This window comes from Stenella coeruleoalba, assembly GCF_951394435.1.
Source record: "Stenella coeruleoalba genome assembly, chromosome: 6".
Classification (NCBI taxonomy): domain Eukaryota; kingdom Metazoa; phylum Chordata; class Mammalia; order Artiodactyla; family Delphinidae; genus Stenella; species Stenella coeruleoalba.
Genome location: NC_137151.1, coordinates 2561471 through 2622418, shown reverse-complemented (window position 1 = coordinate 2622418; position 60948 = coordinate 2561471). Strand labels below are relative to the sequence as shown.

At 46.1% G+C, this 60948-nt stretch overlaps 3 protein-coding genes across 5 annotated transcripts; 2 read left to right on the top strand and 1 right to left on the bottom strand.

Annotated features, from left to right (window-relative positions):
* Nucleotides 1-7457: 7457 nt before the first annotated feature.
* On the bottom strand, nucleotides 7458-11770 carry VMA22 (vacuolar ATPase assembly factor VMA22). Of its 2 annotated transcripts, none has more exons than XM_079925092.1 (5): nucleotides 11532-11770; nucleotides 11357-11460; nucleotides 11187-11269; nucleotides 10403-10549; nucleotides 7458-8861 (listed from the first exon to the last, which is right to left on the bottom strand). In XM_079925092.1, the coding sequence occupies exons 1-5, from the start codon at nucleotides 11640-11642 to the stop codon at nucleotides 8749-8751; spliced, it is 558 nt and encodes a 185-aa protein (XP_079781218.1). In that variant the 5' UTR covers nucleotides 11643-11770; the 3' UTR covers nucleotides 7458-8748. The 2 variants fall into 2 exon arrangements, with proteins under 2 accessions (XP_079781218.1, XP_079781219.1); XM_079925093.1 differs by having other exon boundaries at nucleotides 10403-10534; nucleotides 11532-11690.
* Nucleotides 11771-11807: 37 nt separating this feature from the next.
* On the top strand, nucleotides 11808-18303 carry IMP4 (IMP U3 small nucleolar ribonucleoprotein 4). Its single transcript, XM_079925091.1, has 11 exons — nucleotides 11808-11947; nucleotides 12326-12442; nucleotides 12588-12696; nucleotides 14319-14402; nucleotides 15117-15226; nucleotides 15305-15437; nucleotides 15523-15677; nucleotides 15760-15854; nucleotides 15974-16047; nucleotides 16128-16289; nucleotides 18084-18303. Exons 2-10 carry the CDS (start codon nucleotides 12440-12442, stop codon nucleotides 16238-16240), a joined length of 876 nt encoding a protein of 291 aa, XP_079781217.1. The 5' UTR covers nucleotides 11808-11947; nucleotides 12326-12439; the 3' UTR covers nucleotides 16241-16289; nucleotides 18084-18303.
* A 3516-nt stretch (nucleotides 18304-21819) lies between these two features.
* Nucleotides 21820-39032, top strand: PTPN18 (protein tyrosine phosphatase non-receptor type 18). 2 transcript variants are annotated; one of them, XM_079925327.1, is made up of 15 exons: nucleotides 21820-22086; nucleotides 24212-24320; nucleotides 24608-24684; nucleotides 24764-24859; nucleotides 24974-25012; nucleotides 34844-34912; nucleotides 35650-35712; nucleotides 35934-36076; nucleotides 36464-36530; nucleotides 36608-36685; nucleotides 36778-36867; nucleotides 37131-37219; nucleotides 37892-38100; nucleotides 38539-38613; nucleotides 38839-39032. In XM_079925327.1, the coding sequence occupies exons 1-15, from the start codon at nucleotides 21994-21996 to the stop codon at nucleotides 38904-38906; spliced, it is 1365 nt and encodes a 454-aa protein (XP_079781453.1). In that variant the 5' UTR covers nucleotides 21820-21993; the 3' UTR covers nucleotides 38907-39032. The 2 variants fall into 2 exon arrangements, with proteins under 2 accessions (XP_079781453.1, XP_079781454.1); XM_079925328.1 differs by lacking the exons at nucleotides 24212-24320; nucleotides 24608-24684; nucleotides 24764-24859; nucleotides 24974-25012.
* Nucleotides 39033-60948: the final 21916 nt, after the last annotated feature.

The window sequence follows — 60948 nt, the reverse complement described above, 5'->3', positions numbered from 1 at the left end:
TAAAGTGTGACTCTTCACAAAGTCCTCAGAGACTCATGGAACTGAAACAAAGAGAATCACACAGGGTCATTCTCCTTCATGACTAAATTGCCTGCACTTATCACTGCAATTATATGAGTCACATATGAACCATTTTATTCCCCTTAATTTGAAGATGTGGGATGGAGGTCACTTTCAGCACATGGAAACTACATATTTAATGGTAGTTGTAAGAAGTATTCCAAATTTCACGTCAGCCATTGGTTCATTTTGAGCATACAGTTTGCTAGCATTGAGTACTGTGTTCCAGTTCAGCTCAGACTTGCTCCACCCAATGGAAGCCAGCCAGGAAGTCCAGAGGGCAGTAGCCCAGCCTTTCCTGCAAACCCACCATGCAACCCACCCAGACCAGAACCCTGCCCACAGGTGGCCAAAAGAGGAGAGAGGAGGGGAGAGAGAGAGAGGGAGAGAGGGCAGGCTGTGGGGGAGAGGGCAGCTCCCCGAGGGAGGGCTGTCTGCTCTAGCTGGGCCAGGAAGTGTTGAGGCTGCCCCTCACAGGGTGCCTGCCAGCCCCACCCGCTGCTCTGTAAGAGCGATATCCATGAGCACGCCAGCGGGGCCTGAGGCCTCAGATAGGTCTTATGTCCTTGGGACCTAAGGGCACACAAAGTTTGTACTATGGGGTCCAGGTGCAAAAGGACATTCGTTCTCTTGGCTTGTCCCTGTCTTGCCAAGGGAACGTCTTTCCCTTGGGAAAGGGAATGACTGTGTTGGAGTCGGCTGTGGCCTGCAGCCCCTGCCTTGTGAATTTCTTGGAGCTCCCAGTATAGGAAGAACTCAAGGACGTAGGGAGCCTGCTGCCCGCACGTTAGGGGTCCCCTCAGTCAGTGCCCCCGCCCACCCCATTGCCCTGAGTCTGGGTGGGGCTGTGAGGTTGAGGGGCTGGAATGCTGCCTCCTGCCAGTGTTGCCGTAGGGGGCCGCCGAAGGCCACTGGGATGTAGCGGGCAGGTGGGATTTTAGGATGGGGAGGGCAGTGGCTGGAGGGCGGGGAGGGAGGACGGACGGTGGGGGGGGGTCTTTGGAAAGAGCTGCGGGAGAGGGAGGGGGTGGAAGGCTAAAGCCTTCAGCAGCTGGTGTCCCCAGGAGGTCTGCAAACCAAGTAATAACCAGGTCAGTAACCCTGCTCCTGAGGTCAGGGGAGATTGGGCAGGTTCCAGGTGATATGTTCTGACGCCAGGGCCCCAGAAGCCCACGGCCTGCTCTGGCCACTCTGGCTCCCCACGTGGCTCTGGACCAGGCACAGCGAGGTCCCTGCTTGCCAGGTCTGGGCGCACCACCAGCCGGCCCAGGCGCTAGGCCTCGCTTCTGCTGCCCATGCCTCCTACTAGCTGCGTCTGGAAACTAGCAGGCAGGCCAGCCTGCTGTGTGCCTGAGACCAGGGCCTCAAGCATTTCGAGGTCCTGGTGTTCTCCGTGCCCTCCCATCATGGGATACTCCAGATCCAGCCCTGCTGGGTTCCGAGAGCTCACGAGGTCCAGCTGCTGGGGCTGAGGGGGTAGGGACTTCAGGGCCTTGGGCCCTTGGTCGTATGAACATCCGCCGAGCCATCATGCAGCCCAGCCAGAGCCCTGACAACCTCTACTGCAGGGCGCCACTTGCCCCAACCCACCTGGAGCCAGCAGGGTGCAGAGGGCACTGCCCAGCTCTAGGGCCCTTCCCCACTTTTCTTTTTCATTCCCTTCTTCTCTTTCCACCAGAACAGGCAGAACTGAATGATGAAGGAATGAGCAACCCCAGACCTTACATAACCTGGGTTATCTTGTCGACCTGTCCTTGCACAGTGTTCTGAGAGGCTGTTCTTCAAGAACCTTCTCTGCCTGAACTCTCACTCCCCTTTGAGGCTTATTGAAACCTAAGGAGCTCTGTGAACTCTGTCCAGTCCAGGCCTTTCTCTTGCTCTGGAAGCCTGTTTAGCACTTGGTCATTCTCTAATTGTTCTATGAGTATTTGGCTGGTCTCTCCAGTAATGAAGTAGGACTCTCAGATGCAGGGACCCCTGGGTCATGCTGACCCAAAATATGCCTCCACCCCAAACTGCTCACTCCTCTCCAAAGATATTCAGAACTTTCTTTTTTAACCATATTTCTGATGAGTAGAAATGAAAGTGAAAAGTTATTTCTGGGTAAGCAAGATGTAGATGTACCTTAAAAAAAAAAATTTTCCCCCCAGCTGGGTCCAAATTCTACTTTAGAAATTTCAGAGGCTAGTAGAAAACAGGGAGAAAAAGTTTTGAATTTTGAAAAAAATTGGAAACAAGAGTTTCCAGATGCTGGACCAAGGTCTGGTAAGGATTTTGAGGTGCCAAGGGCCACCCTCCAGGAGTTTGCTATGCCTCTATAGAGGATCCAGCTAACTTCACTGCCCACTTAATCTCATTCTCTTGAGCCCGGCATACATTCTCTAGGAGCATAGGCTGGGCTGAAAGTTCTGGCCCACCCAGAACAGCGCCAAACCTCCACAGAAGACAAGCCCACCAGTTCTGGGGACTGGTCCTGAAGATTTCCTGCTAATTATTAAAAAAAATTAACATTGAGAGGGGGACCAAAATGATTTCCTTCCTTTTTATTTAACTGGAATTACAGGCTGTTAGGGCTAGAAAGATCATTAGGGTCCTGGCATCTGTCCTTTCCACTCAAGCAAAGACCCAAGCTGAGGGAACTGAACACAGGCAAAACACTCTTTGACATAAATCATACCAATGTTTTCTTAGGTCAGTCTATGAAGGCAGTAGAAATAAAAGCAGAAATAAACAAATGGGACCTAATCAAACTTATAAGTTTTTGCACAGCAAAGGAAACCATAAACAAAATGAAAAGACAACCTACAGATTGGGAGAAAAATATTTGCAAACAATGTGACTGACAAGGGCTTAATTTCCAAAATATACAAACAGCTCATACAACTCAATAACATAAAACCAAACAACTCAATCAAAAAATGGGCAGAAGACCTAACTAGACATTTCTCCAAAGAAGACATACAGATGGCCAACAGGCACATGAAAAGATGCTCAACATCGCTAATTATTAGAGACATGCAAATCAAAACTACCATGAGGTACCACCTCACACTGGTCAGCATGGCCATCATTAAAAAGTCTACAAATAACAAATGCTGGAGAGGGTGTTGGAGAAAAGTGAACCCTCCTGCACTGTTGGTGGGAATGTAAACTGGTACAGCCCCTATGGAAAACAGTATGGAGGTTCCTCAAAAAACTAAAAATAGAGTTACCATGTGATCCAGCAATCCCACTCTTGGGCATATATCTGGACAAGTCCAAACTCTAATTTGAAAAGATACATGCACCCCTATGTTCATAGCAGCACTATTTACAATAGCCAAGACATGGAAACAACCTAACCGTTCATTGACAGATGAATGGATAAAGAAGATGTGGCATACACACACACACACACACACACACACACACACACACACACAATGGAATACTACTCAGCCATAAAAAAGAATGAAATAAGGCCATTTGCAGCAACATGGATGGACCCAGAGATTATCATACTAAGTGAAGTAAGTCAGAAAGAGAAAGACAAATACCATGTGATATCACTTATATATGGAATCTAAAATATGACATAAATGAACTTGTCTACAAAACAGAAATAGACTCAGAACAGACTTATGTTTGCCAAGCAGAAGGGGGGTGGGGGAGGGATGGATTGGGAGTTTGGGATTAGCAGATGCAAACTATTATAATATATATATATGTATAACTAGGGACTTCCCTGGTGGTCCAATGTCTAAGACTCTGCACTCCCAATGCGGGGGGCCCAGGTTCAATCCCTAATCAGGGAACTAGATCCCACCTGCCGCAACTAAGAGTTAGCATGCCGCAGCTAAAGATCCTGCACGCCACAACGAAGATCCCGCATGCCACAACTAAAACCTCACACAGCCAAATAAAATATAAATATTTAAAAATATTTTATATATGTATAACTGAATCACTTTGCTGTACACCAGAAACTAACACAACATTTAAAATCAACTATATTTCAGTAAATTTTTTTTTTTTTTTTTTTTTTTTTTTTTTGCGGTACGCGGTGCTCTCACCGCTGCGCCTCTCCCGTTGCGGAGCGCAGGCTCTGGATGCGCAGGCCCAGCGGCCATGGCTCACGGGCCCAGCCGCTTCGCAGCATGCGGGATCCTCCCGGATCGGGGCACGAACCTGCGTCCCCTGCATCGGCAGGCGGACTCCCAACCACTGTGCCACCAGGGAAGCCCCTCAATAAATTTTTTAAAACAGAAAAAAAAATGGTTATGATGGTAAATTTTATGAAGTATATTTTATCTCAATAAAAATTTTTTTTAGGGCTTCCCTGGTGGCGCAGTGGTTGGGAGTCCGCCTGCCGATGCAGGGGACACGGGTTCGTGCCCTGGACTGGGAAGACCCCACATGCCGCGGAGCGGCTGGGCCCGTGAGCCACGGCGCTCCGCGAGCCATGGACGCTGAGCCTGCGCGTCCGGAGCCTGTGCTCTGCAACGAGAGAGGCCGCAACAGTGAGAGGCCCGCGTACCGCAAAAAAAAAAAAAAAAAAAGCAGCTTTGGCTACAGCAACAACATGCCAGCCAGCAGCGTGCGTGCTGCTGCTATCTGGAAGACCTGTTAGAAAGTCAAGATCAGTCATTCGGTCTGAGATCAAGCCATTCTGCTTGCTGCACCAATTGTTTCAATGTTTTATTATTATTACTTAGGTATTGTAAGGCCAACAGATCAGGAGACAATTGCCACTGAAAACATAGTTTATTGTGCTCAACATTCCCAAGAGAGGGAGTAGGGACGCATGTGGAGGCATGGGACACAGAGAATGACCAAGGGGAAGTCAAGAGGCAGAGGCAGGGCAACGGGATATAGGATTGGCTAGTCTGAATAATTTCAGGGGCTCAAGGGCATAGAAACGGTCCCTGTTTTATCATCTGTCTTTTAAATTTTTGTTAAGAGCTACACATGATGTATCAGGTAGAAAGAACTGAGGTAAATAGGCTTTTAGTGTGAGCTTCTGTATTTTTCTGGCTAGGAACCAGGCTGTATTTATTGTTTGCTCTAGTTGTAGGTGTCAGAGGCTAAAATTTCCTCCAGTGTTCTTATTTTTGTGTCTTGTGTTGTCTTTGGCTTTCCCATTAGACCTCTTACACAGATTCTGAGCCTAGCAGTTCCTTCGGCTATAGTCCCCTATTATTGTAACGCAGAAGCTTTAGTTATGTGGTGGTAAGAGCTGGGCGGAGGGGAAGTGTCTAGAATCCTATGGTTAGGGCTTAGTCTTTTACTGAGCATCTGCCCCTGGGCTGTGACCTTCACAAGTGTTTCTGAGCTTCTGTTCCTCCCTTTACGACGAGAGAGGGCTGGAGTTCAGTATCTCCCTTCCCCCAAGTTGGGTATGCTCTGGTAACAGTTTCCCTGAGGATGGGCCTTTGTTAAGGAGGACAGGCTGCGCTGGTTCGTTTCCGAACGGTTCCTTTCCCCCTCCCCTTGCCTGAAGCACCGGGGGCTTTTTCTCCAGTCCTGACCCGGAGCACCTGGTAGGGCTCCTGGAGTAAAACCCACAAGTGTGACGCTCAGTGAGCCTCCAAGTTTTCCTACAAGTTGCTGACTCTGGCAGCCGCTTCTGAGGCTGGTGAGGCCTGGCTCTCTGTCCTCACTCTTCTCTCCAGTTTTCGAGGCAGCAGTTGGCCCCGCGACCTCAATTTCCTCATGATCCAAGACGAGTGGCTAAACTGTTGTTTTCTCAGCTTTTTCCTTATTGTGAGGACAGAAATGGCTTCCAAGCTCTCTGCATGCCAGATCAGAAACCACTGTAACCTACTGTAACTTCCACGCTTAAAATTAATATGATTATAGGATAATCCCCGCCCCCCCCCCCCCCCCGCGCAGAAGTGTGAATGAATACACGCGTGTGGTGGTGCGCTACTGGGGACAAGGCCTCGGGCCTGCGCGTAAGCTCCCTGGATTAACTGATCCGACAGGGTAAAGGGATGGAAAACGGAGGAAGGCGTTTTCTGACTCATGTTTGTGGCTTTGGCTCCCCTTTCGAAGGGAAGTGTGCCCGGGCTGGGATGCAGAGGGCGTGGCGTGCGGGCGCGGCCCGCAAGCCCGCGTTGCCCCCGTGAGAACCCAGGACCCCTAACCACTGGACCACAGGGCAAACACAGCGGCCGCCGGGACAAAGAGAGCTAAAACTGTCGGGGAACGCTCCGGTCCCCTCCGCAGCCTGCCGCTCGCCCCTCCGCGGACACAGCTCCGCAGCGGCGGCCCCACCCTCCCCGCAGGCCCGGGAGCCAGGCTGCGGCGGCGCCGTCCTCGAGGGAGGGGCCGGGCCCGGGGCGCCCTTCACGGCGGTGGTCTAATACATACTGGAGTAAACATTTAACCTGTAACTACTACTATTACTCACACCTGTAGTGGATATGGTACCGCATGTAACTCACTGGTAGAACTAGTCAATGACGTGATGCAAAATCGACACTTCCGATTCATACGCTGACGGATGGGGCCCAGAGCTTCCCGGGCCTCAATTTCTCCAGGTTTAAATGCAGACAGACATTTAATTTGACGTGACGTGTGCTAGTGGAAAAAAACCAACTGTGGCAAGTTGAAAGAGTAAGTAAGAAAAACAACTCAACGTTCCCATACCGGGAGTCGAACCCGGGCCGCCTGGGTGAAAACCAGGAATCCTAACCGCTAGACCATATGGGAACTTCCGAAAGTCTAGCTTCCTCGATGCGACATATATTATTTGCGTCAGCTTGTCGTCAGCACTACCACACCACATCTGCGCACCTCAGGCCTTGCCCCGGCTGGTAGAAATCTGTGTTGACTGCGGCTGCGCGAGCCCGGACTTCACGGACCCGCCCGCCTACGCAGCGCCGGCCGGCACATCCGGGCCCCTCCCAGGAGCGGGAACTCCTCCTCCCGGAAGTGTTCCCAAGAACCGAAGCGACGGTGGCGCTAGTCGTAGTCACCGTCCGCACTAGCACACCTCGCTGGGACCCTGGCCGTGCCGCCACCGAAACCCAACTTCAACAGTAAATAACGGAGGGCTAGTGCTTGTCCTTCGATGTCAACTGACATCTAAAACAAAAGACACCTCTTCTCCCCCCGCCCCAATACCGGGTTCCCCGTGAAAAATCTTTTCCTCAAAAAGCAAAAACGGGGTGTTATCTTTAACTCATTTAAGCTTGAAGATCTCACAGGTTGGCACTTCGTTGGTAACAGCTTTTGGCCTGAAATTCAACCTTTTGTGTGGATGGAGGGATGCCCTTTTTTCCTCCGGTCACATCGTTTCCTTTTCAGTGCTTTGATTAGGCTGTTTCACAGACAACTCAAGCTCAACGTAGTGCCCCGCCCAGCCCCGGCCCGGCCAAAAAAAAAAAATTCCCTCCAACCAGAAAATGTGCGCTTACAGCGGTTAAAGTATGTATTAAAGGCTCAAGAATTAAAACGGTGTGGTTCCTGTGTCTGACATTAAGATCAATGAAACAGAATGGAACCGCCAGAACATGGTACAGGTATACAACATTGGGATTAATCGAAAGAAAAAGGTGGCATCACAAATCAGCGATAAGGGTGGTCCCCTGTATGTGGATCTGTGGTAGAAAATAGGAAGTTGAGTGCAGGACTCACCCTGTACCTCACCTGAAAACACAAAAGTTCTTGAGGAAAACACTGGCGAATTCCCTTACCGTCACATCAACTACAATCCCAAAGCAGGAAATCATAAAATAGCTGAGTGATAAATTCAACTGTACTAAGAAAACTGACTTAAAAACACAAGAGCTGAGAGATGCTCATGATAGTTTTCACCTTGCTCTTTGAGCTATTCATTTGGTCTGTGCAGTTTAATGTAATGTGTTTTATTTTATAATAAAAAGTTTGCTTTGTTTTTTTTTTAAAACCACCATAAGCAAAATTAAAAGACAAACTGGGAAAAAAAATTTACATCTCATATTATGAACAAAAAACTAACATCCACCAAACATAACAATTAGCTCCTAGAAACTGCTAAAAATATCAACAAGCCAGTAGGAATATGAATTGACACAGAGTTCCTGGCCCTTCAACAAATTAAAAGACTCACTCTTGGAAAGATAAAGGCAAGTTTTTAAAAACCTGAATGGTCTCTTGAAAGATTTCCCTTGAAAATCTAGGTCCGATCCTTTTTACTTTCTGGCTTAAAACCTGCCAAGCGCTGCCCATCTACTTGGGTGTGTGTGTGTTTTATCGATGAGGAATCATTCTGTCCTCATCTGCTGGCTGTGTATGCTTTATTCCTCCACCAAAATCACTTTTAAGGATCTAGTGAAACCGAAGCACCTACTTCTTGTCCTTCCCTGCCATTAACTGTTCAATATTTCATCCTTTAATGAAAAACCACAGCTGATTTATGCATCAGGTTGTTACAGTTGTTCAGTGATACGAACTAACCTAACAGGTGTTTGTGCCTGCCCCACATGAATACATCCTGAGACAACAGAAGTCTAGAAGTGGTTTCAGAGTAGTGGCTTTCAACATTACTCACTTTGTCCCTTCAAACTTCCCCACCTAACAAAGTTGGAAACATGCAGACCAGAGAAGTATTAAGGAGGGAGGAATAGCTGGGGTGGGGGGCAATCTGTGAAGGAAGAAGGCCTGAGATAATGCAGCCACATCGAAGAACAGCTGTGCTCACTGCCTTGCTTTTGTGGTGGCAGGTCAGGGAGCCCCGGGCTCCAGCTGCTTGAGTTTCTCCTGCAGCCCCTGGAGCTGGCTTCGACCCCAGTCGATGCGGATCTGAAGGTTGGCCATGTCTGCAGCCAGCTGCAGACCTAGAAGAAGAGGAGAGACTGTCACCATGGTATCTGTGGTGACAAATGACTCAGGGGGCTCTGGACATCCCCAGGCCTCTCTGGCCTTCACACTCTTCCTAAAACATTCCAGGTATAGCCTTGCATTGGCTCCTCGAGAACCTCACTGGACCCATACCCTCATGTCCTTCAGGTCGTTGCTAAAATGTCACCTCCTCAGGATACTTCCTTGACCCCCTTATATCACCCACCAAGAACTAAAAATTCACAGATCATAATATAGTCTCATGCCCTTATTTCCTTCCTTGTTTTCTCCATTATCATAGCCCCTCACTGCTCTTGTCCTCTCTCCTTCTACCTGTTTTCTCTGCCCCCAAGATTGGTCCACACTCTGGATCCACCTCTACGTTGCTTTCACCTGATGCTTCTCCTGGAGCAGCTGCTGTCAAGTCCTCTGGGCCATCCACACCACCCAGTCCACTGGCCAGTCCTGTCTTCAGCCTAACTGCCTGGCAGCAGAGCTGGCCACACACCTGATCACCTCCCTCCAGGGCACATCTTACCCTCTTGGTGTTGCTCCTGCCTCACTGTTGCTTCTAAGTCTCCTCGACTGGTTTCTTCCCTTCTTTTTTCTCTTACTTCCTGTCCACATTCCCAGGACCTCTGCTGATCTTATCTCATTTCAACCTTAATGCTGTGTCTGTTAGCAACTTGGGAATTTAAAACCAGTGTTATGCAGTGGGTTCCCAAATCTCTCTCTCCAGCCCAGTCCTCTTCCAAACTCCAGATGCATGTGGCCAACCATCTGATCAGAATCTCCACCACACAGTACCAGGAACACCCCCACACCACTCCTGACTTCCCCTCGGCTGTTGCTGCTCCGCAGCCCTCCCACTCAGGTGAGGGTATCCACCCTTTTAAGCATTCTGGCTAGAAACTGTGGGCTCATCCTTCACTCCACTCCTTCCCTTACTGCCCAGTTGATCTGTCAGCAAATCCTGTGGCTTTTACTTGAAAAAACATGCAGCTTTCCACCACTTACCCGATCCTCCACTGCCCTCCCCCCGCCCCCCTCCACTAGACCACTGGCCTCCTCTCTGCTATTCCAGATACAACCTTGCCTCAGAGCTCTGCCCTGGCTGGTCCCTGCACCTAGAACACTGTCCCCCCAGATCACCAAAGCTCTCTCCTTCATCTCTTCAGAGGCCTTTCCAGGCTACCATTCAAAAAACAGCTTCCCCAGCCCACTCCATACTCTACCTTATTTTTTCATAGCAAGTCTCATTACCTGGTATTATATTTAGGGCCTACTTATTTGTTTGCATGTTGTTTTTCTGCCCTCAATAAAATAAACATCCCATGAAGCTGTCTGTCCCTTTTGTTTACTGCCAGCACCTAATATGAACCTGGAACTCTGCCAACAGCGAATAAACGCTTTTTGAAAAAACAGAAGGTGTGCAACAAAAGTCTGCAATGGAGAAAACCTGCAAAGCCCTTTGCAGACTAATCCCAGCCTTGGCATTAGTGCTCAAGTGCTCCCTGTAGATAGGGGGTCCACTCACCCTCCCGGAAGCTGGCTTGAGCTTGCCGTAGACTGTGAGGAACCAGGATTCCAAACCAGTTCAGAGGGTCCTGGGGAGCTGGGGAGGGGTCTGGCTCCGGGGTCCTCGTGAGACCCTTGCGCCTGCGAAGAACTGTAAAAAGAAAGGCTGGAGGTTGGGGGGATTGTTACCTGGCCTTTGTTTTCTCAGTGACACAATGTTAAACTTCATTTGAGCTCATGATCCTAGAAAATACCGATAGTTGGAAAATCCTCTCAACCTTTTATGTTCTGGAAAACAGCTTACTACAAAGAACCACCCTTCCCCTTGTGGTTCATGTGAATCTGTCTACTCTTTCTCTTGACTATCATAAAACCAGCAAATGACACCCCTTGTTTATCCGTGAAAAAGCCACACACTGACTTTTCCCATTTCGCCTGAACATGCTTAAAGGCCAGACAGACCCTTCAACTCCCTGTTCTTTGTCTCACGAATGATTAACTGAGATTAGAAGCTTGTCCCGCTGAAACTAGCTAGACAAAAATATCTTCTGCGCAGCTGAGACTTCCTCTGATTGCAAAACAATCCCAACTGTAAAGGACCTCACCTATAACTTTCTCTCTCTGCCTGTAAAAGTCTAAAGCAAAAAACCACTCTGCTGAGACATTCTACATTCTGATCTTCAGGTCTGGGGTGCTCTCTCTATCGTTAACAGCCTAAATAAAATCATCTCCCCTGTTGTCCCATGCCTTTTGTCTTTGACATCGGAAGGGGCCCTACGGGAAGAAGGGGCGGGGGGACTCACCTGCCTCGCGGGGTCCCACCTCCTCTGGAGTCTGGGTGCCGCCTCTCACCATCCAGAACTTCTGGGGTCCGTCCTGGGCCTCGCTAAAGAACGAGAAGGGAGGCTAGACCTTTGGCGGCCCCGACCTGGCCCCTGCCTGCCCACCCGCTGCAGCGTGAAAGGGACCTCACCTGGTGCAGACGCGGACCTGGGGCTCCATGCGGGAGGCATACTGCAGAGGCCCTACCGACTTCGCACCCATGGCGTAGCGAGCTTTGGAGAGCGAGAGCCAGCCCTGGGAAGAGAGAGGAGAGCGGTGAAACTCAGTAACCTTCACGTGCCGGCCCGCCCGCCCCAGGCTCCCACCTCCTCCACCCGGGCGTTCAGCGCCGCCCGCTTCGCCTCCAGTTCCTCCAGGTCCCCGAGCAGCTGCAGGAGAAGGGAGTCCAACTCGGCTCGCGGGTCCCGCGCCGCCATGGGCTCCACACAGAGTCAGTAGCCGGCTCCCCAGGTCGCCCAATCAGCGTCCGCCGTGCCAGAAGGACAGCCAATAGGCGCGTGAGGTCCGTCCCCCGAGGGGGCGTTCCCAACCTTGGGCCGAGACGCCCACTGGGTGGAGGCGACTCGCTGAGTTCCTTTCAGGATAAGCACCCTCAGAGCAGCGGCCCGGGGAGGTGATTAGCGCCTCGTCACGCGAGCACCGGAAGGGGATCAGCCACCCGGACAGTCGGCGAGAGCTGTGGGTGTCTCCGAATCGCTTTTGGAATCGGCCGTTTTTTAAAGTACGTCTGTCGCAGTGGCGATGGAAGGAGGCATAGCTGTTCGGCAACCATTTTAAGGGAGGAGCGTCTTTAAATTCAATTCTAGAACCGGCCGCTAGGCGATCATCCGGTCAATCGCTGTGCAGCTTTTACAGTTGCTGCACTATTTCGAGCCTACAATTATGATTATTTTAGCTGTTCGTCGTCTTCTAATTAACATCCCGTTCCGCACGTTAGGTAGTGAAACCATGACCGACGCCTTTATTAACGGCCGTTCTAAGCCACGTGACAGCACCTTGACACCCTCCCCCCCCCACGCCTAGTGGTTGCTCCAGCTTCGGGCTGGCCAATCGCCTTGCGACTCCCAGCCATTTTAACTTTGGGCATTCTCGGCAGCAGCAGAGTCTAGTGAGGCCTCTAGCGGCCTTCTCGGTTGAGGGCGGAAGGGACGACTGCGTGGTGCCGGCGGCGCCAGAAGAGAACTCCTGGACTCACGTGGAAGTTGCGCCCAGGATGGTAGGAGGGACGTTTAAGCTCCTGTTTTGGAGGTCGGGGGCTCGCGGTGGCTGGGGATGTGGCCTGTGGGCTCGGGGCGGGTGTTTCCCGGGCCCGGTCTTGCGCGGCGAAAAAGGTTTGCCTGAGCGGACCTGCTGTTTCCCAGCTGCGCCGCGAGGCCCGCCTTCGCCGCGAGTACCTGTATCGCAAGGCCTGTGAGGAGGCTCGGCGAACAGCCCAGGAGAGGAAGGACAAGGTTCGGCGTGCGCTCGAGGGTAAGTCTGTCCCCGCCCCCCAGTCACGGTAAAGACCCTTGGGCTTTCCTGTTAAAACCCAACGGGAAAAAGGCCAGTGGTGTCAAACGCTTTTAATTAGCATTTACTTGTGTTAGTATGGTGAGTGTCTTTTCAAGTATTTACTGGTCATTTTCCTTTCCTGTTGGATCTTCCTGATGGGTTGCAAATGTCGCTTGCATGATGGTGTGAATTACTTGTCATTTATGCTGCAGTATCCAGATTTTACAACTTGCGTAGTGATTTTATTTACAGTGTCTAGGTCTTCCCAAATTTAAACATTTCACGTGGTCCTATATTTATTTCCCCTCTGTCGTTTTTATTCTTGCTACTTTTTTTCACTACAAGATAAGAAGAATATCTTATTGTCTTTTAGTGCTGTTATGACTCTCTTGTATTTTAAAACTGTTCACTCGTGTAGAACTGAATTTTATTTGCGTTGTAAATTAGGAATTTAACTTTGCAATATTTTCCCTGCTTTCCATTTGCCGTACCAATGAAGAGCCTGTCACACATGCCTGATTGGAAATGCCGTATTTATCTGTATTTTGTTGGTTCTCATGTTGGTGGAGCTCTGTTTCCTATCTGATAGTACATCAACTCCATATCTCTATTTTAGATTCACTTTGATTTTCTTAGGTTTTAGACATATAAAGTATATGAGGTATGTGTATGTAGTACTTATGTCAAGCATAAAGTTAAACACCTGTGACCTATCTGCCCGTGTTAAGAAATGAAAAATGATTAATATATTTAAATTCAGAAATATTTCCCCCAATTTAGATAAACGCAGTATTGAATATTGATTAAAAATGAACCATTTCCTTGCTGTTCTTTTTGAGGATTATCATGCTTGTTTGTATTCTTAAATTATATGGGTCGATTTTTAGTTGTAAAGGTAGTATTAGGTTGCGTGTATTCTTTTGCAGCTTTCTGTTTTGGTTCAGTGTTGTTTCTAAGATCCATTGAGTGTAGGTGGGGCTCCTGCAGGTTAATATTCCATGGGGTCTTCATCCGTTTCCCTGTGGGTGGTGTTGAGCTTATTTTTAGTTTGGGGCAGGCCTGCTGCTGTGAACATTCTCTTCCATGTGCAAGAGTTAGTCCAGGGCATGTTGGAGGGACCTGCTGGGTTCAAGGGCATGCTCCAAAGTGGGCATGCCCACAGCCTAGCTCCTCTGCCAAGTCTAGCATTAGTTCACAGAGGAAACCTCTGACCCAGAGCATCACGATTAATGATTTTATTGTAAGAGAGTTTCAGGGTTTCTGGTCCACCTTTGTATAGAAAGAGCAGTTTCCATTTATTCTTTAAAAATTAATTGTTAGTTTTTTTCTAACTACGAAGGGAGTGCATACTTGTGATTAAGTATTTTAGAAACCCTTCAAGTCTTGAGACTCAGGAACCATAGTAAATGAAATCTCCTATAACCACTGTTAGCAGGTTGGCATGTAGCCAAAAATAGTTTCATCCCTCTCCACCAGTTATATATCACCTCTCTGCTCAGAAAGGAGTAAAAGGGGTATTTTTCCATCAAGTTTGTTCAGTGTTGTATAAACTGAAGGCTCCATGCATGTGTCTCACTAGCCCCTCTGTCTTCCCTCTGCAGAGAACCGCCTGATTCCCACCGAGTTACGCAGGGAGGCTCTGGCCTTACAGGGTTCCCTGGAGTTTGACGATGCCGGCGGTGAAGGTGACCTTCCCTGACCCTGTGAGCCAGCCTCACTCCCTGCCGCTGAGCCCACTGGCTTCCATGTCATTCCTCAGACACCTTGAAGAAAGGTTGTGCAGCTCCCACTCCTGAAACTGTCCCCCAGGTGCCCTCGTGGCTCTGTACAGTTGACACCTCAGGGGACCTCTCCCTGAGTACTTCCAATTCCATTTACATGACACAGTATTACCCCACTTTCTGCATTGCTTTGTCTGTTGATTGTCTCCCTTACTAGGACGGTGGGCTCTGCTGGGGCAGAACAGTGTCCATTTTGTTCATTGCTGTGTCCTCAGCTGTCAGCACTTCATTGGCACTCAGGTGTCTCATTCACTGCATCATTCAACAAATATGAAAGGAATCACAAACATTATAAATATTTGTTATGAGAGAATGGAGCCTGATACCTTTGGCCTTAACAGAATCTGGACTTGTGCTAACGTGGTAGCTACTAGCTCCATGTGATTACTACAGCTTCAATGAACTAAAATTAAATCAAATATAAAGATTCAGTTCCTTGGTCACACTTGTGTTTGTAGCCAGTGTGGCTGGGGGCCACCCTGTTGGCCCAGAGCAGGTAGAGAGCCTTTCCATCCTTGAAGGTATCGTCAGTGCTGTTCTAGGTGGATTTGGCCACCCCAAGTTAGCATTTCACTTCTCTAGACAACGTCATGTTCTTGCGCCTCACACTCCTAACAGGTGTGACCAGCCACATGGATGATGAGTATCGATGGGCAGGGGTTGAGGATCCCAAGATCATGATCACTACTTCCCGAGATCCCAGTTCCCGCCTCAAGATGTTTGCAAAGGTACCAGTAGGTGGGAGTTAGTGGGAGATGCTCAGGCCCCAGGAGCCCCAGTCCTAACCAGAGGGAGTTCATATGCAGGAGCTAAAGTTGGTGTTCCCAGGCGCCCAGCGCATGAACCGTGGCCGGCATGAGGTAGGGGCACTGGTGCGAGCCTGCAAAGCCAACGGGGTCACTGACCTGCTGGTTGTCCATGAGCATCGAGGCACACCTGGTAAGACTGAAGGGAGGGAGCAGGGTGCTGCCATGATGGCTGGCTGGGAGCAGAGGGTCTCTGACGGCTTACCTGGCCCTGCCAGTGGGGCTCATTGTCAGCCACCTGCCCTTTGGCCCAACCGCATACTTCACACTGTGCAACGTGGTCATGCGGCATGACATCCCCGACCTGGGCACCGCGTCGGAGGCCAAGCCTCACCTGATTATGCATGGCTTCTCCTCCCGCCTGGGTAAGCGGGTGAGTCTGAGGCCGTGGGGTGAGGACTGGGGGCCTGGAGTGCCAGGCTGGGCATTTGCCACTTTTCTTCCTTCTGCCCCAGGTCTCTGACATACTCCGCTACCTGTTCCCTGTGCCCAAAGATGACAGCCGCCGGGTCATCACCTTCGCCAACCAGGACGACTACATCTCCTTCCGGTGGGTCAGTGGGCTGGGCCCGAATGGGGTCTTGACCTTTGTGTCCCTGTGCTGTTTGTTGTTGACCCCGAAGCTGCTCCCTGCCTCCCCTCACTCCTGCCCTGCCCCCCTTGCCCCAGGCACCATGTGTACAAGAAGACAGACCACCGCAATGTGGAGCTGACCGAGGTTGGGCCTCGCTTTGAGCTGAAGTGTGAGTTTGCGGCTTTATCCCACATCTGGTGAGGGGCATGCTGGCTGTGTAAGTGACCATATCTCATCCCCCTTCGCCAGTGTACATGATCCGTCTGGGCACGCTGGAGCAGGAGGCCACAGCAGACGTGGAGTGGCGCTGGCACCCCTACACCAACACCGCGCGCAAGAGGGTCTTCCTGAGTGCTGAGTGAGCCCACTCACCAGTCAGGATGTGGACCTGGACCCGGGAGCTGGGGAGAGGTCAGAATAAAGTCTGCTTGCCACAGCACCCTGCTAGCCTCTGAGTGGCCAGGACAGGGCTGTCAGGCTGAGCGTGAAGGATGCGGGGTCCCCTCAGCTGGGGACCTGATAGCTCTGGGACATTCTCAGGCCTGGTGGTGACATCGTGCCTAGGACAAGGCAGGCCTGATGTGCTTTCTTGCCCCTGGGCCACAGAGGGTTTGGTGCTACCCTGGGAGATTTGGTGCTACTCTCTGTCACTCAGGAGTCGGGGGCCTGTGACTTCATCATCTGGGAGTGGGGATAATGTGAGCACGGAAGTCTCACTTAGAGCAGGGCTTGGCGCTGGGGCCAGCTCTCAGCCAGAGACAGACAGAAAATAAACAAGAGGCAAACCATTTATTCACTTCATTGTGGCCTCCTTTGAGTGTAATTAAAGTTCCTCAGAGAACTCAGTGCACTTGGACTCACTAGCAGTGGAAAGCTTTATAATGACCATCTTTCCCTTTAAGGATCTCCTTAGGCTCTCCCTGGATTACTGAGGATATTTCTAGGTTATCTAGGATGTCTGGTATGTGTGGATTCACCACTCTTTGATGGTCGCACACTCAAGTTGTTTCCTATTTTTACTACCACAAACGTTGCTTCAAGAACATTGAACATACCTCTGTGCATATTTATGCGAGTATATCTGATGAGTAAACTACTGCAAGTGGAATTGTGTCTTGAAAATGATTATAGATGCTGCAGAATTGTCCTCCAGGAGGCTGTCTCTCCCAGCCACTATCATCAGATCTGAGTGTTTCCTGTGTCCTTGTATGCACTGTGAACTGTCAGACTTTGCATCTTGCCCGAGCTCTAGGTGCAAAATGGGTCCTCAGTTGAATTTACATTTCTTTAATTATGACAGAGGTTATGCATCTTCAAATACTCATTGACTATTAGTGTGTGTGTATTCTCTGTGACCTGTTAGCTCTTTATAGAAACAGTTGTTCACCTCTATGTTGATTGATTGTTTTAAGTCTTTTAATTGTGGAGAATTCCAAACATAAGAGCTGAGAGGACTGTACAGTGAGTCCATGAGCTCATCTCAATGTTGACCAGTCTGGTTTCCTTCATAGCCCCACCCACTCCCTTTATCCACTCCATTCGTTTATTTTGAAGCAAATCCCAGACACCATATCATTTCATCCATAAATATTTCCATATATCTCTGAAAGATAAGACTCAACAGGAATAATAATACCACTGTCGCACCTAAAAAATCAACAATTATTCCGAATTCTACATATTAATGTTCAGTTTTCCCTGATTACGTTATGTTTGTTTGAACTAGGATCCAACTTGGGTCCATTCATTGCAAATGATTGACAAGTCTCTTGTCTTTTTAAAAACAGCTTTATTGAGATATAATGCACATGTCCCACACAGTTCACCTGTTTAAAGTGTACAATTAAATATTTTTTTATCATATTCACAGGGTTGTACAACCATCACCACAGTCTAATTTTAGAGCATTTTTGTCCTTCCTAAAAGAAACTCCGTACTCTTTAGCTGTCACTTCCCATTCCTCTCCAACCATCTCCCAACTCCCAGCCCCCAGCCCCTTGTAGCCACTAATCTACTTTTGGTTTCTATAGACTTGCCTATTCTGGACATTCCATAGGAACTGTAATAGGAAAGAACCTTTTGTATTCTATTACAAGCTAATCACTAAAGGGATGTTGCCTATAAGCTTGAGTTATACATAATGGCTCATCTCTGGGAACCCTGCTTCCCAGGTAATGAGCTAAAATACCTTTGTTTAACCTACAGGAAACATCCTGACCAGGTCCACCTGTAAATGACTGCAGGGAAGAAGAAATTAACACATCCTCTCCAGAGGCTGATGGGAACCAGGAAGTGTTTGATTTTACTTCCTCCTCTTTTAGTATAAAAGGAGCCTGAATTCTAACTCAGGCAAGATGTTTCTTTGGGGCATGAGCCCACCATCTTCTCGGTTTGCTGGCTTTCCAAATAAAGTCTTATTTCTTGTCCCAACAACTCGTCTCTCGATTATTGGCCTGTTGTGCGGCGAGCAGTATGAGCTTCAACTTGGAACGGAATCATACGATATGTGGTGTTACTTAGCATTGTTTTCAAAATTTATCCATGTTGTAGCATGTGTCAGTACTTCATTCCTTTTTTTATTGCTAAACAGTATTCTATTGCATGTGTATACCTTATTTATCCATCAGTTTATGAAATTTGGTTTGTTTTTCACTTTTGGGCTATTTTGATAATGCTGTTATGAGCATCTGTGTATAAGTTCTAAGTCTCTTTTATCCTATAGAATTCTCTCCTTTTAATTTTTTTTCTTTGTAATTTATTCAGTTAGGAAATTGGTTTGTCTTGTGGAGCTTCCAGAGTCTGGAACAAAAGCCCTCCCAAAGGCAGCTACCTCCAATCGCTGGTGGATGCAAGCTGCCACTTGTAACTGGAGAGACTGGCATTTTTCCTTTTTTGCCAAATGCCAGACTTGTAGGTGGGCCAACAGGTCAGCCCACACCCAATCCAAAAGTTTGTAAGAGTGGAGCAGTGGGAGAATTTTTTCAAATTTTTTGTTCCCTTTTGTGGCCTAGCAAAAAAGGAAGTCAGAAGAACTGTTCAATAGGGATGTCAGTAGTCTCAGACTATCTCCGCATAGGCCTTCTAGGTGAGGGTGGTGTCGGCCAGGTTTCTCCACTGTTTTAAAAGTTACTATTTCCCCTTTGCAACATCAGCGCAGGCTGGGTTCTTCACAGTATTGCAAAAGCTTCTCCGAGTACCTTCCAGCACCCTGTCCACTTGGCTCTGTTGGGTGGCCTAGCACTCTGAGCTGGGAAGCAGGTGGCAGACTGGCATGTGGCATGTGGGCGCTGGGGTGCTCAGGATCTTCAGGACAGTGCCAGCTGCTCCCACTGCTTGGGACTGCCGCCAGTAGGGTGCGCAAGAGGGCCAGCAGCAGCAGTGAGTCCCACTGCAGGAACACAGCTTGCAGTTCTCTGGGACAATGGAGAGGGGTGAGCCAGGGCTGCTGGTGGAGGTCTCGGGGGGTCTTTCCATCCCCTACACCCAGCCTGAGCTGAGCAGAGGGAAAACCAGGAGAATTTGGATGTTGGAGAAACATGGAGGGATGCTCAGTGTCAGGATGGTGGTCCGGTTAAACAAGAGGAGGGTGTGTAGTAGGAGGTGGACGTGCAGCTAGAAAGACAGACACCCAACCCTGGTGGAAGCATGGCAGGTGGACTAAAGTCTCAGCCACTCTGTTCACAGGCCAGATAGGCAGAAAGATTCCCAAACAGGCAGGCAAACAGACACATAGATCCCTGGCAAGACAGACTTCTAGATAGAGTCCCAGGGAGAGAGAGACTACAGCAGGACAGCCAGACAAATGGACAGATTATTGGACAGGTGGGAAGGTGCTCAGCCAGGCATCCAGAAAGACCTGTGTCCAGACACATGGACACCCCTCCCACCCCACTTCCAGCCAACCAAAAGACAGAATTCCTCAAGGTTAGAGCCCCACAATTGTACAGAGAGACCATTAACTCAATGGAAAGACATTCCACTACCCAGTCAACTAGCCAGCCAGACCTTCAGCTTGACAGACTTACTCTTTGCCAGTAGGACCCAGCCTATGAGAAAGGCAGGTGGGTCCTCAGGATAGACAGATGTCTCCTAAGCCAGGGGGACAGATAGACATATACACCCCACCCTGTCAGACAAATAGACCCTCCGCCCCTAGTGGAACAGAAGATCCCAGAGTGCCAGAACCCAGTTGCGGGTTAGTTGCCCTGCCTCCCAGTCATCACCATAGGTGATATGGATGGCTCACTGACCCTCAATGTTGCCTCTGCTCCCCAGGTAGCACTGGTTTCCAGTGATCATTGACATCCAATGACATTCACTACCAGCAGAGTCCATAAAGCCCTTTCTTGATCCCACAGTGGCTGTTCCCCCTTTACTCTGGTATCCACTATACCCAAATGACTGCCATTAGTATCCATGATTACTCAGGGACTTGAGTCTCTGTGACTCCTCCAGTGGGCCTCCATATTTTCTCAAAGTTCACTGATACTTCTGTATCCTGCCACCCTGAGTCTCCAAGAACCCATGACCATCCAAGAAATCTCAGTGATTCCACTGACATTCACTATTGAGCCCTGGTTAGGGGTCCTCAATGACCTTCCCTGACTCTTTTGACCCCTCAGTTATTTAGTAAACTAACATTCCAAGTCCCAATGGCTCCTCAGTTACTTTCAGTCTCTCACTGACCTCCCAGTGACTGCCATTGACGTCTACTGACAGTCTCCATGAACATCCAAGGAACTCTCACTGGCCTCCAATGAATTCACTATCAATGTCCATCCTCAGCGATCACTGCTGACCACCTTTGAATTCTCAAAGATGACAGTGATAAACACTGAGTCAACAGTGACTCCTACTGACCCCTCAATAAGTGAAACATCCCCACTAACTGGCTTTTTGACCTCTCAGTCACTTAAACTGGGGTCAGCAACCCACAGCCTGCAGGAAACACACACACAAATCGTGACACATGAAATTAAAATTTAAAGTCCACGAAGTTTGGGACAAAGCCATGCTCATTCCTTTACATGTTGCCTATGGTTGCTTTCACCCTGCATAGCGGAACTGAGTAGCTGGGACAAGGACCAGAGACCCAAGCCCTTTAAGAAACAGTTTGCCTGTTCTTGACTTAACTCTGATGAATTAGGTCCACATTCCTCACCCCCGAGGTGAAGGATGGGCTAGCCCATCTACACTGGCCAATCCTTGGCAGGGGCCGTAGGCTTCTCTCTGCTCTCTCCAGCCTCCCCTTGGTAGCCCTGGGAGCTGGGACAGCAGCTGTCCTCCAGTCTTCTCCACATTTTCTGAAGACAAGGGACGAAAGAAAATAAGCCCCTTAAAAGCACTGAGAACACCTAGTCCCTTGGAACCCACTCCCAGAGCCTCGATTCTCAGTTTCCCAGAAGGTTTATGCGGGTTGAAATCCTCAAATTAGGACTGGATGCTGGCGCCCCCAGTTCATCCTAGCCCGACCCAGAAAAAGAAGGAGCCTCAGGAAATACACGGATTCAGTCTTTCTCACAGCCCAGGTGCCCGGGTGTCATTTTCCCCCGCGGCTACCTCCCCCGACCTCCCTCGGACCCCGCCGAAGCGCAAAGCGCGGGATGGTCCCCACCCGGGGTCCCCCAGGCAGGAGTTGCAGCTCGGTCTCGGCGACCGTCTTTACTCACAGCTGCCACGCCACCCCGGCTCGGATCCGGACACAGCCTAGCTCCCAGAAGACAGAGCCGGGGAGGCCGGGCGAGGGCATGCAGCCATCCGCCCTGCCCGGGCGCGGACCCCGGGTCCAAGAGAGAGGAAGTGGCCATGGGACCGTGCGGACTCAGCCAGCTCACGCGGAGGCCATAAAAAAGGGAAGAGCCAGAGCAGGATCCACGTCCCTGGCCCACCCCGGGTGAACCAAGCGCTCAGGCAGCCGCCCCGGTCCGGGAGCCTGTAGGCGAGGCTGGGGCGGGCTCTGAGTGTCATTGGCCGAGGGGAGCGCCCTGTCCGCCGCTGCGCACTTCCATTGGCTGGCGAGATCTGAGGCGGGGCCTCGGCAGCCTCCCACGGAGTCTACGCTAGGTGGGAGCGCGGAGCGCCACAGGTGGACTGGGCATCGCTAGCCGGCAGCGCCATGAGCTGCAGCTTGGACGCGGCGAGGAGCTTCTTGGAGCAACTGGAGGCACGGGGAGTCCGGGAGGGGCCGGTCCTCGCCTACGAGTTCAGCGTGAGTGGCCGAGTTGGCCGGCAGCGCGCCGCGCTTCGGCTCCTTGCCCAGGATGGTCCAGACGTCTGTTCTCCTGTGCGCCCTGCTGCGCTTTGCCTCTCTCTCTCTGTCTCTCTCTCTGTCTCTCTCTGTCTCTCTCTCGGCCTCCAGGGGCATCTCCTCGCCTCGAGATCTCTCTGTTTTTCTCTCCCCAGCACCTCTCTCTGTCGCCCTCTCTCCCTGTCTGTCTTCACCCTCTGCCAGTAGGTCCCAGAGGGCTATGTCCACGGCCGGGTCGGGCGGGGCCGCACACGCCCTCGGGTCCCTGCGCCCTTGCCGCGCTCCCAGAATCGTCCGGTTGCTGAGCAGGGCAGGCGCTCACCTGCGCTGGACACGCGACGCCCGGCCGCTCCAGGCGACCAGGCAGTCACTCCTGTGGTCCTGGGGAGGAAGGGGCTGGGGAAAGAGGAACCAAGAGGCCCCGCTGCGGCGAGTGTGTGGACGCCGGCTCTAATAGGCGCTGTGGCCTGTGGCGCTTTATCCGGTCCCTCTGGCCTCAGTTTCTCCTTGGGTGAAATGCGGACATTGATGACTCAACTGGCCTGAGGATTAAAACAACCGGTGTGGGTAAAAAGCGCTTAGCACATCTTGAGCTCTCACTTTGTAGGCGCCTTTGTCACTAGTTATAAATATTCTAAACTTTACAATGGGGTAGTGCAAGCTGTATGTAAAGAATGCTAACGCAGCAGCGTCGTAGGCATCGCATCTACATGTACTGAGGTATTTTAAATATCATAACATGGAAACGTGCTATGCAAATACAATATATGGTGACATCTCAAATTTAGAAATAAGTTTGGTAAATATATGTATGTATCTAATAAATGACTATATATCGTTGAGTATAATAAAAATAGATAACAAACATTTATGAAATAATTTTATTAATAAATAGAAAATATATAGTGAATATGTATAAATATGATTGTAAACTATAATTTACACAATAACATTAGTTAACTTCTTAAAACAGTAGAATACACATAAATACAACATAGAATTATAATTTATCAAATAAGCAGTTATTGAAGTTCCTAAGTAATAAAATATGTAATAAATAGATAAAAGAAGTTTAAGATAAATCTAAATTTACACAAATATAAAAATCATATATAAGAAATGCATAATAAATGCAAAATATATAATTTATTCAATATGAAAATGTACATAATAAATGTAAACATAATATCCAGGTAGTACATGACATCATGTCCATCCGGGTCTGGGTCCAGTCTGGGACAGTAAGCAGTGCCAGCTGCTGGAGGCCACCCTCCTGCAGGCAGCCTCCTGTACTCACAGGAGTCTTTGGGTCTCTCTAGGCCTTGGTTTCCTCATCTATATAGTAAAAATATTAATAGTGGTACCCACTACACTAGTGTGTCCACGAGGATGTAAATGACTTGATGGGCATAAGAACACTTAGAATGGTGGCTTGCACTCATCAGGGGGCTTGGTAGGTGTTACTTATTATCATCATGATTATGAATACTTGATGATGGTAATGCTATTCACTAATTATAATAATGGAACAGTAGTAAAGCACCTATAGTATCTAGTTACATAAGTAGTGTTATTCATTATAATTCATATGCATTGTATATTGTCTTATATATTGTGTATCACCATGTTTGTTATTTTAAATGCATAATATATTACAATTATTGTTCACAATACAATGTAAATACACATTGAGTGTACAGGGGGTAGATGCTCAGAGGTCTGAGTTCAATACTCACTCACTCACTGTGCCACTTCCTGGGTGGGACTTTCAGCAAGTCACTCAAACATGTGGTGCCTCAGCTTTCTCACCGGCATGATGGGGACGTCAATAATAGTACCCACTTTGGAGGGACCTTGCAGGTGGTTCAATGCCCTCACACAGAGCCTGGCACAGAGAAGGCACTCTGAGTCGCTACTATTATGGAATCATAATTAGCAGGCCCTGTGCTATCTGGGCACTGCACTCACCTCTCACAGGCCACGTGCTGTGTATCCCTGTGAGAGTCTCAGTGTCCCAGGACCCTAACCTGGCTCCTCTCTTGCTCTCTCCTCCCTCTCCCGGGTCTTCTTTCTGTCCTCCCACCAGGACATCCGGGCCCGCTCAGCCTCCTGGAAGACAGACAGCGTGTGTTCCACTGAGGCCGGCAGTCGACCAGAAAATGTGAGGAAGAACCGCTACAAAGATGTGCTGCCATGTAAGTTGGGGGTGGGAGTGGGGACCTTCTGGAGGGAGTCGGTGCTGCTCTGCATGCCCGCACCCCGAGGCAGTGCAGGTGTTAGCCCGGATCCCCGTGCCACCACTGGGCCCCCAGAACTCTCCCTCCCAGGGCCTTGCTGTGGCTGCATTTCTCTCCAGCAGTCTGCGAGTGCACCTCGATGGGATCCCTGCTAGGTATGCTGTCCCCTGCTGGCTTTCATCTGGGAGGCCGTCAAGGCCCCTGTCACCCACAAACTCCACGTTTCTCACCTCTCCCGCTGGCAGACGATAAGACACGAGTGATCCTTTCCCTGCTCCAGGAAGAGGGACATGGAGACTACATCAATGGCAACTTCATCAGGGTCAGGCTGGGTGTTAGGGAAGGGGCAGAGGTGGTGGAGGGGACAGCGGGATCTCCATAGTGAACTTAGCCTTTACCAGGGCACAGATGGAAGCCAGGCCTACATCGCCACGCAAGGACCCCTGCCTCACACCTTGCTAGACTTCTGGCGCCTGATCTGGGAGTTTGGGGTCAAGGTCAGCTTTGGGGGGGGGGTGAGGTGTGTCCAACATTCTGGGTCCTCCCTTGGCCCTGATAACCACACCCCCTAAACCAAATCTCCTCCCTTTCCCCTTACCCCTCTTGTCTAGGTGATCCTGATGGCCTGTCAGGAGATTGAAAATGGGCAGGTAGGTGTCCTCAGCCCCTAGAATGCATATCCTTGTGCAGAGAGGAGACAGGAGAAATCTTGCTAGCTCTTCCCTGATGCCATGACTCAATGGCCCAGTTCTTGGTGTGACCCTCACTGTACCTCTGCTAAGCCCACTATTACTATCTTTAATTTTTTTGTTGATCTTTTACCTTTTATTCATGGGGCTCAACCCCTCTCCTGCTGATCTTCCCGCCCCATTCCATACCATAGACCATAAGGCCCTATAACTGTGGCTTCCCCAGTACAGCTCTGATCTCTCTTTCCACCTTTCTCCCCTTTATTCACTCCACTCCAACCACCCTGGCCTTTGTTCTGCCTCGGGTCCTATGCTTTGTTCCCACTGCCTGGGACATTTTCCCCTTGGCCTGCTCCATCACCACCTTCAGGTCTTGGCTCAAATGCTACTTCCTCAATGAGATCTTCCTGGATCTCACCCATTTGGAACTCCAAGCACTCTCACTCTCCTTCCCTTGTCCTACTTTCATTTTTTTCTTCACAGTTCTTACCAACTTCTAACATACAAGATAATCTACAAATGTGTTATGTATATTGTTTATTCTGTCTTCCTGATAAGAAGAAAAGTTCCATGAGGGCAGGGATCTTTGTTTTGCCCATTAGCATAAATTAGTTACTCAAAGAATGTATGTCAACATTGAAGGCACATGGTTTCTGCATCCTGGCGTGCTCCATGGACAGGGCTGGGGGTGGGGTAAGTACTGCCCCGGGATGGCTGGCTGATCATGGAGTCTGTACAATCTGTAGTGATGTACCTTCTTCATTCCTAATTTTGATAGTTGGTCATCTGTCTGTCTCTCTCTCCTACATTGGTCTGGCAAGAATAAAGACAAGCAAACTTTAGTTGTTGTACTAAATCTGTCCTGCTGCCTGTTTTTGTAAATAAAAATGTATAAGAACATAGCCACACTCATTTGTTTACATAGTGTGTATACCTGCTTTCATGCTACAATGGCCAAGTTCAGTAGTTGCAAGGTAAGTACATTGTATGGCTCACAAAGTCTAAACTATTATTATCTGGCCATTTATAGAAAGTTAGCCAATCTCTGGGCTAGAGGCTTATCAATTTTATTATTTTTTCAAAGAAGCAGCTTTGAGTTTTATTCATTTTCTCTATTTTTTTAATGTTTATTTCATTAATTTCTTCCCTTTATCATTTCCTTCCTTCTGGTTTAGGTTTAACTTGCTCTTTTTTTTTTCTAGTTCCTTAAGCTTAGATAATAGATTTGTGATTTTTTTCACATATAAGTATTTTAAAAAATATTTATTTACTTTTTGGCTGCATGGGGTCTTAGTTGCGGCATTGGGGATCTTTTTGTTGCGGTGCGTGGGCTCTTAGTTGCGGTGCGCAAGCTTCTCTCTAGTTGTGGTGCGCAGGCTCAGTAGTTGCGGCATGCGGGCTCTGGAGCATGTGGGCTCTGTAGCTGTGGCTCACGGGCTCCAAAGTGCGTGGGCTGTAGTTGTGGCACATGGGCTCTCTAGTTGCAGTACATGGGCTCTCTAGTTGCGGCACGTGGGCTTAGTTGCCCTGTGGTATGTGGGATTTTAGTTCCCCGACCAGGGATCAAACCGGCATCCCCTGCATTGCAAAATGGATTCTTAACCACTGGACCACCAGGGAAGTCCCCACATATAAGTATTTAATATCATTCATTTTTTTCTATGCAGTGCTCTAGCTACATCTCACAAACTGGTATGTAGTGTCTTTTTTTCAGTTAGCTCAAAATATTTTCTACTTTCCCTTGTGATTTCTTCTTTGACCAATGGTATTTGACCATGGCTGTGCTTAAATTCCAAATATTTGGGGGCTTTTCCATATATCTTTCTGTTATTAATTTTCAGTTCCATTGTGGTCAAAGAACAACTTTATATGATTCAAATGTACTGAAACTTGTTTTGTGGCCATGAATGTGATCTATCTTGGTACATGTTTTGTGTGCACTTGAAAAGAATGTGTATTCTGCTTTGTTGAGTGGAGTGTTCTATAAATATCAGTTAGGTCAAATTGATTGTGTCTTTTTGAAAGACACTTTAATATCTTCTATATCTTTACTGTATCTTCTATATCCTTACTGATTTCTTTTCTCTAAATGTTCCATCAATTGCCAAGAGAGGAGTGTTGAAACTTCCAGCTGTTCTATAACTGTGAATTAGGACAAGTTTCTCAATAGTATTATTCAAATCTTATTATTCTTACCTTTTTTTTTTTCTTTTTGGCCATGTGGCATGTGGGATCATAGTTCCCCTGACCAGGGACCGAACCTGTGCCCACTGCACTGGAAGGGTGCCCCCTGCAGTGGAAGGGCAGAGTCTTAACCACTGGACTACCAGGGAAGTCCCTATTCTTACTTTTTTTCATCTACTTGTCCTATTATTTGCTGAAAGAGGAGTGTTGAAATCTCTAACTCTGATTTTAGATTTATCTACTTCTCCTTTCAGTTCTGTCAGTTTTTGCTTCAGATATTTTACAACTCTATAATTGAGTGCTTATACAGTTAGGATTATGTCTTCCTGATGAATCAATCCTGTTTTCAATATGTAATGTCCCTTTTATCTCTAAAAGGAAAAGGGTAATATCCCTTTCTCTAAAGTGTACTTTGATATTAATATAGCCATTTAAACTTCTTTAGATTAGAGTGTGCATGATATCTCTATTTTAATTCTTTTACTTTTTATCTGTGTTCATTTTTATTTATTTTATTTATTTTTTTGGCTGCACCACGGGGCTTGCAGCCTCTTAGTTCCCTGAGCAGGGATTGAACCCATGCCCCCTGCAATGGAAGTGCAGAGTCCTAACCACTGGACTTCCAGGGAATTCCCCATTTTTATTTTTAAACTGTGTTTGTTATAGCTGGCATATTGTGGGTACTTACTTTTTTATCCAGTCTGACAACCTCTGCCTTTAATTGGAGTATTTAGTCTTTAATGTGCCAATAATGTGTCTAAATCTATGATTTTGCTATTTGTTTTCTATTTGTTCCATCGGTTCTTTGTTCCTTTCTTATTTTCTGTCTTCTTTTTTACTGCGAATTTTTATGACTCTGTTTCACAGTCATTATTCACTTATTAGTTATACCTCTTTGTATTATGTGCTTGTGTTCTTAGTGGAATGTGTACTTATCACAGTCTATATTCAAATAATATTATATCATTTCATGTAAAATGTGAGAACTTTACAATAACATATTTCAATTTTCTCTTTCCATGCTTCAAGCTATTGTTGCCCTAGGTTTGATCCCAAATTTAAAATATACTACACAACACACTGCTATTATTTTTCCTACAGATTATCTTTAAAAAAAACAACTTTATTGAGATACAATTCATCCATCTAAAGTGTGCAATTCAATTGTTGTTAATATATTCCTGAGTTATACAGTCATCACCACAATGAATTTCAGAACCTTTTCATCACCCCATAAAGAAGCCTTGTATCTATTAGCAGTCATGCTGCATTTCCTACCAAACTCCACCCTAGGCAACTACTAATCTATTTTTAGTCTCTGTAGATTTGCCCACTCTGGACTTTTCCTATAACTGGAATCATATGATATGTTGTCTTTCATGACTGGCTTCTTTCACTAAGGTTGTGTTTTAAGGCTAATGTATATTGTAGCATGTATCAATACTTCACCCATTCTTATTGCTGAATAACATTCCATTGAATGGATCTACCACATTTTATATATCCATTAATCACTTCATAGAATTTGAGCTGTTTCCACTTTTTGGTGATTATGAATATTGCTGCTATAAACATTCATGTGAAAGTTTTTGTGTAGAAGTATGTTTTCATTTCTCTTGGATATATACCTAGAAGTGGAATTGCTGGGTCATATGGTAAACTCTATTTTTAACATTTTGAGGAACTACCAAACTGTTTTCCACAGTGGCTATATCATTTTACATTTCAACCAGCAATGTATGAAGGTTCCAATTTCTCCACATTCTTACCAACACTTGTTATTGTCTGTCTTTTTCATTTTTGCTATCCTGTTTGATGTGAAGTTGTACTCATTGGGTCTTTTTTTTTTTTCAGTTGTGGTAAAATATACATAACATAAATTTTGCCATTTTAATGATCTCAAGTGTACAATTTGGGAACATTAAGTACACTCACAGTGTTGCAAACCGTTACCACTGTCCAATTCCAGAACTTGTTCATCATCCCAAACAGAAACTCTGTATCCATTTAACAGTTTCTTCCCATTTCCCCTTCCTGCAGCTGTTGGTAGCCTTTATTCTACTTTCTGTCTCTATTAATTTGCCTCTTCTAGGTACCTCATATCAGTGGAGTCATACAATACTTGTTCTTTTGTGTCTGACTTATTTCATTTATCAGGTTTTCAAGGTTCATCCATGTTGTAGAGTGTATCAGAATTTCATTCTTTTTAAGGCTGAATAACATTTCATTGTATGTATGTACCACATTTTGTTTATCCATTCACCTATTGATGGACATTTGGGTTGTTTCTACCTTTTGGTTACTGTGATAGTGCTGCTATGAACATTAGTACATAAGTATCTGTTTTGAGTCCTTGTTTTCAATTCTTTTGGGTAGTAGAATTAATTACTGGATCATATGGCAATTCTGTGTTTAATTTTGTTGTTGTTGCTTTCCACAGTGGCTGGACCACCTTATATTCTCACCAGCAATGCACAAGTGTTCCATTTTTCCAAACACTCACCAAGACATGTTATTTTCTGTTTTCACTTTTGTTTTTATTAGCCATCCTAATGGATGGGAAGTGGTATCTCATTGCAGTTTTGGTTTGCATTTGCCTAATGAGGTGGATTTGTGGTTTACATTTACCAAACATCTTTTCATGTGCTTATTTTTCCATTTGTATGTCTTCTTTGGAGAAAATTTGTTTCGGTCCTTTGCCCATTTTTTAATTGGGTTATTTGTCTTTTTATTATTGGGTTGTAAGAATTCTTCTGAATACAAGTCCCTTATCAGTATATGATTTAGAAATACTTTTTTCCATTGTGTGGGTGTGTCTTTTCATTTTCTTTATAGTGTCCTTTGAAGCACAAACAATTTTTAATTTTGAAGACTTCCAATCTATTGTTTTGATGTGCTTTTGATGTTGTATCTAACAAGTCATTGTCTAACGAAAGGTCAAAAAGATTTACTCCTATGTTTTCTTCTAAGTGTTTTATAGTTTTCTCTCTTATGTTTAGGTCTCTGATTCATTTTGAGTTAATTTTTGTATATGGTGTAAGACAGCGGTCCAAATTCATTCTTTTGTTTATAGATACCCAGTTGTCCTAGCACCATTTGTTAAAAAGACTGTGCTTCCCCATTGAATGGTCTTGGTACTTTGTTGAAAATCAATTGAGTGTACACGTAAAGGTTTATTTCTGGACTCCAATTCTATTCCATTGATCGACATGTCTATCTTTGTGCCAGTACTACTCGGTATTGTAGGTTTGTGGTAAGTTTTGAAATCAGGAAGTGTGAGTCCTCCAAATTTGTTCTTCTTTTTGCAAGATTGTTTTGGCTATTCTGGGTCACTTGCCATGCAGAAAAGAGTTAACATATCAGGCATAAATGATTATGCTTAAAAAGAACTTCCTGCAAGGTTGGCTCTTGACTGGAAATTGGATTTCTAATAAGAGTGGCTCACCATGCCTAAACTGTTTATACAAACAACGTGTCTATGTGACAGTAGGTTTATGTGAACATCTGCTTTCCCTCTGGGAGTCTGAAGTTTTGTCACATGCTAGTCAGAGGTGCCTACCTACCACATAGAGTCCCCCAGTAAAAACCCTGGGCACTGAATTCCTAAATGTCCCTGTGGACATTTCACATGTGTGGTCACAACTCATTCTGGAGGAATTAAGCACATTCTATGTGACTCCACTGGGAGAAGAACCTTGGAAGTTGGCACCCTGTTTCCTGCAGACTTCACCCTGTGCGCCTTCTCCCTTTGCTGTTTTATCCTGTAACCTTTCATTGCGATAAATTGTAGCCACAAGTACAACTCTATGCTGAGTCCTGTGAGCCCTCCTATTGAGTCATCAAACCTGAGGGCAGTCTTGGGAATCCATAACACATTTATTAATGTTAACATATTGTTTATATATTAATGTTAAGATCAGCTTGCCCATATCTTCAAAAAGCCTTCTAGGATTCTGATAAGGATTTCATTGAATCTATCAATTCTGGGGGTGGGTGGGAGGTATTGCAAATAATAGTTTTTTAAATATGAAAATACAGTTGATTTTTCTATATTGACTTTGTATCCTGCAACCTTGCCGAACTCGCTTATTAGTTCTAATAGTGTGTGTGTGTGTGTGTGTGTGTGTGTGTGTGTGTGCATTCTTTAGGGTTTTCTATATATAATATCATGCTATCTGCAAGTTGACATACTTTTGCTTCTTCCTTTCCAATCTGGGTAACCTCCCTTCCTTTCTTTCTTCTTCCTTCTCTCCCTATCTTTTTTTTTTCTTTTCTTTCCTTTCCTTTCCTTTTATTTTTTCTCTCTCTTGCTTCCTCCCTCCTACCTTCCCTCCTTTCCTTCCTTCATTTCTTTTTTCCTAATTGCACTGTCTACAACTTCCAGTACAAAAAAGTGCAAACATTCTTGTCTTGTTCCTGATCTTAAGCACAAAACATTCAGTCTTTCACCATTAAGTATTAGGTTAGCTGTAGGTTTTGGTAGATATTTTTTGTTGTTGTTGGTTTTGCTTTTTAAATCAAGATGGGGAATTTCCTTTCTATGTCTAGTTCCTTTCATATTTTTATATGAAAATGTATTGGATTTTGTTCAGATTTTTTTTCTGCATCTATTAAGTTGATCATGTGTTTTTGTTTCATTTTCTATTATTATGGTATATGATATTGATTGACCTTCATGTATTGATTTTCATATATGTGTTCCTGGGATTAATCCCACCTGATCCTGTGTAAAATCCTTTGTTAATATTGTGTTGAGGATTCTTCTGTCTATATTCTTGAGACGCTGCTTAGTAGTTTTCTTTTCTTGTGATATCTGTCTGGTTTTGGTAGCAGAGTAATACTGGTCTCATAAAATATGTTGGCAAATGTTCCTTCAATTTTTTGGAAAAGTTTGTGAAGGATTGCTATTAATTCCTCCTTTTTTGGTAAAATTCACTAGATTATCTTTTAAAGATGTTAAAAATGAGAAATACCTTTTACATTTAGCTACATATTTACCTTTTTCTTTACTTTTCATCCCTTTGTGTGGGTCTGTATTCCACCTGGTTCCTTTTGTATGAAAAGCTTACTATAATATTTCTCATAGTGCAGTTTTGCTTGTGACAAAGTCTCTCAGCTTTTGTCTGAAAGTTTTTTTAATTTCAGCATTTTTAGGGTGTCACAGCATTGATCTCTGGCTTGCAGAGTTTCTAACAAAATTCTGCTGTCATCCTTATTCCTCAGTATGTAATGTGTCTTTTTTATGTGTGATGCTTTTAAGATTTTTTTCTTTATCATTGTTTTTCAGCAATTTGATCATGAGCTACCTTGGTGTGGCTTTCTTTATGATTATTCTCCCTCTGGTTCATTGACCTTCTTGGATCTGTGGGTTCATAGTTTCATCAAATTTGGAAAATTTTCCAGCTATTGTTTATTCAAAAATAGCTTCTATTCTCCCCTCTCCTCTCCTTCTGGACTCCAGGTACACATACATTAGGCCACTTGATATATATTTCCACAGGTATCTGATTCTCTCTCTTAGTTTTTTTCCCCAGTTTTTCTCTCTCTTTTTCATTTTGAATAGTTTCTATTGCTATGTCTTTGTGTTCACTGATCTTCTGGTGTCTAATCTGCTATTAGAGAGTGAATTTTTTTTCATATTCTTTTCCATTATGGTTTATCACAGGATATTGAATACAGTTCCCTGTGCTATACAGTAGGACCTTGTTGTTTATCCATTCTATATATAATAGTTTGCATTTGCTAATCCCAAACTTCCAGTCCATCCCTCCCCACCCCCTTGCCCACAGCAACTACAAGTCTGTTCTGTATCTCTGTGAGTCTGTTTCTGTTTTGTAGATAAATTTATTTGTGTCATATGTTAGATATTTAGTGATATCCTATGGTATTTGTCTTTCTCTTTCTGACTTACTTCCCTTAGTATGATAATCTCTAGGTCCATCCATGTTGCTGCAAATGGCATTATTTCATTCTTTTTTATGGCTGAGTATATTGTATATATATACCTCATCTTCTTTACCCATTCATCTGTCGATAGACATTTAGGTTGTTTCCATGTCTTAGCTATTTTGAGTAGTGCTGCTATGAACACAGGGGTGCATGTATCTCTTCAAATTATAGCTTTGTCCGGATGTATGCCCAGGAGTGAGATTGCTGGATCATATGGTAACTCTATTTTTAGTTTTTTGAGGAACCTCCATACTGTTTTCCATAGTGGCTGCATCAATTTACATTCCCACCAGCAATGTGGGAGGTTCTCTTTTCTCCACACCCTCTCCAGCATTTGTTATTTGTAGACATTTTCATGATGGCCATTCTGACCAGTGTGAGGCGGTACCTCATTGTAGTTTTGATTTGCATTTCTCTAATAATTACTGATGTTGAACATCTTTTCATGGGTCTTAGACAGTGAATTTTTTATTTCATATATTTTATTTTTCCTCTCTAGAAGTTCCATTTAGGTCTTTTTTATATCTTTTATTTCACTTTCATCCCTTTTGTGGTTCCCTTTTCATTTTTGAACATATTTATAATATTTATAAAGGCTGTTTCAAAGTCTTTGTCTGCTTGTTTCCTCATCTCTATTGGGTCTTTTTCTGCTGCTTTTTCTCCTGGGTATAGGTTATATTTTCTTGCTTCTTTGTATGTCTAGTAAATTTTTATTGGATGCTCAATATTTTAAATTTTACAAAAGTAAATTTTGGATTTTTTACCTTCCTTTAAAAAGTGTTAGACTTTTTGTGGAAGGCAGTTAAGTTACTTTTAGATATTTGATCATTTTAAGGTTTGTTTCTAAGCTTTTGTAGGGCGAGTCTAGAGAAGCCTTTATTCTAGAACTAAGTTCTTCTACTTTCAATGTTTGATCCTTCAGGTTCCCTACTGAATGCCCCTTTTAATCACTCAGGTCTCTCCACTGTGGCTGGAGGAAATGTAAATTATTTCTGTCCCACTGTGAGCCCTAGGAAACGTTCATCTTATAGTTCCCTAGCTATTATTCCTTCAAGGGAAGTTATTCCTTCCTAGCTTCATGGGGTTTCGTGTCATATGTGCCCAGATCATTATTCAGCTAAAGACTTAAGGGGACCCCTATGCAGACTTCTGGAGTTCTTTGCTTTTGTTTGCATAGTGCTGTTCTCTCAAGACCTCTGCCTTGGCCTCCCCGAGCCAAGATCTCTGGTTCCTCAACTCAGTGGGCTCATCAAACTCTCCAGGTTCTGCAGCCTGGTTACTGCCTCTTGGCAGTAAGCTGGGGAGGTCATAAGGTTTGACTCATGTGTTTCCCGTTGTTCAGTGATCACAGTCCTGCAAGGCTGTGGACCAGTGTCTGAAAATAGTGGCTCATATATTTTGTCCAGGTTTTCAGTTGCTTACAGAAGTAGAATATTCTGGACTGTCTTCCTCCTGCACAGTCAGAAGCTCACATCTCCATTGAGTCTGTCTGTGTTTACTCTGATGAGGTTCTGCTGCCTGGCCTCCTTTGAAGTTTCAGTTGTCTGTGCTTCCACCAGCAACCTGAGCTGTCCCATGCGGGGTGTGCACGTGTTGATCTGAACTTTGAGGCAGACTCCCCCTCTTCACTCTCTGCCCTTTTCCCCTTGCCTTTTGCAGAAAAAGTGTGAGCGTTATTGGGCCCAAGAACAGGAGCCACTGCAGATTGGGCTTTTCTGCATCACTCTGGTGAGCTGGGGCAGAGGTGGGAACAGCACTTTATGAAGTCTCGGATGTTGTGGAAGATTTCACAGATGATTCTGAGTGGAAAGCTTTTGGGCTGGGCCTGAACAGTTTTCCCACAGTCCCACTCACACTGCAGGGAGCGCTCTGGTATTAGCATTGCAAATAGTCAGAACTCATTATATACTGTTTTTGCATTTTAACTACTATCATGGTTATCTCTGTAAATGTTCATGTGCCTGGTTAGGTTCTTAAAATTCTTATTTCCCTTACCCTTTCAAAAGAACTCAGGAAAATCTCTCATAAGTCATAAATACAATTGGTATTGAATAAATACAATGAAACTTGTTTTAGAACAAAAGACGTTTCTTTGTTTCACTGTAAATGAGCTTGTTGGATATTTAATCATAGTTCCTCTTTCTCCCCTTTGTGAAATGTTTCCTTCACAAAAGCCATGGGAGATATTCGGGCTAAATTAATTTTTAAAAATATGTTGTTTGTATTTGATTTTTCTTTTGTTTTTTTGGGGGGGGCCATGCTGCATGGCTTGCAGGATCTCAGTTCCCTGACCAGGGATTGAACCCAGGCCATGGCAGTGAAAGCCCAGAATTCTAACCACTAGGCCACCAGGGAACTCCCTGTATTTGATTTTTAATCAGAAATGCTTTGTTTTTTGTAAATATGTCTTTTGGCACCTGTGATCTTTGTTCTCTGCCCTCTTCTCACATGCCCCATATCCACAGACAAGGGAGACATGGCTGAATGCAGACATTACGCTCAGGACTCTTCAGGTCACCTTCCAGAAGGTACTGAAAGGGGAGGAGGAGACTCCTACATAGGGAGAGCTGTTTCCTGTCTCTGTTTTCTCATCTGTAAAATGTGCATTAACAATAGTACCCATCTCTTCAGTTATTATCTGTTGCATTTAAACGGAGGATGTAGAGAACTAGGGCTGACATGTAACAGGGGCTCAATAAATGCATTTCTTTCTTTTTTTATTCTTTGCCCCTCATTTCCTATGTTTCAGGAATCCCGCTCTGTGTACCAGCTGCAGTATATGTCCTGGCCAGACAGAGGGGTCCCTAGCAATCCCGACCACGTGCTCGCCATGGTGGAGGAAGCCCGGCGCCTCCAGGGATCTGGCCCCAGCCCCCTCTGTGTCCACTGCAGGTTTAGGAAAATGGGCTTTATGGGGGTCTGGTGAGACAGAGGGGATGGTGGTGGAGAGGGGACAGGGAGGATAGTGCAGGGCTTGGAGCCAGTCTTACAGTCTGAGTGCCTGTTTCAAGAAACCTGAGGCCACACTTGCTCAAGTTGCAGCTGAAATGGTTAGTATTTATTGAGCACAGACTGCTAGGGAGTAAGTACACAGTTGATGCTCAACAAATATAAGCAATTAGAAAGGTTTTCCTTTCAAATTATAATCTGGGATTCTGGGAATCAAAAAGTGATGCAGGGGACACTCCATTAAGGCCCTCACCCCCAGCCCCAAATGCACCCTTTAAAAGGGGTTGCAGGCAGGCCCTGACCAAGCTCACTCTGATTCTCACTTGTCAGCGCGGGCTGTGGGCGAACAGGTGTCCTGTGCACCCTGGATTACGTGAGACAGCTGCTTCTGACCCAGGTATGAAGAGGGCATACAGCGCAGTGTGGGTCCTGTGCCTATGAGGTCCTGCTCAAGTGCCCATCTCTCTGCCCTAGATGATCCCACCTAACTTCAGCCTCTTCAGTGTGGTCCTCGAGATTCGGAGGCAGCGGCCTGCAGCCATACAGACAGAGGTGGGAGCCGGGTCTCCTCGTTCCAAGGACATATCCCTCCTGTTCTGGTCTTTCCTTCTCGATGACCCCTCTTCCCTCCCCCACCCCTTCAGGAGCAGTACAGGTTCCTGTACCACACAGTGGCTCAGATGTTCCTCTCAGCGCTCCAAAATGCCAGCCCTCACTACCAGAACCTCAAGGAGGTACCAAGGCCCCCTTCCAATCCTCAGAGACCAGGACCCAGAGCAGAGGTCTATGGCCACCACCAGCGCCAGCATCCAGCCCTTGGACTCCCTCCGGGAGCAGGGACTGACGCACTATGATATCTACCTTTGTCCTCCTCCTTGCTCCCTTATCACTGTCCCCTCTTAAGCTTCCCCCACAGAGCCCACAGTGACCTCGCACCACTAGGAGCCTGGATAGCGTCCTCCGAAGCCTCATGCCTTTCCCTCCTGCCTTTCCCCAGAATTGTGCCCCACTCTACGATGATGCCTTCTCCCTCCGGACTTCCCACACCCTTCCTGCCACAGCCCGCCCATCCGGCGGGGTCCTCAGGTACCCAGCCCCCTCCCCTCAGTCTTCCATTTTCACTTTCTCGTCCTTGGAGGCTGGCCCTTTCCTCACCCTTGAAACACCAGCTCCTTCCTTGCCGTTCAGTTCACCAAATATTCACTGGCCCTTTCTTGCAGCTGACCTCTGGGAACCCTCCACAAGATGATTCTTTAATCCCAGAGATCCATTGCCTCTGCCCCTCAGGCTAGCTCCCGATGTTAGTTCTCTCCTCGCTTTTCCACTCGTTAATTCAGCAGATATTTTTTGAGGCCACCCAACTGTAAGGCCTCATGTCGGGTGCAGCAGAGACTTCAGCCCTTGGTCCCTGAGACCAGCCCTCCATTTTGAGACTCTCCCTTGCTTCTCTTTAGATGTCACTTCCTCATTCATTTATTCAACAGACAACTACACAGAAATGACCAATCCTCAATACCAATATCTTGCCCCATTCACCTGCCAGGCTGGCCCCTTCCTTCCTTCATCCACCCAACCTGCTGGGCGCTAGGGACACAGAGACGAGACCCCTTTCCCCAGAGACGCTACCACCTCCACCTCCTCGCTCCGTAACTGCGCGCCGCCTCGGGCGGGAAGGAAGCCGGTGGTTTGCGCGCCGAGCGCGCTGCCCCCTCCCTCCCCAGCCTCGGCGCCGCCGCTTCACTTCCTCCCCACCCGCAGGAGCATCTCGGTACCCGGGCCCCCGGGCCTCGCCATGGCCGACACGTACGCTGTGGTGCAGAAGCGCGCGGCCCCCGCGGGCACCGGGACAGGGGCGGGCGCGCGGGCGCGCGGCGCGGAGGAGACGCCCCTCTACAGCCAGGTGACGCCGCGCGCCCTGCGGCCCCAGGCGCACGCGGAGGACGGGCGCGGGCCGCTGTCCGGCCGCGGTAAGTCGACGCGGCCCGGGCGCGGGGCTGGGGAGGGCTGGCCCCGACCTGCTCCGTCTCCCGACCCCCTGTGGCTGCGGTCTGGAGGGTCTGGAGGCCACGAGGACCCCCACCCCCCCTCCACCGAGTCCGGCCCGGTCACGCCCCGGAGGCTGACGTCCTGGCTTCCCCGGCCACGCCTCTGGGACAACCGCCCGTCCTCTGGTCACGCCCGGAAGCGTCCCGGGCCAAACCGCGGTCTCTGGCCCGACCACCTAGTCTGGGCGGAGGTCTCCGATTTGGTCACGCCCCTGGCCACGCACCCTCCTGCTGGGCCCCGGCGCCCGGCCCCCACCCTGCCTTCTCTGGCCTGGGAGGATGCGTATTTGCCTCCGAGTGGCTCTCCGGAACTTCGAGGGGCGGCCTGAGCCGATCTGTTAGGTGGTTTTCTGCCCGCAGTTCCTGTTGACCAAAGCCCAGCAGGGCCTGGCGCCTACGAGGACGTGGTAGATGGAGCTCAGACTGGTGGGCTAGGTAAGTCAGACAGCCTGGGTCGCTGGGACTCTCTACAGTTTTAACTGAATCCCAGGCATTTGGGGCTTTAAGATGGTGTTAGGAAAACACACGCCCTCGGAGTCCTGTGGATGTGTCAGCAGCAAACCGTGAGGGCCTGGAGGCTTGGGGGTGACTTTCCACGAGTTGCCTACCTCTCTGCACCTCAGCTTCTCCGTGATCCCTACGGTGCCCTTCCTTTTCCAGGCTTCAACCTGCGCATTGGAAGGCCTAAAGGACCCCGGGACCCGCCTGCCGAGTGGACCCGCGTGTGAGTGCAGCGCCCTTGCCTGCCTGTTGGGTGCCTGGTCCACGTGGGTTCCTGGACTGCTGAGGGCCGTGCTCTACTCTGTGACGTGCTGGGAATGGGGTTGCTGGGCTGAATCAAAATAAAAGTTTCTCAGTGTGGAAAATATGGGGGCTTTGCCTCAGTGATCATAACGTTCAAGGCGTGAGGCTTGGGGAGGTAGTTGGTTGACGATGGCTGGTGAGGTTACACTGAGCATATTCAAGAATAAATTCAACCCCAAGAGTCCGGGCAGGGCTCCCGGCTGTGAAGGGAAGGATGGACAGATACGCTTCTGGAGACTGTCCCCTTCACCACTTGAAGGACTGGTTCATCTCAGTATCTGAGCCTCCTTCACTCAGACACTCAGCTTATAACACAGGGAGATGGATGGACCCCCGTTGACCTCCACCATTCAGACAGATGGAAGCCAGGCATAACAACAGCCAAGCAGACTGATTTCAGACAGGTGAAAAGATCCCCAGATGGGCAGGCAGACAGATGGAATCCCAACCTGGACAGGCATATAGCAATTCCCTTAGACAGCCAGACCTTCAGAGGGACAGTCCATGGGTGGACCTCCAGCCAGAGAGAGTGACCCACTGACAGCCTAACAGACCACTCCATGCAAAACAGACCACCCAAAAGACAGACCACTTCCCCCAGCTAAGCAGCTAGACGGACATCAGCCAGATAAACCCTTGGCTAGACAGACTCCCAGGCAGATGTAAAGAGATACCCAGCTGAATAGACACAGATGTCCTCTCAGCTAGACAGACCTCCCAGCTACACAGACCCACTCCCATGTGGGCAGACAGCCTGACAGACCTGGTCACACAGACTCCCAACTAGCCAACTGGACTCCAGCCAGGCAGATACTAGCCACACGGACCCTTGATTGCACAGACACCCCACCCAGCCAGCCAGACTTCCAACTAGGCAGACAGGTGGGCAGACCCCCCATTTTGGCAGAGAAATTGATATATCTTCTGCTGGGAAGACACCCAGGTGGACACTCAGGCAGTCAACTGGTCACATAGGCAGATGGACCCTCATATAGAAAAAGCATCATGAGCCAGACAGATCCTCCACTACCCAGACCATCTGCCAGTTGGACACACACTGCAAATCTTCAGGTAGATGGAATCCCTGCTAGCCAGATGGGCTCCTAGCCCTCAGATACATAGGACCCCATTGGATGGGTGGACTCCTAGTCGGACAGATAGATTCCTAGCCACAATGACACACCATCCTCAGCCAGAGAAATAAATGGACCCCAAGCCAACTGGCCAGCTAGATCCCAAGTTGGATGAACAGACCCCCAAACCAGATGAACGCGTAGACCCCCATCTGGACAGATGACTGGACCCCAACAAGTCAGACCCCTAGCTGTTCACACAGGCTTCTAGCCAGACAAGCCTCCAGCCCTTGAGCTGGACAGCAGATGCACACAGACCACCAGCTTGGCAGACAAATCTGCAGCCAGCAAGACAGCCCTCTAGCCTCACAGTCACGTGGACTGACCTCATACTGATAGACTGGTAAACCTCCAAGTAGACTCAGCTGGAAAAATAAACTCCGGACAGACCGACTCCTAACTTGAAAAGATCCTCAGACAAACCCATGACTGGACAGACATGCAGACCCCCAGCCAGAAAGCAGCCAGACAGACCCCATCTAGACAGGTAGATACTCAGTGAGCCACACAGATCTCCAGCTGGACAGACAGACACTGGGCCACCTAGCCATATAACCTTCAAATGAGATGGAACGCCAGGTAGACAAAAAGATGAGTAAATTTACACTTGATGCTTCAAAATCCTGATCCTGCTCTGTAAGCCTCCCTCCCGACATGATCTTCCTTCTGGCAGTGTCTGTCTGACAATGTCAGGTTTATCTAGGAGGACTCCCAGTCATTCCTCCCCAACACAGTGCCTTCTCCAGGCTGTTGGAAAGCTGGCCTGTGTCTGTGACGAGCGTGGACCACCAAGGCCTCCACCTGCTCAGCCAGGCCACATCCCTCACACAGTTACTGTGAGAATTCAGTGAAAGAGAATATAAAGAGCCTACCATCTGCTCAATAAGTGTTTGGCCATAATTAGCTCCAGGGCCCTGCATTCAATACAGGTCCTGAGACAAATCATTTGCCCTTTGAATGTTGGTAGAAGGAGGGTGAAACTTGCCTTCCCTGACCACAAAGTGCTTGGTGACAGTGACTTAATTTTTCAAGTATGTAAAGTCTCTGCACAAGAAGCAGTTCGACCAGCAGAAACCAGGAATTGCAGAGAAACTAGAGATTCCCCAGTTCAATGGGAAACAGGTGAAAGTTGGAGCAGATCTTGATGGAAAGAGGCAGGAAGGAGGCCCCGGGGCTGCTGATAGCAGAGGAGGCTGGAGGTGTCATTGAGAGTGTAAACCAACCTGAAAGCCAGAAATATTAAGTCATTGCACTCCGGAGACCAGAGGGGAAAAGCAGTAGTGTCTCAGAGTAGAGGGGGCTAATGGTAGAAGGAAGAGGCAACTTTCCATCATTTGATGTTTCTTTAAGCAGGTCTGTATCATAATGGTGAATAGCTTGGACTCAGTCACTTACTAGTGTGATATTGAGCAACTTTCTTAATTTCTCACTGCTTCAGTTTTCCAGTCTATAAAATGGGACAATAAAGTTATATTTATCATAGCGTTGCCACATATATGACTGTGAATCTGGATTTTTACAATGGACATAGAAAGGAAGATTTCTTATTTTTTCAGGGCTTATCCCCAGAATAAAACAGAATTCCGTATAGTTGAAATAATTATATCAAAAGCTCTAACTAAGACATGGGACTTCCCTGGTTGTCCAGAGGATAGGACTCCATGCTTCCACTGCAGTGGGCACAGGTTTGATCCCTGGTGGGGGAACTAAGATTCCAGAAAAAAAACCTGAAAGCCAACCAGACAAACAAAAAAACCACAAAAAAACAAAACAATAAAGCACCCTTTACCCAAGACAAAAATAAATGAAAGCAAATTTAATTATACATTCTCCTGCTTAAAATCTAGTGGCTCCAGTCTTTGATTACTGTTGCATTTTAAATCAGTGGGCAGAAAAATGTTTTATTCAACATAGGTTATTGAGATGATAAGTAGTCATTTAGGAAAAAAGAAGTTTGAGCCATATACCTTACAGCAAGATAAATTCCAAATGCATCAAAGATTTAAATGTAAAATATTAACCCATGTTACACCATGTTATTCACTGTAGTAGCAGAAGACTGGAAACATTAAATTAAATCAATCAATTAATTAATTAATTAATGGATGCATTGTGTCTTTATTTCTGTGCGAGCTTTTTCTAGTTGCGGCGAGTGGGGGCTACTTTTCGTTGTGGTGCGCAGGCTTCTCATTGCGGTGGCTTCTTTTCAGGCTCTAGGCGTGCGGGCCTTAGTAGTTGTGGCATGTGGGCTCAGTAGTTGTGGCACACGAGCTTAGTTGCTCCTTGGCAGATGGGATCTTCCCAGACCAGGGCTCGAACCCATGTCCCCTGCATTGGCAGGTGGATTCTTAACCACTGCGCCACCAGAGAAGTCCTGGAAACATTTTAAATGTTCTCCCTGGGATCCTGGTTAAATAAATGCTGTGATGGAATCTTATGCAGCTGTTTAAAAAAGGAAGAACTCCTCTATGCACTGGTGTGGACGAATCTCCAAATCACATGGAAAAATGAAAAAAAAGGGACTTACCTGGTGGCACAGTGGTTAAGAATCCCCCTGCCAATGCAAGGGACATGGGTTCAATCCCTGGTCCAGGAAGATCCCACATGCCATGGAGCAACTAAGCTCGTGCACCACAACTGCTGAGCCTGCGCTCTAGAGCCCGCGAGCCACAACTGCTGATCCCACGCACCATAACTACTGAAGCCTGTGCATCTAGAGCTGGTGCTCCGCAACAAGAGAAGCCACCAAAATGAGAAGCCCGTGCACCAGAACAAAGAGTAGACCCCACTCACCGCAACTAGAGAAAAAGCCTGTGCACAGCAATGAAAACCCAAAGCAGCTAAAAAATAAATATATATTTTTTGAATTTTATTTTATTTATTTTTTAGACAGCAGGTTCTTATTAGTTATCTATTTTATACATGTTAGTATATATATGTCAATCCCAATCTCCCAGTTCATCACACACACACATACACACACACACACACACACACACACACACACACACACCCCTGCCGTTTTCCCCCCTTGGTGCCCATACATTTGTTCTCTACATCTGTGTCTCAGTTTCTGCCCTGCAAACCAGTTCATTTGTGCCATTTATCTAGGTTCCACATATATGCATTGATATACGATATTTGTTTTTCTCTTTCTGACTTACTTCACTCTGTATGACAGTCTCTAGATCCATCCATGTCTCTACAAATGACCCAGTTTTGTTCCTTTTTATGGCTGAGTAATATTCCATAGTATATATGTGCCACATCTTCTTTATCCATTCGTCTGTCGATGGGCATTTAGGTTGCTTCCACGACCTGGCTATTGTAAATAGTGCTGCACTGACCACTGGGGTGCATGTGTCTTTTTGAATTATGGTTTTCTCTGGGTATATGCCCAGTAGTGGGATTGCTGGGTCATATGGTAATTCTATTTTTAGTTAGTTTTTTTTTTTTTTTTTTTTGCGGTACGCGGGCCTCTCACTGTTGTGGCCTCTCTCGTTGTGGAGCACAGGCTCCGGACACGCAGGCTCAGCGGCCATGGCTCACGGGCCCAGCCGCTCCACGGCATGTGGGATCTTCCTGGACTGGGGCATGAACCCGTGTCCCCTGCATCGGCAGGCGGACTCTCAACCACTGCGCCACCAGGGAAGCCCTGTTGGAAGATTTTTAATCACAGTTTCAATTTCTTTACTTGTGATTGGTCTGTGCATATTTTCTATTTCTTCCTGGTTCAGTCTTGGAAGGTTATATCTTTCTAAGAATTTGTCCATTTCTTCCACGTTGTCCATTTCATTGGCATAGAGTTGCTTGTAGTAGTCTCTTAGGATGCTTTGTATTTCTGCAGTGTCTGTTGTAACTTCTCCTTTTTCATTTCTAATTTTATTGATTTGAGTCCTCTCCCTCCTTTTCTTGATGAGTCTGGCTAATGGTTTATCAATTTTGTTTATCTTCTCAAAGAACCAGCTTTTAGTTTTATTGATCTTTGCTATTGTTTTCTTTGTTTGTCTTTCATTTATTTCTGCTCTGATCTTTATGATTTCTTTCCTTCTACTAACTTTGAGTTTTGTTTGTTCTTCTTTCTCTAGTTCCTTTAGGTGTAAGGTTAGATTGTTTATTTGAGATGTTTGTTGTTTCATGAGGTACGATTGTATTGCTATAAACTTCCCTCTTAGTTCTGCTTTTGCTGCATTCCATAGGTTTTGGATCATCGTGTTTTCGTTGTCATTTGTCTCTAGGTATTTTTTGATTTCCTCTTTGATTTCTTCAGTGATCTCTTGGTTATTTAGTAACATATTGTTTAGCTTCCATGTGTTTGTCTTTCTTACATTTTTTTCCCTGTAATTCATTTCTAATCTCATAGCGTTGTGGTCAGGAAAGATGCTTGATATGATTTCAATTTTCTTAAATTTACTGAGGCTTGATTTGTGACCCAGGATGTGATCTATCCTGCAGAATGTTCCATGCGCACTTGAGAAGAAAGTGTAATCTGCTGTTTTTGGATGGAATGTTCTACAAATATCAATTAAATCTATCTGGTCTATTATGTCATTTAAAGCTTCTGTTTCCTTATTTATTTTCATTTTGGATGATCTGTCCATTGGTGTAAGTGAGGTGTTAAAGTCCCCCACTATTATTGTGTTACTGTCGATTTCCTCTTTTATAGCTGTTAGCAGTTGCCTTATGTATTGAGGTGCTCCTCTGTTGGGTGCATACATATTTGTAATTGTTATATCTTCTTCTTGGATTGATCCCTTGATCATTATGTAGTGTCCTTCCTTGTCTCTTGTAACATTATTTTAAAGTGTATTTTATCAGCTATGAGTATTGCTACTCCAGCTTTCTTTTGATTTCCATTTGCATGGAATATCTTTTTCCATCCCCTCACTTTCAGTCTGTATGTGTCCCTAGGTCTGAAGTGGGTCTCTTGTAGACAGCATATATATGGGTCTTGTTTTTGTATCCATTCAGTGAGCCTGTGTCTTTTGATTGGAGCATTTAATCCATTCATGTTTAAGGTAATTATTGATATGTATGTTCCTGTTACCATTTTCTTAATTGTTTCAGGTTTGTTTTTGTAGGTCCTTTTCTTCTCTTGTGTTTTCCACTTAGAGAAGTTCCTTTAGCATTTGTTGTAGAGCTGGTTTGGTGGTGCTGAATTCTCTTAGCTTTTGCTTGTCTGTAAAGCTTTTAATTTCTCCATCAAATCTGAATGAGATCCTTGCTGGGTAGAGTAATCTTGGTTGCAGGTTTTTCTCCTTCATCACTTTAAATATGTCATGCAACTCCATTCTGGCTTGTAGGGTTTCTGCTGAGAAATCAGCTCTTAACCTTATGGGTTATGTCATTTGTCATATGTCATTTGTCATTTTTCCCTTGCTGCTTTCAATAATTTTTCTTTGTCTTTAATTTTTGCCAGTTTGATTATTATGTGTATTGGTGTGTTTCTCCTTGGGTTTGTCCTGTATGGGACTCCCTGCGCTTCCTGGACTTGAGTGGCTATTTCCTTTCCCATGTTAGGGAAGTTTTCGACTATAATCTCTTCAAATATTTTCTCGGGTCCTTTCTCTCTCTCTTCTGCTTCTGGGACCCATATAATGCGAGTGTTGTTGCGTTTAATATTGTCCCAGAGGTCTCTTAGTCTGTCTTCATTTCTTTTCATTCTTTTTTCTTTATTCTTTTCCACAGTAGTGAATTCCACCATTCTGTCTTCCAGGTCACTTATCCGTTCTTCTGCCTCAGTTATTCTGCTATTGAGTCCTTTTAGTGTATTTTTCATTTCAGTTATTGTATTGTTCATCTCTGTTTGTTTGTTCTTTAATTCTTCTAGGTCTTTGTTAAACATTTCTTGCATCTTCTCGATCTTTGCCTCTATTCGTTTTCCGAGGTCCTGGGTCATCTTCATTATCATTATTCTTTATTCTTTTCCTGGAAAGTTTCCTATCTCCACTTCATTTAGTTGTTTTTCCTGGGTTTTATCTTGTTCCTTCATCTGGTACATAGCCCTCTTCCTTTTCATCTTGTCTATCTTTCTGTGAATGTGTTTTTTGTTCCACAGGCTGCAGGATTGTAGTTCTTCTTGCTTCTGCTGTCTGCCCTCTGGTGGATGAGGCTGTCTAAGAGACTTGTGCAAGTTTCCTGATGGGAGGGACTGGTGGTGGGTAGAGCTGACTGCTGCTCTCGTGGGCAGAGCTCAGTAAAAGTTTAATCCATTTATCTGCTGATGGGTGGGCTGGGTTCCCTCCCTGTTGGTTGTTTGGCCTGAGGCAACGCAACACTGGAGCCTACTCCAGCTCTTTGGTGGAGCTAATGGCAGACTCTGGGAGGGCTCACACCAAGGAGTACTTCCCAGAACTTCTGCTGCCACTGTCCTTGTCCTCATGGTGAGACACAGCCACCTCCGCCTCTACAGGAGACCCTCCAGCACTAGCAGGTAGGTCTGGTTCAGTGTCCTGTGTGGTCACTCCTCCTTCCCCTTGGTCCCAATGCACTCACTACTTTGTGTGTGCCCTCCAAGAGTGGAGTCTCTGTTTCCCCCAGTCCTGTTGAAGTCCTGCAATCAAATCCCACAAGCTTCAAAGTCTGATTCTCTAGGAATTCCTCCTCCCGTTGCCGGACCCCCAGGTTGAGAAGCCTGACATGGGGCTCAGAACCTTCACTCCAGTCGGTGGACTTCTGTGGTATAAGTGTTCTTCAGTTTGTGAGTCACCCACCCAGCAGTTATGGGATTTGATTTTATTGTGATTGCGCCCCTCCTACCGTCTCATTGTGGCTTCTCCTTTGTCTTTGGATGTGGGGTAGCTTTTTTGGTGAGTTCCAGTGTCTTCCTGTCGATGAATGTTCAGCATTTAGTTGTGATAGAGGGAGTGAGAGCATGTCCTTCTACTCCGCCATCTTGAACGAATCTCGATAATTTTTTTTAAAATAAAGAAAAGCGTATGCCATTTAACTTACATTAAAAAAAGAAAAAAATACTTGTATATTTTTATATATAGATATGTTTTCCTTGGATATGCAAAAAGTATGATTGAAAAAAAGCACAAGAAACTTGACAGAGGACTGACTTTCTGGGGGCCAGGTGCTCCCACCCACCACTCTGCCTTCCTTTCACGTTCTCAGACCTTCCACGCTTAGGTATTTGTGTATGGTGGGCTCAGGTCCTACTGGCACTGCTGCGGTGCCCCAGGGTCCCACATCCAGCACAGTTATGCCCTGTTCTGAGTGAGGGCTGGCCTTCCTGCCTCCACCTGCCCACATCCTTGGGGAGAAAAAGTGCCTTGGAGTGAATCCCCACCCTGCCACCTTCCACCCAGCTGTCCAGGAGGGAAGTCCTCTTTCCTTGGGTAATATATATGTATCCCAGTGTAATATGCTGAGAGACCCTTTTCTCTCTTTCCCAAAGATACTTACATCACAGGACAGTGAATGAGTTCTTTTTGGGGGAGAGGATGGGCAGGTCAGCAGCAGCCCTCTTGATAAAATCTCAAAGCCTCCTTAGTTCAGGGTTTCTGTCCTGTGATGCAAACCCCTGGCATGCACAGATGACACCGGCATCCCCTTGTGGGGAGCAGGGGCGTGGGAAACTGACTCAAGATGCTTATTCAGGCTGCTGTTTTTACTGCGAGTGATAAGATGTTTCTCTGATTCAGAGGTCTGATGTCACATATAGATGAAACTGGGGCAGCTAACCTGATAGCTCGCAAGGAAGGGCCACCCTCAGAGGCTTCATGGATTCACCACTGGCCTCCTTCCTTGTCTGTTCACAAGCGCACTCCTGTCTCAGGTGTTTGCACTGGCTATTCTCTTTGCCAGGGAAGATTTTCTCTCACATTCCACTTCTAGTATTTTAGAAATTTTACCTCTTTTTGTTGTTTTCTATCTGTCTCTCCTGACCAGAATGTAAACTCCGTGAGGACAGGAATTTTTGTTTTGTTAACAGCTCTATGCCTGGTTCCTAGAACAGTGTGTAGCACTCAGTAGGTGTGCAAGTTAATTTATGTCACACTATTCCTAGGCTTCCCAATTTCTAGGAAAATATCACACTTTGTTTCAAATGTGCCCTTAGCCTTTCCATGTTAGTGACTGCCTCAGGCTGACACACAGCCCTCCTCTTGTTGAGAAGGTACTCAGCATTGGGAGAGCCATCCTCTGCGGGCCTCTTCCTTTCCTGAACATCTTTGCTAGCTGTGAGTGGAATATTGCCCCTCCCCTGTCCCAGATGTCTAAATCCTAACTCTGGGAACATGTGAAGGTGACCTTATTTGGAAAAAGGGTCTTTGCAGGTGTAATTAAGTTAAGTGCCCTGAGATCATCCTGGATTTAGGATGCGCCCTAAACCCACTGACTGATGTCCTTACAAGAGAAAGGGGAGGGAGATTTGAGACACAGAGACAGAGAGAACAGGCTATTGAAGATGGAGACAGATTGAACTGAGGCATCTACAAGCCAAGCAACACCAAAGGAAACACCAGGAGCTGGCAGAGAGGCCTGGAACAGATTCTCCCATGGAGCCTCCAGAAGAAACCAGCCCTGCTGACACCTCCAGTAAAGACCTCTGGACCCCAGACCTGTTGTTTTAAACCACCGGTTTATGGTCATGTGTTATGGTAGCCACAGGAAACCCATATATTGGGTGTGCCAAGAATAGCCCTTCTCAGAGCTATGTTTGCAGCAGGAAAATTTCAGGGAGGCAGTGGCTCCCTCTGAGCTCAGTGTTCCTCAGCTGGGATACAGCCCTTTGTGTGAGTGGTACCTGTCTCTCACATGCCTCAGTGGGATGTGGGGTCAGGGGATGCAAGCATGATGGGGGCCCCTTGGTCTCTCATCGGTAGTCTCATGTCTTCTGCCAGCACCCATGAAACAGGGATGCACTGTGGTCAGTGTATAAGTAGGGTGGTATCAGGTGACACCTCCTCCACACACCCCGCGGTGATTCCTCCCTCCTTTCTGTGTTCAACATCTTCTGACTTGACTTCTTCTCTATATAAGGTGTTTGTTTCTTATTTTAGATTGTGACGTCTCTGAGAAAAAAAACGAGGCCCTATCTGTGGCTACACGTGTTGTTTTTAATCCCAGTGGTGCAGAGGTGTTTTACACAGTGTTGGAAACTTTGTTTTGGTTTCCTAACTCTTAATTCAATGCTCTTTTCAGTCACCCCCTATGCACATGTATCTCATTACCTTCAGAAGCAAAACATGGTACTAAAAGATGCTGCCAGACTTTGGGCAGTGGATATCTGATCTCATGCAGCCAAAAGAAAGAGGTGAAGAATTTCTGTTTAGCCCTTGGGTCCTCAGCGAACTTCTCAAACCTTAACATAGAAGGGGGTTGCTGAGGTCTGGAGCTGCTGAGAGTCTAAAAGCCTCTCGTAACTGGGCTGGCCTGGGCCCGGTCCCACTTCCTCTTCTCACCTTCTACTCACCCTCACACGCAAAGCCAGCACTTCCGGCAAAATGCACTGTCTCCCCAGGGCTCCCTACTCTCCTCCTTCAGTCACAGTTTCTCTCATCCCATAGGACCCAGCTCCCATTTCACCTGCCCAGTGAAGGATGGAGCATTCTCTCACCCTACCCCTCGGCTTCTATCCCCCAGAGCACCTGGTGTCAGCCCTTGTCATATCCCTCCCTGGGCTGGCAGGATCCTGGGGATGCAGGACAGTTCTGTGTGTCAGGGATGTGTCTTGCTCCTCTTTGCTGCCTACGTGTTTGGAGCATACCCTGCACAGAGCAGTGCTCAGTAAGTGTGGATTTCTATTCAGTAAGTGGAATTGCTCAATCATGTTCCTGCAAATTGGCCTTGTTGGAAAGCTTGCAGAATGCCAATAGCAGCCTCAGTGAAAGTCATGGAAGAAATCACTAGGCAGCTATTGTTCATTGGTCAGTGTTTGATAATAGCTAAATTTAGTCCAAAAACAAGGTCAACATATGAATAAATTATCTAGTAAGTGGGAATTGTTCTATTTACTTACTTTACGGCACATTTCTTTTAAAATATACAAACTGGTCCAGGGGACATGAATCCCTAAGAAAATATGAGAAAGACAAGTGTTTGTAAAGCCACACCAGCATTCTGATCAATTTCATAGGCTTTAAGAGCTAAGAAGAGTGTCCAAACATAAATACAAAATGCACTTGAAAAGGGATTTCAATGGATTCCACAGGTCTCAAGCAAACCTATGGCCCTGCAGCCTTCCTTCTGAGGATGACTTCTCCAAGAAGTCTATCTATCTGGCTGGCTATCTGGGGATTGATGACTACTGACAACGTTAACAGGCTGACTACCATGACTTTTTTCCGAGTGGCAGACATAGGAATTTTACTTTATCTTGTTAAACTTATTGTGGTGAGCAAGACCCCAGTTTTAAAAGTCTTTGGGTTCCCCCACAGGTTTAGCAGAGTTTGGGGTCAATAAATATTTACTGAATTTAATAAGAGCTGTTGGTGAGGAAGAACTCTACAGTGTAGTCATGCCTAAAAACCTAAAGTTGAACTTTCTCCACCCTGACCTTGGAATAGGTCAAGGGCCCCAGTGAGAGTGTGGGATCAGCAGCTCTACAGCTACCAAAAAATGGTTCAAGTTTGCATTGTCACGTGTACACTGGATGCTTTAAAATCAAGGAACATCAAAATTATCAACAGTGTGACATTGTGATTTGTAATAAATATTTATTTTGGACTTCTCTATTGTTTCTGGCTCCCAGCTCCCCAAACTCTTGGAATTTCCTAAGCAATAAGAGCAAGGGAAGCACCTTTTATTATAACATTTGGTCTTTTGCCCTCAGTTCCTGAAAGTGCTTCAGGGCCATAAGGGTGAAATAGGTGTCATGTTATTCATAGCAAGCCCCTTTCTACTACACCTGAGTTTAGATTAATGAGGTGACTTTTGGAAAATCCCTAGGTAACTAAGGTTGGAGGCTGGTTGCCATGGAAACCAATCAGATGATTAGAGGGTTGGGACATTCAGCACCAACCTCTCACCTGGGAAGGCGGTGTGGGGGGGTAGGGGATGACTGGAAATTGAGTTCAATCGTTAGTGGTCAATGATATAACCAATTATGCCCACATAATGAAGCCTCCATAAAAATCCCTGAACTTCTGGCTTTGGAGAGCTTCCAGCCTGGTTACCCAGAATGCATCCCCATGCTGGGAGAGTGGCACACCTCAAACTCCACAGGGACAGAAGCTCCTGTGTTCAGGACCCTTTCAGATCTCACCCTATGTATCTCTTTGATTTGGCTGTTTATTCCTATCCTTTCGTATCCTTTGTAATAAATCAGTAATCTAGTAAGTAAACTGTTTCCCTGAGTTCTGTGAGCCACTCTAGCAAATTAAATGAGCCCGAGTAGGGGGTTTGGGGAACCTCCAGCTGATCGCCGGTTGGTCAGAAGCACGGGTAACAGCCTGGACTTGCGGTTGGCATTTCAAGTGGGGGGCAGTCTCGGTAAGACTGAGCCCTTAACCTGTGGGGTCTGATGCCATCTGCAGGTTGATGTCAGAATTGAGTTTAATTTGTGGGACACCTAATCAGTGTCGGCTGAGAATTGCAGAATTGTTTGGTGGTATTGGAAAAAACACATCGGAAACAATTGCTTTGAATATTCTAGTTGGCTTCTTGTTTCTCAGTTTGGGTTTGTTCTGGGGGGTGGAAGAAATCTTCATGATCAATACATCCCAGCTTAGGAGAGAATACTCAGCCATATTTTTGTTTCCCCCAAATACGTATTTAGATGTGAGGAAAGGGACACTAACATGGGTCCTATGTGGGGGAAACCTCTACAGTGTCCACAGGACAGAGGGAGGAGGGGAGGAGAAAGACAAGGAAGCACTTTCCATTCTGTATGAAAAGTACAATAAACAATGCAGGGGAGCAAGGGTGAGTGTATCTTGGTCCAGTAAAAAATGAGAAAGGAGGGGTGGGTCAGGAAGGGACTCCTGAGGAAATGACACCTGGGCTGAGCTGTACTCACTGAGTTCAGTTACTTGTGGGCTAAGTTAATTACCAGTGAAAGCTGGTCATTGAAACGGCACCACAGGGACCCCATAACATGTGAACTGGTCCTTTCATATATTGCCAACAGGAAAATATATTGAGGTAACTGTTTTCAATAATTATTAGATAATGCCTACCCTTTAACAAACCAGTTCACTAGGAGTCTACTCTCTGGATGTATTCTCAAAAGTTAACTAAAAATGGTTTTCTCTGGGGTTGAGGTGTGGGGAGGGTCTGGCCGTGAAGGGGGTCACTCTCTGGGACAGTGCTGTGTGATTGCTAAAAGCAGCCGAATAAAACACTCTCCTGGAAGTATCATGAAAGGCAGACTTGTCTGTGTGAGCTGGCGGCCCACTGGGGAGACTCAGGTGTGCACTGGATCAGCCGTCACCCGTGCCCCCCTTTCCTGTTTCAGAGGAGAAGCTAAAACCTACAGAGCTCCTGCACAGCGTCCTTCTGAGGCCATGCCATACCTTTGTGGGCAGCTATTTCTGCATTTTCCCCAAATTCTAAGTTTCTTGATATGTTCAGTTTTTCAAAGAGACCCGTGTTATTTTCTTTTAAGCAACTGAGTTTTGTGATTCTAAGATGAATTGGTAATTTTAGCTCTAATGTGGAATTGAGGGCATGGTGTTTGGGGAAGGGAAAGATAAAAAATCATGGTATGTTCGAACTAGCAACAACCATGTTTTCTGGATGAGGGAACTGGGAGAGAAGGAGGCAGGTAGAGGTGACAAAGACATCATTTGGGAGACAGGCATCAGTGGATGTGAACGAGGATGAGGGCACAGCAATGGGAGTGCAGTTGCAGTCTGGAAAGGAGCCTGGTTGCCTTACTCGGGATGGTCGCTTGTAGGCAATCAGGTTCATGAGTTGAGTTCCTGGCAGCTGACACTGATAGAGGCAGAGTGCATTTTTCACAGAGCATCTTTGCCCCTCAGGGCAGAAAGAGCAGGAGGTATTGTCCTGTGGGTCTAGGCCTAGCAGGACTGACTGATTAATCAGTCTCATTTATACTGCAATTCGTATGTGTTTTGAGGATGACCAGGGAAGATGTTCCCAGCATGTGGGCAGGAAACAAGCCCACATCCTTGGCGGCCTCTTGCAGTACGCCCAGCGAGGCTGCACCTGAGTCCTGGCTGAGGGAGAGCAGAGCAGAGGCGGGAGGCTTCCAGTGTCAGAGTTGCCAGCCTTGTTTCTGGTTCCACGGGGTGTACTCTAGGTTAAGGAATAGAATTGGCTTCAGCGCCTTTGGCCACGCTGAGTCTTGTCCCCACGTTCACACCCACAGGGCCAGCGCCTCAGATGTGTGAAGGGAAGAGCGCGGGGCGTGAGGCAGTGGTGCATGGAGGGGTGGGGGGAGTGACTGTGCTCAGCCTCTGCCCCAGTCTGGCCTCTGGACTGTAAGACAGGGTTTTGGCACTAAGAGATACAGGCCTCAAGCACTAGGCACCCTCCAGGAGCAAGACGCTCTACCGTCTGAGCGAGGCTTGGGAGGAAGGGAGTGCTGTGCAGGGTGCTGGGAGAGCCCACTCAGCCCACCCACACCGACCCCCCTGGCCAGACTGCGGCCAGGGTGCTAACCTGCCACGTGCATGGTCGGATCTCATCGAATCCACTGGGCGGGTCAGGAATTATTTGAATACTCAGACTTTAAAAGCTAGCGTTGAAACTTCCGGTGCTTCGATGTCTAGTCACGGAAAGGCTTTGCTGGAAATAAGTATGCAAAGTATAAAATATACATCGTAGATGATGTATGGACCCAGACCCAAGGTTGTGGCCTGAGCCACTGGAGCCGCTTTGTCCTGGAGGAGCCAGCAATGCTACACCCAGATTCCTGACTCAGGGAAACTGAGATGGGGAGTGTTACTGTTTACGTTTCTAAGTTTGGATGATTTGCTTTACACAGCAGAGGTAAAACACACAATGTGTTACCTGATAGGACATGGTCTGTTTGCAGCCCCCTCAAAGTGGATCTTTTAGATCAGGAGCCCTGCCACGGGGCTTGATCTCTCTTCCACTGGGGTCTGCGTGGCTTTCCTCCATGACACTCATTTGGCTCCAATTCAGGGTCAGCCAGGTCTCTTCCAAGGCTGAGTTAGGTTATTCTGGGACCAGAAATCTCCTGAGGAATCACTGAGTTCTCCACTTTTTGGAGAATTCAGTCCCCATTAGCATTGAAGAAAGTGATACACAAGCCATCTTGGCAATTATTGACTTATGAGTTTACCATCGTTATTTGGTCCTCAGAAGCCTCATCAATTTTGGGTACCTGGGGAAAAAAATCCAGTTTCTGGACCTGAACAGCTGGTGGTGACACCTCACAAAGCCTTGTCCAGGAGCTTAGCTAGCCTCTCCTTAAGGACATTCTGTGCCATCTCCATTTAATATCACCATAAGTCACCGAGGAAAAGATGGACTAGGAGTGGATCCCTCCCCTAGAGAGTCAATACTCAAGAAATATTTATTGAATGAATAAATAAGTTCCTTTTACATTGTTGATATGATTATATATGTTTATATATTTATACCTATAGCTGTATGCCTCACTTTTCTATTTAACATTATTCTTGAAGTGTCTCCAGGCCATCTGCAGTCTTTGTAGACATCACTATGAGGGCAGCACCAAGGTCCATATGACAGTGGCCACTTATGGCTGAGCACTCCACCGGCTGGTCCATACTTGGTCTGCCCAGCATGGCTAGTGGCATATATTTGCTTCACAGGACATCTTTACTGTGCCTATGTTTAGGGGGTATTTTCTCTATTAATAATGTTGAGGTGTACATACATGTTCACTTGCATGAATATGTATTTGCTTAGGATCGATCCCCAAAAGTGGACTCCTTGGGTTAAAAGGCAGCAAGAAAGACCACAGCAGCCATGACATGCAGGGGCTGGCCTGGCGTCACAGCGGGGCCCTGATGTCCTCCTGTGGAACACAGGGTGAGTAGAAACAGGATGTGCTCTGTGTGAGGAGTGCTGTTCTCTGCTAGCGATGTGTGGTGTGTCAGGGTCAGCAGGAGGCTGTGTGGAAATGGTGGTTGGTAGGAGAGGAGGAGGCAAGATCCATGGTGACCTTTAGCTTCCCACCATATTGTTTTCTTTGTAGGCTTAGAAAATGCTACATCACCAATCAAATTACCTAAAGGATTTTAAAATTAAACTTGACAAACTGATACTAATATTCGTCTGGGAGAGAAAATGAACTAGGAGAATTTGAGGAATTTTGAAAACTATATCAATTAAATTGGCAGAGATAGATGGAGCAATGGAACAAAAATCTTAGATCTAGAAAAAGCCTATGTACATCTGGGAATATGGTAAATGTTGAAGGAGGTGTCTTATATGGGTGGAAAAAAAGGAATAGATTAATGTTTAGAGAACTGATTACAAATTTGGGGAAAAGAATTGGCAGCTCTCTTTCCCACCATTAACAAATATAAATTTAACAAATATTAAAAAATTAAACATTAAAAAAATTATAAAGGTAGAAAATGGCTACCTATATACCTATCATCTACTTTACGACTATATTTGTAAGTTACACATGTGACCAAAACAAATGAATAAGAATGGGTGCATTTTTTAAATGTGAAAAAATATGTAAACTGAAATTGGCTTACAATTCTACTCTCAAATTGGAGAAGTCTCATCTCAAATGGGGTCCCTGCATGAATTCTCAGTTGTTTTCAAGAGTACCTGCCTTGAAAATGGTCCCCTTCGTTGCTCATTTTGGGAAATATTGATGCATACCACAGATGGTACAGGAACCCAAGGGAGAAACAAGAGCTGACTGGTAGAGCTGGTCACTCCTCTACCGCCCCCTATTGTTGTTATTGCAAACATCATCCCCACTCTACACCAGACGGGATCATGGAGAAACTAAGCTATTCTTCATTTTGTGCAAATCCATTCTATGCACATCAAGATTTATAAGCCATCATATGGGAGGTAATGACTCTTTTTACCAAACTATCCAATAACATTTTGGGTTGCATATCTAGGTACAGAGAGTGCTGGTTAGGCTGATCCCATTGCAAGGCACAGACATGAGCTCTAGTTCTGACAGTTTATGCTGAGAGGCCGGAAGCAGCAAAGACCCTTCTTGGTGGCTGCAAAACCAGACTTCACACAGGCCTGGGGCACTGACCATGGCCATTCAGATGTAACCACAAAACCTGGGGGCCCCATGATTTTGCCACACTTCAAAAACAGGCACTCTCTCATTCCTCTCTTCTGTTTCTCCCATTAATTCTTTGCTTTCTATTCTTCCTTCTTGTACTGCATACAGAATTCCCTGATAATTGATTTACTTGGTCCAGCTAACCGCAATCCAACATGGTGTTGTTGGATTTGTCAGAGTTCTCAAAGCAGACCCTAGAAGTGCACCCCCAGTGCACTTCTAGAGCGTCACTTATCCAATACAGTAGCCAGTAACCACGCGTGGCTATTTTAAAGCATGTTTATTAAAAGTAAGAAAGAAACCAAAAACCTAGTCCCTCAGTTGCACTACCCACATTTCAGGTGCTCAGTAAGCATCTGTGGTTTGTGGTAGCCTGTTGAATGCAGGTCCAGAACATTCCATCATGGTCAGAAGTGATACTGGACAGCAGCACTGCTCTGGAGGCTGGCCTTTGGCAGGCCCGGATCTAGGTGGAGTCAGTCAGAGGTGTAGCAAAGGGTCTCAGGACAGGGGACACAGCAATGTTTGCACGTGGGCTTGCATCTAACCTCTGTAGACAGTGGCCAGAGCTTGGAGGCTACCATGCACATAAAGTTGGGTCTGGCACACAAGTCCTGTTTCCCTGCAGTGGAGAATAAGGCTAGAGAAACCCTGGACCCAGCGCTGGCCAGCATTCCCAGACTGCCTTCTCAATGCCCTCTGGCAGTCAGCCGCATTCTTTGTGTTGCAATTTTTCTTATCCATAAATGACAAGATTTTTTAATTTTTCAGCCAGCTTCTAGCACAGTGTGGAATCCAGTGACTTATTCAGTGAGAGCAGCAGAATGCTAGTTTTCTCATAACTAGGCTAATACTTTGGTCACTAGAGGCCTCACTAAGGGAAAAAGAATGTGCTCACTGGCAAGTTCTAATGAGAAAGAAAATGCTGTGGTCCCTTCATCAATAATTTTCCAAGTGACTCCTAAATACATTAAAAAAATATATATGTTATTGATTGTTCTTAAGAGGCTTCCTTTTTTCTTTAATGTTTTATATTTCAAAAGTATTATGTTCTTTTTATACATAATTCAAATAATATGAAGCATATAAAGTGAAGAATCATGCAAGCTTCCCTCTCCCCATGCTAATACAAATGGGCTCAACTGTGCTCACATTACATGCACCAGCGGCCTCTCCTGGGTTTGACCCTGGCAAATGTCTGTACTACACTTGCAGACCCCTCCTCCTGTCAGTGGCAGTGCTTTTGAAGTACTTGTACCCTGATTTATTCAACTAGGTCTCCTATGGGCGGAGACTTAAAGTCCTTCCAGTTTTCACTATTAAAACTTATATTGACGCAGATACAGTTGCTAATTTACCTTTGTGTACTTTTGTGAGTCTGCAAGATCTTGTCTTAGAAGTAGAATTGCTGGGTCAGAAGGCATACACATTTTAAGTTTCAGCAGCGATTGTCAAATTATCCTCCCCTAAAATCTTGTCAGTTGACATGTCTGCAGAAATTTAATGAAAGTGGCTGTTTCTCCAAGCTTACCTTCCTCAAACTTTTCAGACCTTGCTAGGTATTTTTTTTTTTGCTTGAATTTGCAAATTTTTAATGATCAATGAGGTTGAGAATTTATCATATGCCTATAGCCAAATGTATTTCTTCTTCTCTGAGATAACATTCATATCCTTTGTCATCTTTCTGCCGAGTGTTTTTTATCCTTTTCTTTGAAAACGTTTTTTTGCATATAAGAACAAAGTGATCATCATTTTTATGGGCTAAGAAGCCTCAAGGTTAGTGGGTGTGGACAATTAAGATTTGATGAAAATTTATATGCTCTGACCCATTTTTGCCACTTACCTGAATTTATTCCCCCAAACCCCTAAAATTTCAGTAGAAGGCAAGAGCTATGTGGCCAATAATATTTAGTTTAAAAAAATGGAAACAACTAACCCTTAAAAATGAAAACTATATGCAACATGGAGAATGCGTCTGATATAATATTGAACGAAATAAAACCATATGCAAACTATCTGCATGATAACAACAACCATGGAAAAATATGCATGCAAATAGCCTCATTTAAGTGGCCTCTTCCTGGAAGGGAATATGGAAAACTGAAAATAGTGGTGTGTAAGAGAGGTAAAACTGCAGGAGGTTCTTCTAATGAAAAACCCTAAACTAAACAAATCAAGAGATAAAGTGTAGGGAGCTGGAGAGGGTGGAAGCAGGGGCCTCAGAGTGAAAGAGCTAGCTCGCTATGTGCTATCTGATGGACTGGCCTGTGCGAGACTTGCAAAAGACCACGCCCTGCCACACATACATACACCCTGCATTTCCCAGCATTAGTCACTGGCCTATAACTCGTCGTGTTTGTCATGGCTATCTATGTTTTAATTCTATTTTTCTTAACATTTTTCTCTGATTTGACTTTGAATCTAATCATTCTTTCTATAATAGTAATATTTTGCTAGTTATATTTTTTCTTATATTTAAATTTTATTTTATTTTTTTATACAACAGGTTCTTATTAGTTATCAATTTTATACATATTAGTGTATATGTGTCAATCCCAATCTCCCAATTCATCACACCACCTCCACCCCACCACCACTTTCCCCCCTTGGTGTCCATACATTTGTTCTCTACATCTGTGTCTCTATTTCTGCCCTGAAAACCAGTTCATCTGTACCATTTTTCTAGATTCCACATATATGCATTAATATATGATATTTGTTTTTCTCTTTCTGACTTACTTCACTCTGTATGACAGTCTCTAGGTCCATCCACGTCTCTACAAATGACCCAATTTCGTTCCTTTTTATGGTCGAGTAATATTCCATTGTATATATGTGCCACATCTTCTTTATCCATTCATCTGTTGATGGGCATTTAGGTTGCTTCCACGTCCTGGCTATTGTAAATAGTGCTGCAATGAACATTGGGGTGCATGTGTCTTTTTGAATTATGGTTTTCTCTGGGTATATGCCCAGTAGTGGGATTGCTGGGCTAGTTATAGTTTCTTAATGCATATAAAAATTAATACTGGGACTTCCCTGGTGGCACAATGGTTAAGAATCCGCCTGCCAGTGCTGGGGACACAGGTTTGAGTCCTTGTCCGGGAAGATCCCACATGCTGTGGAGCAACTAAGCCTGCACACCGCAACTGCTGAGCCTACGCTCTAGAGCCCACGAGCCACAACTACTGAGCCCATACGCCACAACTACTGAAGACCGCATGTCCGGAGCCCATGCTCCACAACAAGAGAAGCCGCAGCAGTAAGCAGCCTGCGCACCGCAACAAAGAGTAGCCCCCGCTCGCCACAACTAGAGAAAGCCTGCGAGCAGCAACGAAGACCCAACACAGCCAAAAATAAATAAATTAATTAAAAAAAATTAATACCAAACTATTAACATAACATACTTTTCATCAAAGTCTCCGTAATCAACTCATCACCTCCAGGATCACACACATCACAGGCCAGGGAACACAGGAGAGTAGAGGAACTACATTTTTGCTTGGAACATTGGTTCTGTTTAATAAACTAAGTTTAGATAGGCCTCTAATCAGCAGAGGTACTTCGGGGACACAACCTCTTTGTGGCTTTGCCTCTGAGCCCTGTGCTGGGTCAGCAAGGCTGCAAATGGCCAGGAGCTGCACTGAGCAAGTGCTGGGCCTCCAGCTCTGGCAGGGCTCTAAGCAGAAGACACCAGCCAGAAAACCAAGGGGTTAGAGATGATAGGCTAGCAAGAATTTATCCACAAGAATGAAAAAGATTGTTTCTTTCCTTATAAAGACTCTTACCCCAAATTAAGTGTTAAGATAAATATTCTTTGGAATTAACCTCCTGGATCAAAACACCAACTCTGGGGGAACTCTTAGAAGCAGATAGCACAGATGCTAGGTGACAGTCTCAGCATCCAAATTTGGCTGCAGCTGCCCCAGCATCCTGCGCACATCTACTTTATATCTAGAAAAAGTAAGAGACTACTACTAAAAGTGGGGATACTAGTCCTGTCATATTTCTACATTATCTGGTCCCTCTTTTTTCCTCTATAAAGTTGGTGGATATAGGGAAAGCCAGGGATATGTTAGCCTGGAGAACACATCATTATAAAAGGACTCTGCTCTAATCAAATGTCATTCAGTACATTTTACTTATTACTTTTACCTTTTTTGTTTGTTTGCATTAGCACACACTGTTTCATTGACAACCTTTTTTTTTGTTTGTTTTTCAGTGATGTTAAAAAACATCATAGGATGAGGAAGACGGGGATATGGTAAAGCTAGCTAACATTGTAGAAATAGTGAGCACAAGCTCCTGACCTGTCCACAACAGCTGCAGCAGCTGGTTCCACAACACAGTAGAGGGTGTCTGTGGGGATGACGCACCTCACACACAGGTCTGAGAGTCCCAGCAGGCAAAGCTCTATCTTATTGCTACTGAGATCTGTGGAAGTGGATTTTTAACACTTCCTTTTGTGGTTTTGGCCAGTGCTGAAAAACTCTCACTACCAGAAACTTTTCATATTGGGCTTTGTACCTGGTCCTATTTTCCATCTTAGCTTGAGGTTGAGTGTCCAGTGTTCCTCAAGTTGAGGTAAGAAGTTGGAGGCCTAGACGACATACTGTCAGTCTGTAAGGGAGTGTCCATGGGAGAGCATGACACCTGGAT

Coding starts and splice junctions, on each gene's coding strand:
- PTPN18 (XM_079925327.1), top strand. CDS start 21,994: ATGAGCTGCAGCTTGGACGCGGCGAGGAGCTTCTTGGAGCAACTGGAG. Junction 22,087..24,211: donor TCCTCGCCTACGAGTTCAGC/GTGAGTGGCCGA, acceptor TCCTCCCACCAG/GACATCCGGGCCCGCTCAGC. Junction 24,685..24,763: donor TCAATGGCAACTTCATCAGG/GTCAGGCTGGGT, acceptor AGCCTTTACCAG/GGCACAGATGGAAGCCAGGC.
- IMP4 (XM_079925091.1), top strand. Junction 15,438..15,522: donor TGAGCATCGAGGCACACCTG/GTAAGACTGAAG, acceptor TGGCCCTGCCAG/TGGGGCTCATTGTCAGCCAC. Junction 16,048..16,127: donor GCCTCGCTTTGAGCTGAAGT/GTGAGTTTGCGG, acceptor CCCCTTCGCCAG/TGTACATGATCCGTCTGGGC.
- VMA22 (XM_079925092.1), bottom strand. CDS start 11,642: ATGGCGGCGCGGGACCCGCGAGCCGAGTTGGACTCCCTTCTCCTGCAG. Junction 11,461..11,531: donor TGAACGCCCGGGTGGAGGAG/GTGGGAGCCTGG, acceptor CTCTCTTCCCAG/GGCTGGCTCTCGCTCTCCAA. Junction 8,862..10,402: donor TCAAGCCAGCTTCCGGGAGG/GTGAGTGGACCC, acceptor CTCTTCTTCTAG/GTCTGCAGCTGGCTGCAGAC.